The following is a 58,289-nucleotide window of genomic DNA, read 5'->3' as shown; positions in this document are numbered from 1 at the left end:
CCCCCCCCCCCCCCCCCCCCCCCCCCCCCCCCCCTTCCTCCCCCTCCTCCCCCCCTTTTTTCCCCCCCCCCCCCACTTAGGAAAGAAGGGCTGTGACAATGATGCTACAGGCAGAAATGTGAGAAAGAGCAGCTTCGAATCTTGAGAACCAATAGCAATATCCAGAGTCAGCCAGCAGTGGTCCTCATCTTCCAAGGTCCACTTCTTTGTTTCAATGACCAGGTGTCACCACCAGATATGACCGCAAGGGGGTGGCACTGCTGCAACCAAAGCCCTATTTGAGTTCCTGCACTAGAAGGGGATGGTTAAACTTGGTACATTGCTTATTTTTCTATGGAAAAGAGTGGCATGCTGCTGTGCAAAGCTGGACTTAAGCTTTACAGCAAACATACATGTGGGAGAACCTGTCCTCCTGGTTTCGCTGGCCAGGGTCCTGACCCCAGAGGAACCCTCTAGTATGTATCTTCCACCCCTGTTCCTACAACTCATGGGTACAGAATCAGAACTTCCGGAGGATGACTTCTTTTCATAGGTAGAGAATCACAGAATACTAGAAATAGAAGACACCTCAGAGATCATCCAGTATAATCCTATCATTTTGGGAAAAAATAGTTATATGGATGACTTGTGTTTTTTACACCACAGTCATTTTCCAGTACATCCCCCTACCTCTGCACTGAACCCTCTGTTGTGACAAAGAAAAAAAGTTAAGTAAAACTGAGTGATATTGGTGCATATGCAACCCTTTGTCCCTATAGACCCTCCACCTTTCTATTGAGAAGAGGGAAGTGTGTGTATTCTGTTTTCTAGGCCTAAGACTGGTTATTTCAATTAATTTGAGTTAAATTGCCTTTTAGTATTGTTTTTGATTACATTATTGTAGTCATTGTATCTCTTGTTCTCCTGGTTTTTCTTGCTTCCTTCTTTATCAGTTCTTATAATCTTTCCCATGTTTCTCTGAATTCTTCACATTTGTGGTTTCTTACAGCATAATAGAATTCCATTACATTCTCATGTCAAAGCTCATCCATTCCTCAACTAATGGGCATACACTTTGTTTCCAGTTTCTTTTTTCTACCTACAAGAAAAAAAATGTATTAATTGTTTGGTTTCTACCTTTCTTTTTGTGTCCAACCTCCTTGGGGTTCATGCTCAGTAGTGCCAACCCCTTCATTTTACAGATCAGGCAACTGAGGCCCAAAGAGTGGAAGTGATTTGTCCAAGGTCATAGAGTCCTTGGCAAGAACTTAACTCCAGGCTTTCTGACTCCAAGGCTAGTGCTCTTTCTGTTATACCACAGTACCTGTCTGGGTACCATGAATTTGTGCACATGCATGTCTTCATGAATGTTCTTATATAGCTGCCTGGGTGCATACCCCCATTTTGTCTTGACTGTGTGTGTAGCACTTTGAGCCCTTAACATGGCCCCGGAAGGCTACTTCCAGGTCCATGGTATTCATTACATAACCGTAGAGTTAAATTCACTGCACTAAACCCCATCTCCACCTACCAAAACCAAGTGAAACATGTTACATCATAGTAAAGCTTAGGATATTTAATTCAAACAGAATGTGAAGTAAATAACAAGAAATTAAATCAAGCAATAAGAAATCATGCAACCCATTTCCCAAACATCCAGGGATTAGAGGCTTTGAATCAACTCATCCCTTCTCCTTTTATTGCTACCCAGCAGAAGGCACTGAAATCTAGGGACCATTAGATGAATACTGAAACCTTGACACCTGAAAGGTACCTTGGCCGAGCCTATGAACAAGAAAGCCTTGCAGATGGCCTTCTATAGAGGGGAACGCTTCTGCCATTGTTTCTACCAAGAGCAGCCCCAGAGCCAGACTCGGCTCCCCATTTTCCTTCTGTTTTCTTTCTCTCTCTCTTTGGTGTTTTTCTCTCTCTACTCCAACTCAGGTTTGCTAGCCTCTTAAAGTTTGTACTGCCTTGCTACAATCCAGCCCGCATCTCCAATGAGCAACAGTACATGCACGTGCATACACACACACACACCCCTTAGGCCTCAGTATACACACACACACTTGTGTGCATATACACATATATACACATGCACACATGCACACATACGTGTGTACATATACATACACATATGTGTGTATATGTAGAGAAAGAGAATAGTCGGTTGTTTGTTGTCTTTCATTCTTGAAGAGGAACAAAATGACATCACTATGTTAGAGTCGAGTTACAGTGTGTCTGACTGTGGCTGATCAGACCAATACAAGCTTAGAATATTCTACCATAGGTGGGGCACAAATAGTCCATGTGAACATTTGGGGTGGATTCTCTAAATTTGTGCATCTCATGTTTCTTCTGAGCTACTTCAATTCTGCATTGTGCATAGAACACAGCACCTTCTCTGATCAGGGCATGCCATACTGGGTGGTCCTGTGCCAGTGTCTCCCATGTCACACAATTCCGAAGTTCTTAAGAGAAACCTTGAGAGTGTCCTTTTATCACTTTTTCTAACCACCGTGTGAGTGTTTGCCCCATGTGAGTTCTCTATAAAATAGTCTTTTTGGCAAACATATGTTTGGCATTTGAACAATGTGGCCAGCCCATCGTAGTTGTGCTCTCTGCAGTAGAGTTTGAATGCTTGGCAGTTTAGTTTGAGAAAAGACCTTAGTGTCTGGTATCTTATCCTGCCAGGTGATCTTCAGAATCTTTCTAAGATAATGCAAATGGAAGTCATTCAGTTTCCTGGCATGGCACTGGTAGACTGTCCAGGTTTCATAGGCATACAACAATGAAGTTGGTACAATGGCTCTGTAGACCTTCAGTTTGGTAGTCAGTCTAATACCTCTTCTCTCCCACGCTTTCTTTTGGAGTCTCCCAAACACTGAGCTAGCTCTGGCAATGTGTGTGTCAACCTCATTATCAAGGTGTACATCCCTGGAAAGTGTGCTGCTAAGGTAAGTGAATTTATCCACAGTACTCAAAACTTCTCCATTTGCTAGAACCGATGGTTCCACACATGGATGGTGTGGTGCTAGCTGATGGAGCACCTGTGTTTAGCACAAGCAGCAGAGAATTGATCCATACTTTGTTGCATCTCAGCTTCAGAGGCTGCATTGAGTGCACAATCATCTGCAAACAAAAATTCATGCACCAACACTCCCTCCGCTTTAGTCTTGGCTTGTAACCTTTTCAGGTCGAAGAATTTACCATCAGTGTGGTAGCTGACCTTGATGCCAAGGCATTTAACAACATGAGTTCAGTCATGTCTGACTTTTCATGACCCCATGGAATAGTATGGCCCATAGGTTTTTTGTTTTTTTTTTTTTTTAGACAAAGATACTGGAGTAGGTTGCCATTTCCTTCTCTAGTAGATTAAGGCAAATAGGGTTAAGTGACTTGCCCAGGGTCACACAGCTAGTATTTACTGTCTGAGGTCAGATTTAAGCTCAGATCTTCCTGATTCTAAGCCCAGTACTCTATTCACTGAGCCATCTAGCTGCCTCCTAGGCAAACAGAGGTTAATTGATTTGACCCAGTCACATGTGTTCGTTTATTTATTTATTTGTGCCTGCATATGCCAAGGCCATTTGTGTTGGTGACTGAGAGCACATATATTGGAGTGTTTTCTCTGAGTCCCCAGAGATTGAGGCTAGCACTGCAGTCTGATGACACATACACACAAATGCCCCATAGGTTGACTATAAAATAGATATACATTTGTTTCTTCTTTTGCATGATGCCAAACTATATCAAAGCCCTTCCTAAATCCTCTACTTTAGTGCTTTGAGGATTGAGACTGCTGAGGGTGGGGCAAGGTGATTTGGAGATTAATAAACACAACTTTGGTTTATGGGCTTAACAGACACGCCATGGACTAGACCTAGAGACTTGAATTCAAAGCCTGCCCCAGATACTTACTGATACCTGTGTGTCTGGGTTTTGGTTCCACTGCTACCAGAGTTTGGGTGAGGTTTTCAGGTCATCGTAGGGGCATGGAGGGAATGCTTAAGGGAATTTCCCTGCTATATCTTCTCTCTCTGCCAGGAAGGGCGTAAACTGGATCCCATAGTCCCGTGTGGAAGGGTACATAAAAGACATGGAATTTGGTTTGCTTTGTCTAAGGATCACACCTAATCAGAGAGTAAAAGTTCCAGAGAAAAAGGCAGGTGGGGGAGCCCCTGAGACAAATGATAGCTGAATAGAGAAAAAAGACAAGTAGATTCCCACAAAGGCACCACATACACCCAGATACCCACACCTATTAGTAGAGGAATGTCTGCTCAGGCTTTCAGCCCAGAAGGCTCACTTACCCTAACAATAAAGTGCTATAGAAATGTGAACAATTAAGAGTTACTGTGGCATAGAGTTTACTCAACTGAATACACGGTAGTTTCCTGCTTTGGTCTCTGGGCCCTCAGAAACCAGTAGCTCATACACACGTGCAGGTTCTCTTGTCTCTTGTTTTCAAGCATATTCAAGAAACATTTATTTAGTATCTGTTCAGAGTGCTGTGATAGACACTAGGAAAGAAACATAATATAAAGAAACATGGAACCTATAGTCCAGAAGGACAATTATGGATTGTCCACAAGTGAACATCTCACTTGAGCGTACATGAGCAATTCCAAACATATCCTTCTAAACTCTGTGGGGCTCCACTCCCCAACAAATTTTTACCTAAGCATGACTGCTAAAACCCAGATACATACATATATACAAAACCAGATATAAACCAGACTTTTCTCCCTCACCCCTAAGATGTCAGCCCTTATCTCTCATGCCCTCATCACCCATGTGTTTCTCAAGCAATGTGCATCATTGTTTGAGAACAGGTGAGGATATAGTGACTTTGTAGTATTCCTTTTAGGAGTGGCATAGTTTTCTCACGTTGATGATGGTCTGAGCATTATTGAAGTCAGACCACACCTTCCCCTTGGCCTTCAAGTTCATGGGTAGGAGCCAGGTCTCTGGTGAATGGAGAGGGACCCATTTTTTTCCAGAGCTCTGCTGCTTTCTCTATTTTTGGCAAGGTCAAGAGGTGACTACTGAGGGCTAGGAAAGAGCTGAGCACACTGTCCTCCAGTCAAGCAACTGGCATTTATGCTCAGTTTCTTCTTAATCCATTTTCTTTGATGCATAACATTAATCTTATGTATTGCCAGACTCTACCTCCCTTCTCACTCTTCTGGTCCTACCCTTAGGTGGCCATCGCCAATCATCTTGACCTATGTCTTACCACTGGACTTGGATGACTCTGAAGAGAGAGTGAGGCTGATGACTTTGCACAGCTCTGCTTCACTTAAATCCAATTCACTTGCAAGACAAGGCATGAGAGTGACCTCATGATGTCATTGATCCTCTTTGAGAACAAAGGATGAACAACAACAATCCCACCCTCAATTCAATCTTTAGTTATCTGGAATGGGACAAAAGTTAAAAGAGCTAGGAGAGATCGTTGATGTTATTCCACTGACTACCTACTATGTAATGGTTCAATTTCCCCAGCCCTAGTCATCAATCCACTCTGGACCCTTGGGAAAGAAAGTACTTATTTCATGGTATTTATCTTATTCAATTTTTATAAGGTAGAGTAGCCATAAAATTTACCTATTACTTATAGTTTTAAAGTCCCAGTCAGACCTTAGTTAAAAAAATCCCTCAAAAGAATTTGAAGACTTAGTTTACCAAAACTTCCCTCTTAAAGTCTGCTAGTAGGAGTCACTTTCTTCCTGGAGAGCACCAACAATGTTCTGCCCCTCAGCCAATCTTGAGGCTGTGAACTGGTTAAGTTCACAGCTGCAATAACTAGAAGGGAGATCAAAGGACTCTGGTCACAAACTGAGGGATCTCTATTATCCCAAGAAACATACTGTCTGGAGAAAAAGACTGCTGAGAACATATGGACCTCCAATCCCTATCTCTTAGGATCTAGCCTTGGTTGCCCAAGGTTTTCTCTGGGTATTTTCTATGGGAGAGAGTATATGGGAAAGTGTGGAACAGGTAGGTGCCTGGGGGAAAACTGAATGTCCCAAGCCTAGGTATGACCTTGAATCTGGCCATGACCTTGAATTTGCGATAAGAATACCCTTTGTTGCAGATTCAATCCAGTCCAATTGAACAAAAATTTATTATCTATGGATGTACAAGGCAAAATGTTGGCGATACAAAGAGAAACCTGAGAAGTATTACAGGAGGTGACACCTGAGTTAGACCTTCAAAGAACAAAGTAACTTCAATGGATGAAGACTAGGTAGGGTAAGAAGTCTGTTCCAGGTAAAGGAGATGTCATGAGCACAGAGAAGGGAAAGGATGGCACAGAAACAAAAGTGACTGTTGGCTGACATGTGGACTATAGCAAGGAGTGATAAAAACTGAGAGATAGTAGTTGAAGCTAGATTGTGGAAGACCTTGAATGTCAAGGTCAGGTGTAGTCAATGGGAATTCCCTGGAGATTTTATAGAGAAGAGGAGTGACCTGGTCAGATTAGGAAGATTAACTTGAGCTACAGCATAAAAGTTGTATTTGAAAGGAAGGGATTAATGGTAGCTGAGAAGATGAATTAGAAGACTATTAAAATAGTTCAGATAATGATTTAAGGTGATGGCAGTGGTTTAGAGTAGTGGTGTCAAACTCAAATAGAAAGGGCACTAAACCATACCTAGGGATCCCTGTGGGCTGCATAATTGACTTAGAAAACCACATATTAACGTCGTTGTTTTTAGTCATCAGACTCTACGTGACCCTCTGGATTTTGTGCATGTGGTTTTCTTGGCAAAGGTACTGGAGTGGTTTGCCATTTCCTTCTCCAGTGTGTCCCCATTTTCCAGATGAAGAACTGAGGCAAATAAGGGGTAAGTGACTTGTCCAGGTCACATGCCTGGTAGGTATCTGAGGCCTAATTTGAACTCAGACCTTTCTGATTCCAGACCCAGAGAAACTCCAGATCCATTGCATCACCTAGCTGCCACTATATATTGACATTATCTAGGTTCTATTCTAATTTTATTTATTTTGTAAAAATATTTCCCAATTACATCTGAATCTGTTGGGTCACACTCAGGAGTATTGCAGGTAGCAGTGTCACTGCTGGACTTGTGTTCAACACTTTTGGTTTAGAGGAAAAGATAATTGAGAAATATTGTAGAGATTGTAGAGAATCTACAGAATTCAAGTTTTGATCTCTCCCTTCTCTCCTCATATAGGAGAGAATTGATGCCATTTGCTACACTACTCCATCACCACATGATTTGGAAATGACTATTTGCTTCCTAAATATATTTATTTTAAAAACCTTTATGTGTTATGCTACAGAACTGCTGCTAGGTGGCACAGTAGATAGAGTACTGGGCCTGGAGACAGAAATACTTGAGTTAAAACATGCTAGCTGTGTGACTCTGGGCAAGTAATTTACCATCTGTTTGCCTCAGTTTCCTCAATTGTAAAATAGGGATGATAATATCACCTACTTCCTAAGGTTGTCTTAGGATTAAATAAGATAATAAATGTAAAGTGCTTTGCATAGTGCCTAGCACATAGTAGGTGCTAAATAAATGCTAGTTGTTATCATCATCATCATCATTACAATCTCTAAGTCTGCTAAATGTGATCTTTGCTAGTTGAAGTCCCTCTGGCAGCAGAGGGATAGGCAAGAGGACTTTCTATGAGCTCCTGGCCTTTTCTTGATACAGGTTGACCTAGTTGGCTAACATTTTACCCTGACTCTTTTCTCCGACCCCTGTTAAAGGCTTCCAACTAGGGTTGTGGAACTGTCCAAGGTGCTGTTAAAAATTTAATTCTTTGAAAAGATGGATTTCTTATCTCCATTAGCTTCCCACCTCTTCCAAATGCAATATCTGATCAGTGCTAGATTGGCTTGGTCAGAGATTCTGAGGTTGAACTGACCTTACTTTGAGGAACTATGTGATATAGATATGTAGCTTGGGTAGGAGGTAGGTTTTAACCTGCAAAGACTTTAGAGTAATGTTAACAGAATAAGACTGTGGACATTAGAAGTCAGAAAGATCATTTGGTATGCCTTCTTTGGAAAGTCAAATGCTCTATCAGTTTTCTGGGCAGGAGTAAGCTCACTTTGTAAGCTCAAACAAGGTAGTTTTCCTCTAGAAAAGAGATGTGAATGCTGCAGCATTGGGAACTCAGAACTACCAAATACTTAGAATTAAATACATATCCCATATGTAAGTTATCTTCTGAGTATTTCTCATTCCCTGATATTTTGGGATGAGGCTGTAGTGTTATTGTGGAGTTTGAGTTCAGTCCAGCCCGGGGATTTACTGGTATCTACTTACTCAAATGCCTAGTCCAAACAGCCCTTTGACTGTGCTCTTCTTGGAGCTTAGAGTAAAAAGCTATGAAAGCTGATGCCACTGTTTCCACACCATTATGGAACTCAGTCACCATGGGATCCTAGAGGGTGGGGCCAACAATTAGCTGGTTTTTCCCCATCCCACATCTGGTAAATTTTCACATCCTATTTCCTTAAGTCTTTGTGAATTAGCTTCTTGTTTCATTTTGAGTCCAAACTTACGATTTTATCAGCGTGAAGAACTCTGGGTGTGGAAGCTCCTTCCATCAAGGCAGAGCAGCAACTCCTTTGTAATTTGTAATTTCAGAAAGTTGTCTGGGGGCACTGAGTGGCTAAGTGATTTGTCTATGACCACATAGGCAGAATGTGACAGATGTGTTACTTAAACCCAGATCTTCCCAATTCCAAGACTAGCTCTTTATCCACTGTGTCACAGTGCCTCTCCCCACCCTTTTATCTCTGTCAAGCCCTCTTCTGTCCCTTCTCTGCCTTCTCTTCTACTCTGCCTTTGGGAATCATCTTAATGTTAAAAGACTCTGTTCCATCCCAGCTCTCTTCACCAAGGGAAGTGGTGTAGTTTAGTCAAAAGGGCACTACCTCTGGAGTCAGAGGACCTGGGTTCAAATTCTACCATTGACAATTACTTTGTTGTGTAACCTTGTACACAGATCATTTAATCTCACCAAGGTTCAGTTTCTTCATCTGTAAAATGAAGGGATTGAGCCACATGGTCTCTGGGGTCCTCTCAGTTCTAGCTCTATGATCCTATGATGTTGTACCCTTTTCATCTTCTAGGGCTCACAGAAATCTAGCTTTAAAGAAGACATCAAAAATAGTATATCCTTCCACTTTCTCCATTGTGGGTTGCTCCTTCTCTAATGTTCTCCTCCCCTAGGACAGGAGGAGAGACCAGTCTACGTTTTGCTCTCCACAGCCTCTTCCAGATCTTCCAGCTGCCAATATCGTTCCGTCTCCTTTGAGGTTCATACCATTTGTCTATATAACCTAGTAGACATCCTTCCTTGCTACAACTCTGGACCTCTAAGTCATTCTCCCTCCTTTCTCAAGGAATCCAATTACCTACTTCACAGCCTACTCCACTCTAAAGTCTGAAGTCCCCCTTAGATTTGGGGACTTCACTATTAATGTTTATTCGGATATCTTGGCCTTTTAGTTCACCAGCCTCTTCAACTCCCATGAACTATATTTTTACTTCATGTTAGCTACTCACAGAGATGGTAATTTTTTCACTATTACCTATAACTGTACCACTTCTATGATCTCTGTATTTTTAAATTCCTGTCACTGATAACTTGTCCTTTCATCTCTCTCTCTTCCTCAGTCTTCTTAAATTTATTCTTTTTTTTTTTAGGCAATTGGGGTTAAGTGACTTGCCTAAGGTCACACAGCTAATAAGTGTCAAGTATTTGGTCTGAGCCCAGACTTGAACTCAGGTCCTCCCGACTTCAGGGCCAGTGTTCTATCCACTGTGCCACCTAGCTGCCCCCAAATTTATTCTTTATACTTACTATGACCTTCAGTAACTCCATCCTTTCCTGCTCTTCTATTCTATTACCTTTACTCTGACATTATTTTCCTCCCTTGACCTTATTGTTGAGTGATTCAACTATGCACGGTCCTCTACATTTGAATCCCTCACCAAACTCACCTTGTCAAGTTCTATCCCTGCACAGCCCCCACCATCTGTTATCTCCACACTCTTACGTGATGAACTGAAAAAGTTACATAACCTTGGATGACTTGGGACACTACAAATTCGTGTTCTCTCTACTCAGCTGGCCTCAACTGTTGCAGGACAGTCATTTTATTCTTACTTGACTGAGCCCCAATCATGCTTCCCCAAAAAGATTATTTATTCCCTTGTCCTGTCACCTCTTCTTAAGTCCTTTATGCTACTACCATCCCCTTCTGCCCTGTCTCTCTCAGAAAAGAATTTCATTTCTATTTTATTGGGAAAATTAAGTTCATCTGTTGCAAACTCATTTCTCCTACTCCATGCCTCAAAACTCCTCTATATCTTCATCCTCCACTCCTTTCCTCTAGTCTTTGAGGAGGAGGTGTCTTTCTCAATGTCAAGGCCAACCTCTATTTCAGCCCTTTGTCCCATCCTCTCCCATCTCCTCTGGCAACTTGTCCTATTTTCATTCTCTCCTATTTAATCACTTTTCTACCTCTCCTTTTCAGCTGGCTTTGAAATATTCAGGTTTCTCCTATCAAAAAACCCCTCACTTGATCCTCTATCCTACTGTGCTATTTCTCTCCATCCTTTCACAACCAAATTCCTAGAAAAAGTCACTACACTCATGGCCTTTACTTCTTCACCACTTCTCAACTCCTTCCATTTGGGTGCTGATCTCACCACTTGAATGAATCTGCTTTCTCCAAGGTTACTAATAATTTCATATTACTACTGAACCTAATGGCATTTTCTAATTCCTCATGCTCCTTGATGTCTCTGCAGATTCTGGCTTTATTGGCCACTCCCTCCTCCTGAATACTCTCTCTTGCCTTAGTTTCTGTGATTCTGCTTTCTCCTGCTTTTCCTCCTGCTTCTGTGATCACTTGTTCTTAAGCTCCCATTCCCTAACAGCGACGGTCCCATTTATCCTGGGCCTTCTTCTCTTTCATCTTTATGCCCTCTCTCCCTTTGTGATCTCATCAGTTCCCATAGGCTTATTATCATCTCTCAGAAGATGATTCCCACAGCTATACTATAAAGCATAAATTCCCGAAGTGGGCAATACCACCCCCTGGGAGGACTCTGGAATGATCCAGGCCTGCAGGGGTGAGGAACTTGCAGCCTTGAGTTACAGAACAAATCCTTTCATTAAGGAGATTTGTTCTGTGAAGTTTGGATTCAGTCAAAGGGCCACACTTGAGGACCTAGAAGGCCGAATGTGGCCTTGAGGTCACAGGTACCCCACCCCTGATCCAGCAGGTTGGTAGTAGCCTCACGTGCAATTGGGAGGCATTGAATAAAAATAAGGGTGTGGTGGAAGCATAAGGAAAGAAGAGAAGAGAAGAAAACTTTGAAAAAAACTTTGTAAATGTTACAAAATGCAAGTTCTAACCAATCAGTGGTCAAGTCTGCCAACAGGTCTTAACAAGCAAGTGTTGGCAAGTAAGCATGTCGTATTGTCAGGAAGTCCAGCATGTATCTGGCAGGAATATGTGCATGTAATGACTTGTTTACAATACTATACTATATAGTTACATGACGCAATATTGCATCATCAAAATTTTAATGCAGGAAAAAACCACAAATTTACAATAAATTATTAAATTTAAGATGAGTTGGTTTTTAAAAAAAATTACATTTTTTGAAATGATGAAAAATTCAAAAAAAACCATTAAAGGGCTAAATAAAGTAGATTTCCAGGGGGAGGGCATTGAATAATTTTTTTAAAGGGGGTGGTAAGCCAAATAAGTTTGGGAACCTCGTTATAGACAGTCCTTATTTCCTTCCTGAGCTCTATTTTCAAACCACCAACTGCCTGCTGGAGATCTCAACCTGGGTATACCATAGATACCTTAAATTCAACATATACAAAAATGGACCTGATCATTTTCCTCCTGCCCTAACTTTCCTATTTTCTTCTCCAGACTTGTGTATTTTTTTTGAAGGCACTACTATCTTTCCAGTGACATGAATTTGTAATCTCAGTGTTATAATCTCCCTCCACTAACTCAATATCTAATTAGTTGCCAGGTTTTGTTGATTCTACTTCTATGTCAATCAAATCCATCCTATTATTTCTAAATACATGGCCTCCATTCTAGTTCAGGTCCCCATCACCTCTCTGTTGAATTATTGTAATAGTCTTGTAGTGTGTCTCCCTACTTCCAGTTCCTCCGATCTCTAATCAATCCAATCCACACAACTGCTAAAATAATCTCCCTAAGGCACAACTCAGATTATATCTACTCCCTGTTTAAAATTCTTCAGTGGCTTGCCAATGGTCCCCTAATTCAATAAAATACCAGCTCTTTAGCTTGCCATTTAAAGTCAAGTTAACTCCTCCCACCTTTCTGGACTTATTTCGTGTTCACTTGATACATCCCAGCCAAATTAACTTTCTAGCTATTTTGCAAACTTTGCATACCATTTCTCATCTCTGGGCATTTGTGCAAGCTGTTTCCCATGCCTAGAATGTATTCCTTCCTCATTTCTACCTCTCAAAATCGTTTTCTTCTTTCAAGGCTCAGCTCATGTACCACCTTTTGTTGAGAGCCTTTCCTGAAACCCTTAGCTGTTAATGCTTTCTCCCTCCTCAAATTATCTTGTATTTATTTATGTGTATTTATTGTATCTCCATCAGTCGAATTTGAAGTTTCTTGAGGGCATGGGTGGTTTTATTCTTGTCATTGTGATCCCTAGCACTGCACCTTTTCCATAGCAGATGTTTTTCAAATGGAGGTGAAGCCCAGGATTCCCTTCTTAGAGGAGGCCTCAGCAACTTAGCAGCGTACATCCATTTTCCCAAGAGTCTAACAGAGGTGGGGAACCTGCTGCCTTGAGGCCAAATGTGGGTGCAGCCTTTTGACTGAGTCCAAGTTTTATAGAACAAATCCTTTATTAAGGGAATTTGTTCTATGAAGTTTGGATTCAGTCAAAGGGCTGCACTTGAGGACCTAGAGGGCCACATGTGGCCTCAAAGCCGCAGGTTCCCCACCCCTCTCTAGTAGGAGAAATGATTCCAACCTTCTAGGAGCTCACAATCTAAAGAAAACTGGGCTTGGGATGGGGCATGAGGATAAGGATAAAGATAGGACAATCACACAAGAGAAGGACAGTGAGATTCAAGGTCCCAGATGTGGCCTTCTGTGCTGAAGGGCATGCTGAATAAAGGGGTTATCAAAGTGGCATTTTTCTGTGGTTGGATGCTACATAAATTTCACCGAATGGAGTATGCCAGGCTCCCAGACCTCATCTTAGAGGGTAGCTGATGATCAAATGAGCAGCCTCTGCTACCTGAGAATAATTTTGTGTATCTTCTGTGAAGAGCCTTGCAGGCAGATGCTGGCTGTGGTTTGGAAGACACATAGGGCAGTGGCCTTGTGGAAAGTTACAGGCCATGATTTATTCACCTCACACTTCATCCTGAATGGGGAAGAACTCATGTTGAAGAGGAAGTGGATGAGAAAGGAAATGTACTGTCTTCCCCCTCCTCCCCCTCCCCCTCTGCCTCTGCCTCCACTTCTTTGGGTCATACAGGCAGTTGCAGAAGCAGTGGGGTGTCATGGAAAGAACCAAGCACTTGAAATCAGGAAATTGGGCTTCAGGTCCTGATACCACCACTTACTAGTTTTGTGACTATGGGAAAATCTGTCTAAGCCTTTTTTTTCTTCATCTGTACCACTCTGGACTAACTCTGAGTGAAAATAATAATTCTAGTAATAAAAATGAGGATTTCTGTATGCAGTATTTTAGAGTTTACAAAATACTTACCTTTCCACTTGCCTTATCAGTTGGTCAAATATTATTATTCCCATTTTATAGAGGAGGAAACTGTGATCCATATTCACCCTGGCTGGTGAGGGATAGGATAGGAACTCCAAGTCTAATTATGTGGTTTTTAGTTCAGTGTGCTTCTCTGAAAGTTTGTCTGGAAGGCTGATGCTTTGTGGAAAACTCCAGTAACTAAGATTGGATCACCTCCCAATCCCTTGCCCAAAACAGCCAGACCACCACTCCTGGCCTGGGAGTCAGTGGGCAAGCTCTTGCTGCCTTCAGCAGAGAGGACTATGTAACACCCTGTCCACTTATCTCCATCCCTGGTCTTTTGGACTTGAAAGATTTGAGAGGAGAGGGGAGATGACTGGTGTTGGTAATGAGAGGATCTTGTCTGCTGGGCTCTTTAAAGGGAGTAGTTCAGTTCAGTTGAACCTTTAAGATTGTGTTCTTGGAGGGACTGGGAGGTTGGGGGTGGGGGGCGTCGGTTAGACCCTGGGGACTCGACTTCCTGGGGTTGGATGTTGTAATCATGTTCACAGACATTCGGCCAGTCCCTCCTTTTGCTTGTGGTGTTTCTGTCAGCCACCTCCCTCCTGATATAAGGGTGCCTGCAACACACACTCACACACATACACACACACACACAGAGCAGCTCTCTGTCTGGGAGTTCTGGGACAACTGATGGGATTCAGGAGGTGGGAGGGAAAGTAGGAGGAGTGAAGGTAGAGTGGTGTTTCCTTCCCAGGCCCTCTTTCTTTTGGCTTTCTTGCAAGCCAGCAGCTTCCTGAGTGCCTGTCCCAAGGACCCGATGGCCCAACGCTGAGCTGACCACAGGAACCTGGATTTGGACTGAGGTGAGATGGAGGGACTGTTGTCACAGGGTCTGAAAGCTGCCTTCAGAAATGATTCTTCTGAACTAGAGGAGATTTAGCTAAGCTTTAAGATCCTTGACTAGAAAGTAGTCATAGGATGGGGAGAGAGGGACAGAATAGGGGATCCTTTCTCCCTAATACACTGAGAGCAAAGGCAAGATTTAGTTCTAGGGGAAGCTTGACATGGAAATGTCATTCCCCCTCATTGATATCTCACCGCCTGGATTTCTAAAGACATAGATACGTTTGGATAGGAAAGACTGAGGGTAGGGAGATTGCCAAAGAAAGGAAGGGGCCATGCCCCAAGGGAAAGGGGGTCCAGAACAGAATGGGATGGACAACAAGGGAGAGATAAGGAGAAGAGAACATTAGGGAGAGGTGCCAGGTAGGGTAGAAGACTGGCTAGCAACCAGTTAACCGGTGTAGTGGGGGTATGGAAGCTGGGTACATGGTGGGTCAAGGACCTACCTGGGGGTGGGAAGGAAGGTGGACTGCAATAAAACCTGGTTATTGAGGTGGGATGTAGTGAGAGGTATCTCCCTCCATCCTGGGTTAGCCGAGACAGTAACATGCTTTTCCAAGAAAGAGAAAGCTAATTGGGATCTGAGATGACTCAGGAAGGGATGTACAAGAATGCATGTGTCACTTGGGGCAGGAAGAGGAGACTGGGACTAGCATGAAAGAAGGAGATAGTGAAGGAGGGGGGAAGGTAGCGAACGTACAAACTTGTCCACTGGGTGTGAAGGATGGACTAAGGCCCTCAGGCTTTGGTGCCGTGAACACAGGTATTTGTGTGCACGGGGATGTGACTAGGAACTGCAAGAGTGTGTGGTCTTGTGTGTGTGTGTGTGTGTGTGTGTGTGTGTGTGTGTGTGTGTGTAAACCAGCATTGGTATGTGGGTGTGGAGATTGGGCAGGGCCTCAGAGAACAGGGAACCTTCATCCTATCATCCCTGGAACCTTCAGTGAGTGGGCACTCAGAGAGTGGACATTGCCCAAATGCACGGAGAGGTGAGGAAGCCAGTGCTTTTCTCCTGTCCGGGGCAGGGTGCAGAGGGATATTTCATCCTTGGAACCAGGATCTGACTACTGTTCTTAGAAAGGCAGCTGGGAAACTGGACTTTGCTAGATCTCTTACAACTTTTGCAGAGTCCAGCGTGGGACTGAGCTCCTGTCTTCGTAGACAAACTGAGCAGGTTTCTCCCTCCCTCTCCTACGTTCCCCTTTTCCTCTCCTATCTTCCCCTTTTCCTCTCCCTCCCCCTATTCCAGACTCCATCCTCTAAAGTAGATGGGTGGATGGCTTGGAGAGGTGATGCCAGGAAGCCGAGAATGGAACACTGGATTACAGAGCATGGAGATATAATGTCCAATTTTTTGCCTATGGGAAATACGGATCCTAAACTATTCACAGAGAATGGGTAAACAGGTTCTCTTTCCTCCTTATAAATATAGTCTAAGAAAGAAGATTGATGATCTTCCTTTGGTGGTTTCTTCTCATATGTAAAATACTCTGTCTTTTTGGAAGATCTTACTTGAATTTAACCTAAACCAATTTTTATATTTTAAGTTACTTTTCCCACTGGCATTGTGCAAAAATGGTTCTAAGCTAGCCTCTTTCTCCTACCTGTCCTTGTCGCTTCCCACTTAGATCTGTGTTGGTGTATCTCTGCTTTTTCTGGGCCTCTTTGCTTCCTCAGGTCAGGGCCCACATTACTTTCTATCTTGTCTTGAGACCCCGGTCCCTTTTTCCCCATTCCCCTCACCCCAAACCCCTATTCCAGAGGTTCTTAACCTGGGATCTCTGAACTTAAAAAAAATTTTTTTAATTAGGGTACTTCAATCTAATTGGTTTCCCTTGTAATCATATTTTCTTTTTATGTATTTAAAAATATTATTCTGAAAAGGGGTCCATAGGCTTTACCAAGACTGCCAAAGTGGTCCATGACCCCAGAAGTCTGGATTCTCCAATTTTGGAGAACAGAAGAGCTTAGGAATAGTGAGGCTTTCATCTAGGATACTCTTCTTGGAGACTGGTGGGATTTGGGATTTCCAGTGGCTGCCCCAACCTGAGGCTTAGCAAAAACAAAGATTCTCCTAATAGCCTCTTGTATTTATATACTACTTTAATTTTATCTTCACAACATTCATTGGGGGTGGGGATGCCGTGGGACTTATTCTCCCATTTCATACACAGGAAAATAGAGGCCCAAATAGGTGATTCAGCAGCAACACTATTCATTTGTTAAGCACTAACTGTGGTCGGGCACTACTCTAAGTACTGGGGATACAAAGATAAAAAATAAAAGTCACTTCTTTCATGGAGATTGCCTTCTAATGGGGGAAATGACATATATACACAAATTGAATATAAAATATATACAAATAGATACAACATACCTAAGCTAACAGAATGAGTTTAAACTCAGGTTTCTTGACTCAGCCTAGGACACTTTCCACTAAGGCAATGGTTTTATGTTCACTTGAAAAACTTTTTTAAAAAGACTTAAAAATGTCTGATGGAGGCAGTGTAGTACACTGGCCCTGGAGTCAGAGAATGTAAGTTCAAATCTCACCTCTGAAAATCTCTGTGTGGCCTTGGGTAAGTCAATTAATCTCTCTGGGTCTCAGTTTACTCACCAGTAAAAAGATGGAGTTGGAGTAGATGGCATCTAAGGAACCTTCTAGCTTTCTTCTATGGTTCTATAACCAATACACCCCCCCTCCCTGGCAATCTCAGGGTCAAAGGTGAGGGCATATTTAGAGGATCTGTTGAAGGCTGAGTGACTGTGGTAATGTTAATAATTACCTTTCATCTAATGCTTTAAAGTTTACAAAGTAGTTTTCTCAAGACAACAGAAGATGGGTAGAGCAAGTATGATTATCCTCATTTTACAGATTAGGAAATTGTGTCTCGGAGAGGTTAAGTGACTTCTGAATCACATTGCTACAGGTGAGCCTGTTTGATCCAAGATTCCGATGACTCTGTGAGAGTGAGTCCTCAAGACCTCAAGCATCTCAAGCTTCCTCATCTTTCAGCAAATCCTCCTTTCCCTTTCTTCCCCTTCATCCCCTAGTCCAGGAAGTCCCATTCCTTCTTTGTTCCTGCCACCACGTCCTTGCCCTATGTGCTGAGTGTACTGAGCCTGACTTATTACTATAATTTCACACCTGGCATGCTTTATCATTCCTGTTATGACCTGCACCCTCCAAGTCACCTTCAAAATTTTCCACAACCTCAGGTGGCCCCAGTCCACACCCTTCCAACTGACTTAAACTTGGGCTATTGCCTGGGCTAAAGAGACAAACAAACAAGCAGAATCTTCCCTAATAAAAAGAATCCCTTGTATTTCCTAGTCTAGAGCCTCGGAGAAGCACAGACCATTTTATAGACACGCTCTCTTTGATTTTTCTACCACCCCCAGCTGGCTGTGGTGGGGAGGGTGCAACAAAAAAGCAAAGGTGGGAATTGTTCTCCCTTTTCTGCAGTTGGGAGGAAGATAGCAGGAATGACTGAAGCATGGAAAGGTAAAAAAAAACAAAAAACCCAAAAAACAAAAAAACAAAAAACACACACATGCATACACACATATGGCCTCATTTCTTTTGCTTTGACCTTAGAGGCACAGAATTATGACGCAGATGATTTTCTATTTAATAGCCTCCCACTCTCAAGTGTTCCATAATCTGATGGAGCAATGTCCATGATAACAATGACAACTTCACCTTTCTTTGATGTTTTTGAATTTATGAAATGTTTTCCTTGCAATAACCCTGTTAAACTATAGGCAAGTATCATTGTTCCCATTTTATAGATGAAAAAACTAAGTCTTAGATAGGTTTAGTCCAGGGGTGGGGAGCCTTCGCCTCGAGGTCACATGTGGCCCTCTAGGTCCTAAAGTGCAGCCCTTTGACTGAATCCAAAGGATTCAGACTAAACTCCTTGGTTTAGTCATTTGCTCAAATCACTCCTAAGGCCAGGTAGGTGGTCCTGCCCTGCAGGCCAGTTAGCATCATAGTGGGATGCCCTTCTGGGTGAAGACTTCTGCTCTATCCCCAACCTTTCCTGCTCTTCTCCAGCATAGTGGGGGCACCAGGGGAAGGCACAGGGATGGGTGAAACAGAACCAGACATTTCTTTGAAAGTCATCTTTTTCTCTCCTGAGATTTATCAGGACAAAACAAGTCTAATTCCTCTTCCACAAGACAGTGGAATTCTTCAAGTGGAGATTGGATGACCATTTCTCTGGCATGCTGTAGAGGGGATTCCCACTCAGGTAGGGTTGGACAGGAGGACCCCTCAGATCCCTTTCAACCTCTATATCTCCTGACTCTTTGATGTCTCTGTCCTAACTCTTCACCTCTCCCCCTCCCCCAACCTCCTCTTCTGGCTTTGTCTATGGGCTCCACCTTCTGTTCCCTTCCCAATCAGATGCCCAGACTGAGATGGCTCCCCTGTTTACCCTGTGGAAATCATTAACCTTAGCCTGAGAATGAGCACAAAGTTGGTGGGGGTGAAGGGGTGCAGTCACCTCTGCCTTGCCTAATCTTTGACTTCTCGTCACCCACAGAATCATTTGATCCTCTCCCTTGGTTGAGTCATTAGCTCAAATCACTCCTAAGGCCAGGACCTGAATTCAGGTATCCTAATTGTAGAACCAGTGCCTCTTGTATCATCTGGTGCAGCAGGATGAGACGATCCTAGAGGCTTATGGGCCATTTTTCTCAAGGCTCAGGGAGATAACAAGCTTGCTCTAAGAGGAAGGGGAGAGGGAGCAGCGATGACCCCAAAGGCCCCCTGGAAACACTGCTTGGTATTGGGTGATTTGTTCTTTCTGCAGTGGGTAGGTGGTCCTGCCCTGAAGGCAGCTAGGCAAGGGCCGCTGACTCAGGCAGCTGAGACCCAGGTCTTCAAGGGAAGGCTAGTGCTGGTGAAAGGTGTTGGCAGAAATCAGAATTCCTGGTCGGGAATTAAGAGCCCTGCTTCCTAATCCTCACTCTGTCCTTGAAACTCTATGTGATTGTGAGCAAGCTGCATTCTGGACCTCAGCTTGTCCTCCTGAGAAGTGGGGACAATGCTGGCCCCTTATTGCTCTCCCCCAGTAGTGAGGGTCAATTGTGATAATCATTGCTAGATGCATTGGGGACTTGAGGGTAAAAGCACTGTAGAACCTTCTGAGATAGGAATAGAGCAAATGCTGCTGGCGGGGAGGGGTGGAGCTAGTACAGAACGGTTCACTTAAATTCCACAGATATTTATTATAGAATCACAGAACACTTATTTGGAAAGGACCTTGGAGATGACCTAATCTAACCCCCTCATCTTATAGATGAGGAAATTGAGGCCCCAGAGAAAAGAAATGACTTACTCAAGGTCACACAGTGAGTTGTAAGCAACTTTTATATGGAAATCCCAATCCTAGGTGCTGGGGATACCAGTGAAATGACATAGATTCCATCCTCAAGGAGCTTTAAAACTTGTCTCTTCTTTCTCCTCTCAGGCTTTGTTGCTTCTTCCTTTCTCCTGTTTCCTCAGCACTTTCCTAGTGCAATGGATGGGAAAGTGGTGATCCAGGAGGATGGTCCCCCAGTGGTTTCCTGGGGCCCTGAAGGAGAGGAGGTGGAGGAGGAGGAGATCAGGACATCAGATCGTGGCCAATGGGCTAACAAGATGGAGTTCGTGCTATCAGTGGCTGGAGAGATCATTGGTCTAGGCAATGTTTGGAGGTTCCCATACCTCTGCTATAAGAACGGAGGTGGTGAGTTCACTTTGAGGTAGGCCAGGTGAGGGTGGGAAGTACATGAAAAACATTGCTTTGAAAACCTGATGTTAGTTCCCCGATGTCTTCCCCTCGCAGCTAAGTGACCCTTTGCACCTACCTCACTCTTTCCATACCTCTAGAAAAGTAAAAATGGAGATACAGAGTAGGGTCAAAGAATTACAGTGCATGGGATGATGGGGAGGAAGAGGGAGAGGAGGTAAAATGGCCCTAGGCCAGGCTCAGCACCCCCACCTCATCTAGGTGTTGCTCTTTTCCTCTGTACATGGCTGCCTATACAAAACCCTCTCCCCACTGGAGGTGACTCTCAACTTATGTTCCATAGCCTGTCAGAGGTTAGTTGGACAGTTAGAGCTGCTTCACCAACCTCTAAATATCTGTGTAGGCAAACCTCTACAATTCAAACCCCACTCTAAATGCCCACCTGCAGGGGCTCAGATCCTCGCTGTTTCTTTACTTTCTTTAAAAGTATAAAACTTACAGGTTACCTTTCAGGGAAAGACACAACTGGCTAATTGCCTTGGGTTGGAGGAAGGGCGGGAGAGGAAACAGAGACTGTCTTCTACCCTCCTGGGCCTTGCAAACCATTTCACCTCAAACTATTTAAATTTCCTTAATCTGGTGGTTTTATTAACATTACACTGACTAAAGAATAATTCACCTTGTCTATGGGAAACAAAAGCAGTGGTCTAAGGGGAGTTAAAGCCTTGTATAGACCAATTCTGGCGCTCAGAATGCTCAGAAATATCATCTCTTAACAGATGTGGGTCTTATTCACTCACTTTCAGCTCTTAAGGTCGTTCTAAAACACACCTATACAACTTGGCAGTAGGTAGGTGCCAAAATTAAAATAGGCTAAAATTCTTCGAGCCCCAGATAGGTTAGACTAGAGACGGACTGATGATGGTTGGTTACTGTGGGTCACATGACTAGTAAGAGATTGCACAGTGGCAACCCTACATTTTTTGCTGGCCGCCAGAAATCCTTTGGCAGGCTGTGTGTTGTGTGGGCTTGTTCTAAAATCACATTGCCTTGCACATAGGAAATGATTAATAAATCCTCGTTAATAGATTGATTAATACTTGCCTGCTGTTTCTTCGGCCTAGCCTTATGTCAATTGAACGATAGCTTGGGTCTATAGGCCTGTACCAAATTTCATACCTGTTTGCAGTCCGTGGTACTCCAGGATTATTTTCTAAGAACAGAAAATCCTCTCCAAGAGGACCTCTGTCCAGATGATCAATACAGGAGAGGACTAGGGGTATATGTGTATGGGGGAGGGCAGAGGGGCAAGGGAATAGAGTGGGATGGTGGGAGGGTGTTGGTATGCAAGAGAAGAGATGGGGAAGGAGAAAGGGTGAGAAAGAAAGCTATAGAGGGCAGTGTTGCCTGAGCTCTTGGTTCTTCTCTTCTTTCACAGGTGCCTTCTTTATCCCTTACTCCATCTTCTTCTTTATCTGTGGCATCCCAGTTTTCTTCCTGGAGACAGCACTGGGTCAGTATACCAGTCAGGGCAGCATAACAGCCTGGAAAAAGATCTGTCCCCTTTTTGCGGGTGAGTACCATCCTTTTTCTCGTCTCTTCTTTGGGCTATCTTATGTCCTCTCTTTTTAGAGGTTCCCCCACTCTCTTTCACCCTTTCCTCCTGCTCACTGCCTCTATACAGGAAGGGATGGATTTACTGAATATCCAATATGCACTTAGGTGCAGTCCCTGCTCCCCCTCTTCTCACACTTAGCCTAAAAGTCTCTCTAGGGCCATGATGGGTCAGTGGAAGGAGTTTGCAAGAAATCTGGCCATATTCCCTTCCTTAAATTGTCTGCCTGAAAGGTGGGTGGGCTTTTATTTTAAAAAATTATTGATATAATTTGTTTTAACATCAACCACAATTCCAAATATATATCTCTTCTTTCTTGTAACAAAGAATAAAAAGAAAGTAGGAGAAAAAATAATTCAGCAAAACAAACCAATGCATCCAAGACGTCTGATAATATATATACATATATACGTACACAATACATACATATACATATATTGCATATACGTATGTGTGTGTACATATATCTATAGTCCCCCACCTCTGAAAAGAAAGGAGAGAGATGCATATGTACACACATACATATATACATACATACATATATGTATATACACATATATACACACACCCATAGTCCCTCACCTCTGAAAAGAAAGGAGAGAGATGCATGGTTTCCTTTCTTCTTTGGGCCTTTTTTCTTTCAGAGTGGAGAGGGGCTTTCTCCAGGTGGCAGTTCTTGGGATCTGTTGCCACATTGTCTTGTGGGACATTCCAATCCTGTTCTCCTAGCCTTCGTGTGCCCACCATAGAGACAATGAGAGGTTGGGTTAAGGGTATGTAAGACAGATGTCCAGGGTGCAATATAAGTCCCAATAGTATTTAGAGTTAGAAAGTAACCCTAGATTATTTTTCAAGTAAGCCAATTAGGGCTAGAGAAGTTTAGTGACTTGCTTGGGTCAACTAGGTATTAAGCTGCAAAACCAGACTTGGAACCCAAATCTTCTTTCTATTATAGCATGCTGCCTCCATAACATACAAAATGGAACAAAGGGGCATTTTTAATGACTTTTCATAAATGCAAACATTATTTGTGCCAGAAAATTATACTCTCTATTGAATGAATAAATAAGCATTTATTAAGTGCCCACTGTGTGCCAAACACTATGCTAAGCATTGGAGATAGGGATAGAAAAGTAAGACAGTCTGCTTTCAAGGAGCTCACATTCTAATGGGGAAGAAGAACACACATATTAGGTGTCCCAAAAGTCTTAGTTTAGTTTTTAAATGACAGGTCTTCTTGAATGTCAACAACCCTTAGGAGGTAGGTACTATTGTTAGCCCCAATTAACAGAAATTGAGGCAGACAATTTTTTTTTAAGTTTTTAGGCAATTGGGGTTAAGTGACTTGCCCAGGGTCACACAGCTAGTAAGTGTCAAGTGTTTGGTCTGAGGCCAGATTTGAACTCAGGTCCTCCTGACTTCAGGGCCAGTGCTCTATCCACTGCACCACCTAGCTGCCCTGAGGCAGACAAATGTTAAGGGGCTTGCCCAAGATCGTACAGCTAGGTTAGATTTGAACTCAGATCTTCTTGACTCCAGATCCAACACCCCTAGCTGCCTTTAAAATTTCTACAATGTTGTAGAAAATATAGAAGAGAGCGAGAGGAGAAGAGTAGCCATCTAATATAGAAGGCTTTTTTTTCCTTCAAGAAGTGCAGCTGAGAAAAAGAACAGATAAAGGACAAAAACTAGCAGGGATGGTAGGATCAAATAAAGGCTTAAATAAGGAGGAAGAACAGGTAGGTGGTGCAGTGGATAGAATGCCAGCCCTGGAGTCAGGAGGACCTGAGTTCAAATCTGGCCTTAGACATTTATTAGCTGCGTGACCCTGGGCAAGTCCCTTAACCTTGTTTCCTTCAGTTTCCTCATATGCAAAATGAACTGGAGAAGGAAATGGCAAACCTTTGCCAAGAAAACCCCAAATTGGTTCACAGAGTTGACTGAAATGACTCAATGACAAAAATTAAGGTGGAGACCTGGGCATGTTTGTAAGCAACCACAAAGGAAGGAACTAGTAGATAGGGAGAGATTGAAGGTTGAGAGACAGGGAGAAAGGATGATATACTTTTGCTTCTCAAAGATACACCTCCTATCCTCATACCTCCACACATACATCTTCAGTATCCCTTGAAATACTCAGTCTGGCCCTTTCCTCCCTCCCTGCTGAGGCAGGCAGGAAAAACCCAGGTGAAGCCTTCCCTCTCATGCACTGTTTACACGGTTGATATTCTGCCAACAGGCACCAATGTCCATAGTGAGAGTGCAGAGGTACACACCCATGCACGAATACACACAGAAGCTCATTGCTTTGCTCACACCCACTTCCCTCCTCCACCCCCTTTTGCCCTGTCCACATCTTTTTGTTTGATCGGACTCTAAATGCCTTAGGACAGGATGTTTCTAATGGCGAGCATGTGTCTTCAAGAATGAAAAGATGTTTGTCTATATGTGCACGTGTATGCACATGTACTGAAAATCTTTTTTAGCCTGAACCCATGGACCCACCCTGCCTTCAGTGTCCCACCTCCTCTTTTCCCATGCTTCCAATTTTCCTCCCTTCTCTCTTCTTCCGCCTCACTTGAGAAACATTTTGGCTCAAAGCTCACTTGGACTTTCTTCATGTAAATGGTACTTCCATCTTGTTTTCAGCAATAGGCCCCAGGTTCACCAGAGGACCAGAGGTCCGGTTCAAAGCAAAATTCAAGAAAAGCCTTTCTTCTTGAAGTGGGGGAATCTAGGTGAATTGGAAAAGGTAGAGAGTTGAAAATGGGATGACCTTTTTTTTTTTTTTTAAACTCTTGCTTTTGTGGAACATTGAACATTAAACAATCCCTTGGAGTTAACATTCACTTCCGATACCATAATTAAAGTTTCCATTGCATATGCAGAGAGTTCTGGAAGGATGTGGATTTTCCAGATGAGTTACAGTCAGGAGAGATGTCTGAGAAAGCTGATTACAGTCTCACCTACAAACTGGGTCTCACTCAAGTCTTCTTCACCTTCCTCTCCGGGAGCAGTGTTCTTTGTTTTACGCTTTGATGCTACAGTAGAACCAAGGAAGCACTCTATATCCTAAAATTAAACATTGGTTGAAACAAATATAATGCTAATACTTATATGGTCTACTTGCATATTTGTTAATCTCGTTCAGAGATTGCCAGCATGTAATAGTGGATAGAATGTTAGACTTGGACTCAGGAAGACCTGATTTTGAATTCTGTCTCCAACTCTTACTATCTCTCTTAACCTTAATTTTCTCATCTGTAAAATGGGTGTAGTTATATCAGTTATATCTACTTTCATGGAATTATGAGACTCAAGGAGTTAATTTGGCAAAGCACTTTGTGAGGAATTAATATATGCAAAATTCAATATATGTATCAATTATTATTGCTTTTTTTTGTTTAATCCTCCCTATGGTCATCTGCTGTCATATTGTTTAATTGGGACTAAGTTCTTAACTGATTTGAGGGCAGGGGCCATGGCAATCCATGTGGTGTAATGGAAGGAACATTGATTTTAGATTCAAGAGACCTGGGTTTGACCTATGGCCTCCTCTCCCTAAGTTAACCCCAATTTTGAGGCTCAGTTTCCTCTTCTTTTTTAAATACAGGTAATTTTTTTTTCTATAAAGTACTGGGTAAAACTGTTATATAGAAATGTGAGTTGCTAATATTGCATTTATCTGGTTTTCCTTTGATTACCACCAACATCCTGCTATACATAGATAGGAGATTGTGTCTATGTACTTTCTGCCAATAATGGAGATCTCTCTATGTTGTTTACTCTTTCACCCCAACCCCCTGATTCCGGTAGGCATTGGAATTGCTTCTGTGGTCATTGAGGCCTATCTAAATGTTTACTACATTATTATTCTTGCCTGGGCCCTCTTCTACCTGTTCAGCTCCTTCACCTCACAGCTGCCCTGGACAACTTGTACCAATTTCTGGAACACAGGTATGCCTTAGTAAGCCATGTTGGAGAAAACTGTCTCGTTTGGGACTGGGCCTCTGGATCTCAAATATAGGACTGTCTTGGGGAATCTAGGGTACATGAATTGGGTACCTTTGAGACGCTAGGTGAATGACAATAGCGTGGTAGAAAGGATATTAAACCTGGAACCAGAAGAACTGTGTTCTGGTCCTGGTTCTACCAACGGACTCACTATTATTTGGTGTTTCTGAGCCTCAGTCCTATCATCTGTAAAATGGGACTAGTGACCTTTACCTTCCTCATCCAGGATCAAGTCTGCTGAGGTTTAGAAGCTGAGAGTGGGGAGACCGCATTTTAGAAGACCAGACTAGAATTATGAATTATATCAAGGGGTTGGAGAAGTAAGTGGTCACAGAATAACAGCGTTGGAAGGGAGAGCGCAAAGGTCGTTCAGTCCAAATTCTAACCGAACAGGAATCCCCTATCTAACATCCCCAACAAGGGGTCATCCCCGCCTCTGCCTGTAGATCTTTGCCTCCTAAAGCAGCCCATTCCATTTTTTGAACAATTAATTAAATTGTTTTAAAATTTAATTTAAAATTCATTTAATTTTAATTAATGAAGAAGTTTGTTTATTCCCTCTCCTTCTCCCCATCCCCACCCCAACGAAGCCGAAATCGCCCTTTCTCACCCCGTACCTATTGTTTCCAGCACCGCCTTCTGGAGTCAGGCAGAACAAGTATAAACCCTCTTCCACATGCAAGACCTTCAAATACTTAATGACAATGAAGAATTAAGAGCTTCACCAAGAACAGGCCTGGGGCAGGTCACAGGAGAGGGAGAACAGACTCCACAGACGTAATCTAGGGAGCCAATGACTAGATGCTTTAAGAAACAGTGTGTGTGCTTGGAGGTTGCTGCTGGGCTGATTTCTATTGGGGAACATGTGACTGGGGGCTCCAACGAGCTAGAGCAGTAAAGAAAGGCAGGCGGAAATGTTTGCCACATCTCATCCGTAGCTAGTAGACCTCTGACAAAGATCATTTCCTCTCTCTGGGACTCAGTTTTCTCTTCTATAAAATGGGGTTGGACTAGTTAATCTCCAAGATCTTTTCCAGGTTTGACTTTATAATTACATGATTATATCATTTATAATTTTTGTCTTTTGCAGAATACTGTGTGGATTTTCTGAATTGTTCAGGCTCAGGTAGCCCGGTGGCATCTAACAATAGCACCTCACCAGTCATCGAGTTCTGGGAGTAGGTAGCTGGGCCCTTCTCTCCACGGGTCAGGCAAAGGAGTCCAGATGTGTGAGGCCTGGGAGGTGGAAGAAGGGGAAGGGGGACAAGTTCAAAAGTTCTTGTGCCTTCCTGACACGTTTACACCTCTTCTGCCCCATGTACATTCACACAATACCCACTTCCTCCATCCCAGACCGCACAGGCAGGATGGTATAATCAGAAGTACCAGACAAGAATTTAGCAGACCTGTGTCTCTGATAGGGACTCACTGTGTTACTTTGGGTGGATCACTCACTGGGCTTTGTCGTTCTCATCCACCAGATGAGGCGGCTGGATTGGAGGATCGATTAGATCCCTTAATGCCCAGAATGACTGTGGGAGGTTGGGAGGACGCCAGAGCTGTGGGGTCTGCCATAAAAATCAGAGGTCAGGGAGACAATGTCACTTTTACATTTCTCATCTTTTTCTCATGGCTTTTAGGAGGAGGGTCCTGGGCATCACAATGGGCATCCATGATATAGGAGCCCTGCGCTGGGAGCTGGCCCTGTGTCTCCTGCTTGCCTGGATTGTGTGCTATTTCTGCATCTGGAAGGGAATCAAGACTACAGGAAAGGTAAGAAACCCAGGTCTCGACTCCTTCCTCCCTGCCACTGTTCACTCCCTCTTCTCATGTCAGCAGGACATTAAAAAAAGGCTCCCTTGGGAACTCTAAAAGGCAAAGAAGAGGGTAGATGCCCACAGAAAATGAGGTCATTCTCAGAGGCTTTTTTAGTTTAAACTAAACAAGGCACAGGATGAAGAAATAGCACCACAATTCCTTTGTGAGGACTTAATATATGCAAAATGCAAATATACATATGCATATATATACATATACATATACATATATACATATATACATATACATATACATACACATACATACATACATACATACATACACACACACATATATATATATATATATATACACAAATGACAACAAGAAACTAAAACTTTCCACAAGCATCCTCCCCAGCATAAGACAAAGAGTTGAGGGAGCTGCTTTAGGTCCTGGGTCTCCTTAGTCCCATGGATAGAGAACTGGGCTGAGAATTAGGAAGTCCTGAGCTCAAATCCAGCCTCAGACACTTTACTATGTGACCTAGGGCAAGTCAATTAACCTATTTAACTCAGTTTCTTCAACCGTAAAATGGAGCTAATAACAGGACCTACCTCTGGGTGTTGTTGTGAGGATCCAATGAAGTGGGAAAAAAATAGCTGCATGCCTGCCCCCACCCCCCAAGCCCTTCTGTGTTTCCAAAACTCTGAGTCAGGGGCAGGATGCACCCATGTGGGTAAAGCCTTAGAGTGACAGACCACTAGACAGCTTCCAGAGGTTCAGGTCACCAGTGCTGCCTCGCTGCCAGCCCTGGAAAAGTACAGAAAGTGAAACTTCCCTCACAGCTCACTGGGCAAATGCCTGATCTGTGTCTGGGAAAGTCCCAGCCTAATGGGGGGGGGGCATCCTGGGAACAGTTGAGCTAGAAAGAGGACCAATACTGGAGTTTTAAAAGCACACAGAGAAGAGTTTGGTGATGGAGATTCCCTCTACCTCCCAACTGCCAGAACCTTGCCTTGGCAGCTGTGATCCATAGAATGGGATTCACTGAAATGGGTGAGAGATGTGGAAAATCCCATTTCCTCAGTGCTGTCCAGATGCCTTTGAGATCTTTCAGAATGGGCTTCACTTGCAAAGGATGGGTGGGACATAGATCTGTCTGGAGATAAGAATAGTAGGAGAGTCATAATGTTTCTGTGGCGGTAGAGCACTGGAATTAAGTTGTCAGAAGATCTAGGTTCAAATTCTGGGCTGGCTGCTTGGGGTTATGTGAGCCTGGACAGCTTTGCAACAGTCAGGGCCTCAGGTTCGTGGACCTTAGAGAAAGTCTAGCCCAGGAGCTCTTAACATTTTTTTTCTTTTTGGTGAGGCAATAAGGGTTAAATGACTTGCCCAGGGTCACACAGCTAGTAAGTGTCTGAGACTGGATTTGAACTCATCTTCCTGACTCCAGGAAGGACATTCTATCCATTGCACCACCTAGCTGCCCATAAACTCCACTGGTCTAGCATAAAACTCATCCATACCTCTTCATCCTCTGTGATCTTTGCCTATGTTCTCCCATAAAACCACACAGAGTATCTATCCAGAGTGATAGAGGCCTTCATAAAAAAACAAAAAAGGAGCAGCTAGGTGATGCAGTGGATAAAGCACTGGCCCTAGGTTCAGGAGGATCTGAGTTCAAATCTGGCCTCAGACACATGACACTCACTAGCTGTGTGATCCTGGGCAAGTCACTTAACCCCATTGCCTAGCCAAAAAAAAAAGCAAAAACAAAAAACGTATCATGAGTACCAGTAAAAGAATCATCTATCCATCTGTTTTTTTGTTTTTTGTTTTTTGCTAGGCAATGGGGTTAAGTGACTTGCCCAAGGTCACACAGCCAGTGAGTGTCAAGTGTCTGAGGCTGGATTTTGAACTCAGTCCTCCTGACTCCAGGGCTGCACCACCTAGCTGTCCCTATCTGTCCATCTGTTGCCGCTTACTCTTGCTAAGTGGCCAACCCAATGACTTTTCCAGTCATTCACTTCCCTTTCTAGCTCCTCTAGAATTGAAATGTGCTAAAACCTATTTATGTCCATGATGTATTTGGGTAACCCACAAGTCTGATTCTTTTTTTTTTTTTTTGTGAGGCAATTAGGGTTAAGTGACTTGCCCAGAGTCACACAGCTAGTAAGTGTTATGTGTCTGAGGCCAGATCTGAACTCAGGTCCTCCTGACTCCAAGGCTGGTGCTCTATCCACTGCGCCACCTAGCTGCCCCCACAAATCTGATTCTTCAGACTGTGGTATTGCAAGATCTCTCCAAGATTATGGAGAAAGTATTTACACTAAATAATATTGCAAAAAATAAAATTCATTTTAATGGACGGGAAATAATGAGTTACTGAGGTGGAAATCATATCAGCTATCTGGGCATTGTCAGGTCATCAATTAAGAAAACATGGTTTATTAGAAAGAGCTTTGGCTTTAGAGTCATTGGACCTGAGTTCAAATCTTGTCTCTGATATTATTACCAATAATAGCTAGCATTTATATAGCACCTACTATGTGGCAGGCATTGTGCTAAGCATTTTACTGATATTATCTCATTCGATTCTCATAACAACCCTATGAGATAGGTGCCGTTGTTATCCTCATTTAGAGCTGAAGAAACTGAGGCAAACAAGTTAATTGACTCACCCAAGGTCACACAACCAGTAAGTGCCTGAGACTGGATTTGAGCTCCAGACTTCCTTACTCTAAACCCAGTGCTTCTATCCACTGTGCCTCCTAGCTGTGGGACCTTGGGCAAGTCACTTAACCCTGTTTGCCTCAGTTTCCTCATCTGTAAAATGAGGGGGTTGAACTAAATGGCATCTAAGGTTCCTTCCGGTTTTGTGTTGCTGACTCTATAATTATATTAAACATAAATGAATGTGTAAAAATCAGCATGAAATTAAGATAAAGGATAATGATGAGAAAATGAGTACAACTCCAGATGTTCCAGCCTGACCTATTCAAAGAAGCCATCGATGCCAAAAGTGCAAAATGAAAAAGTAGAAATATATTGACCTTGATTATCACCATTTCCAGCAAAAGATTGATCAGGATAAAGCAATCACTATAACAAGGAGACAGAGTCTGGAAACTTGATGTTCCCCACCCCCCCACTCCACCCCAAGCAAAGGAAACAATGGTAACCAAACCCAACATCAACTTAGAATACAAATTCATTTGTAAAGACCTACAGAGGATGATAGTGGAAGATTACAAGCATGATTGCCTTGTAAAATATTAAAAAGCACCAGGGGTGAAATGAGCTCATGGAAGCCTTGACATGAGACCTAAAAAAACCACATCCTTCTAAGAGCGTTCACAGATGAAGCTGGCAGGAGGTCAACAAACAGACAGAAGATAGACCAGATTTGTCCATGTTTCTGTCATGATCTATTTTAAGCACTCACAGGACTGTAACTAGTAATTTTGGTACCCAGGCCAAACTTCACAAAATTCTCTTCTCCCGTACAATATACCTTTAAGAAGATAAATTTATCATTTATATATTTTTAATATTCATTTAAAAATCTTTTGAGTTCTGAAGAAATATGCCTTCAAATTCACTTTTTCAAGGCAAATTCAGTTGTAACTAGAAAGGCCCTGGGATACTGTGAGGCCATTGCTAGGGAAGCTTCTGCCAGGGTTAGGGAGGTAGGACCAGGGTGGTGCTAAAATTAAATTGCAGGATGAGGGGAGAGGGAAGAGATCCACGGGGCAGGTTCTCATTTTGCTGAATTTTTGCTCAATTTGCTGAATTATTCTTGTTAAGTAGGTGCTAAGCTTCATTGTTTCTATGCTGCTGAAGAAGTAGAATTGTCATCAGTGCCCAATTCTCTAAATGGGACAAAGCCCCAGTAGCCCTAACTTAGCAATCATGGACCGTCAATGATTTGGATACTGTAGTTATGGTATACAGTAATAACAACTCACACTTCTATAGCATTCTATGTTTTGCAAAGGATATAACCTGTTGTGAGATAGTGCCAGTATTATTTCTTCTAATTTACAGGTGCAGAAAATGAGGCTCAGTGAGAAGTCATATTCCTAAGGTCACACCACTAAGTGATAGAGCTAAAACTTAAAACCAGGTCTCCTGAATCCAAGTCCAGTGTTCTTTCCAGCACTTTAGGCAAGGGTGTGCTTGCTTAATGTTTAACAACTGGCTATCCAGAGGGGAAAAGTGTACATGATACACTTTTAAGTTTAATTTACATTAATGTTTTCTCTAAGACTTTCTTAAATCTAGACAATCAGCAAAATGATAAATCAAGGCCTAATTTGTAGTGTTTACTAATTTCTCCCCCCAATATATTTTTATTTATTTCATTAAATATGTCTCAACTACATGTAAATAATTTTTTAAACATTCTTTTAAAAAAATTTTGAGTTCCAAATTCTCTTCCTCTCTCCCTGCTTAAGAATGAAAGTAATTTGATATAGGTTATGCATGTGCAGTTATGCAAAACATATTTCCACATTAGCCATGTTGCAAAAGAAAACACAAAAACACCAGGAAAAATAAAGGTAAAAAAAGTATGCTTCAATCTGCATTGAGACTCTGTCAGTTCTTTTTCTGGAGGTGGATAGCATTTTTCATCATGAGTCCTTTGGAATTGTCTTGGATGTTTGTATTGATCACGATAGCCAAGTCATTCACAGTTGATCAGCATACAATATTGCTGTTACGATGTATAATGTTCTTCTGATTCTACTCACTTCAATTTGTATCAGTTCATTCGTAAAGCACAATAATATTTCATCACAATCATATATCACAACTTGTTCAGCCATTCCCCAATTAATGGGCATCCCCTTGATTTCTAATTCTTTGCCACCGCACACAAAAAAAATTGCTGTAAGTATTTTTGTGTTTGCAAATTTCTGAGGTGGAAATACTCAAAATGAAAATTTAATAACCAACTCTCTTGAGCTGGTTTGAGCTGACTTCAGCACACTTCAGACTTTCCGTGAACAAACAAAATGGCCTCAGAAAAGACACTACCATCTTTAGAATTCTGTGAACCTGCAACCCAGATCAAGGAATGATCGTTTCCTCCTTCCTCTCCAGGTGGTTTATTTCACAGCCATATTCCCCTATCTGATGCTGATAATCTTGCTGATTCGAGGGGTTACCCTTCCCGGGGCCTATGAAGGGATCGTGTATTACCTGAAACCAGACTTGCATCGCCTCAAGGACCCCCAGGTAGGTATCATGCTGAGCATAACTTTCCTAGGATCCTTCACTATATCTTTCATTTGCCTCAGAGCTTGGGGTAGAAATTCTAACATTTTCTATAATCTTAATTAGTCTAAGCTGCTGGGACATTTCGATGACCAGGAGAGTGAGAAGCATCAACCAAAGTAGAGCTGGAAATTACAATACGAGGAATTTAGGCTTGAAATTACAATAGGAGAAATTTGGGCAACACTAATGGAAAGAAGCGACGACATAAAGGAGACATGATCGTTGCCTTCATGTATTTGAAGGGTGGTCACACACTGGAAGAGGGAATCAGAATTATTCTGCTTGATCCCAAAAGGCAGAACTAAAAATGATGAAAGGGAGATATAGGGGAACAGGTTTCAGTGTAACTAAAGAAAAACTTCCTAACAAATGAACAGTGTTTTAAAACAAAAAGGGCTGCCCTAAGAGTTAGTGAGTTATCCATCACGGAGGCGATGAGGTGGCATGGTGCATTGAGTGCTGGGCCAGAAGTAAAGAAGACCCAAGTTCAAATCCATCCTCAGACACCGTATGATCCTGGGCAAGTCATTTTGTCTCTGTTTACCTCAGTTTCTTCAGTTATAAAATGGAGATAATAGCAGCACCTACCTTGTAGGGTTGTTGTGAGGATTAAATGAGATTAATATTTGTAAAGAGTCAGCACAATGCCTAGAATGTAGTAGGTGCTTTGTGAATGCTTGTTGCTTTCCTCTTCCCCCCTTCCCCCTTCCCCATATCTTTGGACCTTCAAACAGTAGTTATATCCCAGCTCTGGGTAGGAAGTGGACTAGATGGTCTGTGAAGCCCCTTTCAATACTAAGATTCTATGATTCTACATTTCTGTGGATTGCTAGAATGAGGCCATTGCATCTCCTTCTCTGCAGACCTTTAAGAGAAAAATCAGAGGGTGGACCTTTCCTTGTTTGCACTGTCTTATCCTGAGAGCCCTGATATTCTAGGGAATGGCTGAAATGACCTCAGAAGAGCCTACCTAGCCCCATGCTTCATCACAATCATATACCACAACTTGTTCAACCATTCCCCAGTTGATGGGCATCCCCTTGATTTCTAATTCTTTGCCACCACAAAAAATTGCTATAAGTATTCTTGTGTTAGCCAATTTCTGAGGTGCAAATACTCATGATGAAAATTGGCTTGATGGCTTTACCTCAGTGAGCCATTGCGTTAAAGCAATGACTGCTCCTTAACCAGTCAATCAGGATTTATAGGTAAATCTCAAAGCATTACCTGGTATTATCTCCAAGCTGATTGCTGCAGACATGCCTTCCTCTCCACCACAATCTGCTTTCTGTAGTAAGCAGAGTTAGGATTCACAAAGTGGGGAAGGGAAGGATGCACATTCTGCATGGTAGCCCCTCCTCTGCTTCGAGGTTCAGTGATTCCTTCTCTTGCCTCAAGGACTTGAAATCTCAGAGCCTTGGAGAGAGCATTTGGTATATTAAAGATAAACACATGGATTCTCAGTTAAGTAAAATTGCCCATCTTTCAGCAAGTTAGTGACAAAATCAGGATTTGAACCGACATCGTCAGACTAGAAGTCTGGTGTTCTTTCTACTACACCATGCACTTCCATCTACCTTCCTTCCCCATCCCTTCCTTCCTTCCACCTCACTCTTCTAGAGGTCTCAAAACTTCAAGAAAGGAAAAACCTCCTCACCAAAAAAAACCAGGGATACCAACACTAAAGGAACATCTGAGTTAATAGGTTGTGAGGTGGGTGGGGATGTCCTCACCATCCATCTTTCTATCTTAGCTATATATGCTGTGGAATGGGCCTGTTTTTGTTTGGTTTAAACCACAAAACCCAGGGTTATTTGGCCAAGAGAGTAAAAATGATTGCCTCTATTTAGAGGCTCGTCTATAATTCTATTTCAGTCTGGGGACTGCTAAACATGTACAACCTTGATGGAGGATGAAAAGAAATGCCCATTAAAACTGGCATCTGTTTGAGTATAATAAGAACCACTCTGTTCATCTTGGTCTGGATAACTAGTTTCAGTTTCATTATTGATAGAGTGTGCATGTGTCTATTTAGATAGTATATTTAAGATGGCTTCATCTCTAAAGGAATTTTGATTTGAGAGGCAGTGGTGTAATGGAAAGAACACTGAATTTGGAGTCAGAAGACATGAATTTGGGTCTGGTCTCTGTTTTTACTGCTTGTGTGACCTCAGGCAAATCATTTCTCCTTTGTAAAAGAAAAGCCTATCTTTCTAGGATGATTACACATATACTGTGCAGTTATACTCTAACCAAATTGACTTCCCTGTTGTTTTCTGTCCAAGACAGTCCATCTCCCACCTTTGTACAGGCTGACCTGCATACCTGGAATGCTCTCTCTATTTCCATCTCTTGAAATCTCTAGCTCCTTTCTAGGTTCACCTCAAGCATCACGAACTTCAAGAAGTCTTATTCTCCTAGTTGTTAATGCTCCTCCCTATGACTATGTATTTAATATACATATATATATATATACACATATATATGTACTTATATATATATATGCGTGTGTGTGTGTGAACATGTACATGTGTGAACATATTGTATTCCTTAGTAGAACGTAAGTTTCTTGAGGACAGTCACTATCTCATTTTTGAATTTGTATACCCAATATACATACAATAATGCTTAATAAATGCTTGTTGATTGATTGATTGAAGAAGTTAGACTAAATGATCCCTAAGATCCCTCTGAGCTTTAAATAGTATGATTTTGTGATTCTTCAGATGTGCCAGGCACAGGGAAAGAGGGGTGTCAAGTGTTGTCGACATTGGGCAGAATTGGCATCCAGCAGACTCAAAAAGCAGCCAGGGAGAGGTCCTAGCAGTAGCAACTATCCTGGCTACTCCTGAAAAAAACATTTTGCCAGTCATAGCATGCAAGTCATAGCTTGCTAACCTCTGTCCTAAGAAGTCATGGTCTCCCTCATTTTAAGTTCAGGGAGAGGAAAACTGCTCCAAAGATCATCTAGCATCTCAACAATTGAGCTGTGACTGGAAACCAGAATCCTGATGCCTAATCATTGTCATCTTTGGTCCTTCCCCTCAATGTAGCTCTGGGCTCTTACCTCTTTCCCAACTGACCACATGCTTCTTGGATTGATTGCAGGTGTGGATGGATGCAGGCACTCAGATCTTCTTCTCCTTTGCCATCTGTCAGGGTTGCCTCACAGCCTTGGGGAGCTACAACAAATACAACAACAACTGTTACAAGTAGGAACCTGTTTACCCTTCAGCCTTCTTAGCTGGTCCTCAAAGTTCTGGGATCCTAAGATTAAACAAGAGGAAAGTGACTTGAGCTGAAGTAGATGGTATTTTAGGTTAGAAGCAAGAAATAGTTGATTATGTGGACTCCCTTATTCAGTTGAAGGAGTGAAAAAGGAGGGAATGTCTATTCCTCTGTGGGGGAGAGGAGGAGAGAAGATTTTCAGCCAAAAGTTTCACTTAGAGACTTTTATGTCTAAGATGGGTTCCAAGAATTGGCTTCTGCATTCCATGCCAGTTTATAAAACCAAGGACATGGTAATAACTTTTTGCCATCTCTAGTGAAGTATGAGTGACACATAGTATTTAGGTTTCCAGTGGTAGGGAGGTCAAAGTCAGCTTGACTAAGACTTTTTGCTGTTTCTTGCTCAAGCAGGAACTTGTCTCAACCTCACCTTACTAGGATTTCACTTCTGTTCTCAGCTCTCAGGGATTAGTAGAGGCTGGAGGTTTTTGAGATGATCTCTTAAGGTCCCATTCTGCCAATGGAATCTATGACTCGAAGAGCCCATCTCATCAACAAATCATCTACCCAAGTAAAAGACGGAAGAGGCATGGATAGACAGTAGTTCACATGAAAGAAAAAATCTTAGGGTTTTGGTGGATCATAGGTTCAAGAAGAATCAACAATGTGACTTAGCAGACAGAAAGCCAATGAGATTTTAGACTGCATTAAGACAGGTATGGTGAATGAATTGGAAGTTCCTCTTTAATCTGTCTTGGTTGGATCATATCTGTAGTATTGTGTTCTATTTTGAATGTCACATTTTAGAAAGGACATTGGCATTGTGGGTCCCAAGGAGAATAACCAGTATAGCGAATGGACTCTAGATCATGCCGTGTATATAACTTGGAATGTTTAGCCTGGAGAAAAATTAGGAGGGACATGATAGAGCAGACATGAGAGGTATCATGATGTAATGGAAAGAATATTGGAGTCAGGAGAGACTGACTCCTATCTCCCCATCTCTATTTCTTTTTTCCTCTGCCTTTCCTCTCTTCTTTTCTCCCTTTCTATTTTTCTTCCCTTCCCCTCTGTCTCTCCTTATTTCTCTCTTCCTCTACTCTGTCTCATTTTTGTGGTCTTCTCTTCCCAGGGACTGTATTGCCCTCTGCTTTCTGAATAGTGCCACCAGCTTTGTGGCTGGCTTTGTTGTCTTCTCCATCTTGGGCTTCATGGCTCAGGAGCAGGGAGTGCCCATTTCTGAGGTGGCAGAATCAGGTATGTGTTGCCATGTTTCAGGACACCATATTATAAGGAGGGGGGTGAATGAGAATATGGACCCTAGATCATCTCCCCTGACCACTTACCCAGAGCCCCAGGCATGGCAAAAGCAGCAGAGGGAGCTCCTACAGTCCATATCTTGCTTGTGAGGGACTTGGGCCATGAACTTGTGCTGATGAGCTAATTCCTCATCTCTTGGTTCTGTCCCAGCCTCCAGTCATGCTGTAGGCTCCTTCACAGTTGGAGAAAGGGATCTCTGGGTGGAGGGTGAAAGTGAGAATCTCCTTACGCCTGCTCACTGAATGGTGTGGGATGTTTCACAGGTCCTGGCCTGGCCTTCATTGCATTCCCTAAGGCAGTAACCATGATGCCTTTATCTCAGCTCTGGTCCTGCCTCTTCTTCATTATGCTGATATTCTTGGGACTGGATAGCCAGGTAAGAGTGTCAGAGATACACACCTACTTCTCCCTCCCCCTACTTCTCAGCTTCTTCCTTTTACAGATGTAATGTGACAAACTCCCGCCATCTTGGACCTTCACCCCTTGTTGTGGTGCCTGCTTCCTCAACTGCTCTACTTGCTAGGCCTTGCCATTTAGATGGCTTTTGGAACTGGAAGGATCTTTTTTTAAAAAAAAATTTTATTAATTTATTTTGATTTATCAACAATCACTTCCATATGCTTTTGAGTTTAAAATTTTTCTCCCCCTTCCTCCCCACCACCCTCCCCAAGATGGCACACAATCTAATATAGGCTATACATATACATTCCTATTAAACATATTTAAACATAAGCATATTAAACATTAGTGATGTTGTAAGAATTAGAACCAATAGACGGAACCACCAGAAAAAGGAAACAAAACTCAACAGAAGAGAAAAAAAATAGCAAATAGTATGTTTCAATCGGCATTCAAATTCTATAGTTCTTTCTTTGTATGTGGATAGCATTTTCCATCACGAGGGCTTTGGAGATGTCTTAGATCCTTGCATTGCTGGGAAGGGTTAAGTTTATCAATTTTAGTCATCACACAGCATGGCTGTTATTGGGTACAACGTTCTCCTGGTTCTGTTCACTTCACTCAGCATCAGCCCATTTAAGTCTTTCCAGGTTTTTCTGAAGTCAACCCGTTCATCATTTTTTGTAGCACAATAGTATTCCATTACATTCATGTACCACAACTTGTTCAGCTATTCCCCAATTGATGGGCATCCTCTCAATTTCCAATTCTTCGCCACCACAAAAAGAGCTGCTATGAATATTTTTGTACATGTGGGCCCTTCCCATTTGCATGATTTCTTTAGGATATAGCCCTAGAAGTGCTATTTCTGGGTCAAAGGCTATGCCCATTTTTATAGCCCTTTGGGCATAGTCTGGAAGGATCTTAAAAGCCAATGAGTCCAACTTTTTCATTTTGCAACTTAAGTCCAAGAGAAGTGAAGTGAAGAGATTTAAATTCACACAAATAATAGTTAGAACCAAGATTCAAGCCTAGGTCCTCTGACTCCAAATCTAGGGTTCTTTCCCACATATATGTGTGTGATTATCTTTCTGTCTCCTGGTCTCTTGGCATCAGATATGACTGCTGAATGAACTCTCTCTAGATCGGTATTAAGCCTAGTTCCCCTCCCCCTCTAGGCAAGTAGTGTACTTTCCTCCTGAGCCACTTTTGATACCTGTTTCTCTTCAAGGACTCTCCCATCCCGCCCCCTTAACTTGGATTTGGCAAAAGTAGTATTGGCTTAAGGAAAGAAGACAGCAAGGAAGGGGAAGTAGCTGTTGAGGTGTGTACTTTTCTGTATTTCTGTAAACCGTGTAACCCAGGAAGAAGGTACCACCTTCCACCAAAGGACCCCAAACTCTGTCTGACCTCTAAAGGATAAGAATCAGGCTTTTCTCATGCCCACACCCTCTGAGCCACAGGGAAAATTTCTTAAAGCTTATCTAGGGATTACTAAAAAGGATAATCAGGATCCCTTATAGAAAGATAATCAATGCACAAGGTAAATAGGACTGCTGTTTATTTCTTTTGCCACAAAAGAAATGCTTGAAACCCAAAAGGCTCATGATAAAAACTTAAAACATAATACAATAACTCATCATTCTTATAATACTTCCCTGGGAGGTAAATACTTAAAATGTTAGAAACATGGAGAGCTTTGTGGGACTATTGACAGGCATTTCACCTTCATCTCAGCTCTATACTGTCCTAGAAGTTCGTTCAAGGTTCATCTTCTGGCAAGCCAGGGAATAGTTTGGGCTCATCCTCTTGGTAGTGGTCATCTCCTCCGCTGAGAAGTTGTTTCAGTGGTTAACTCCTGCTGGACAATCAGTACCTGAACACTTTTTGAACCCAGCAGATTGCTGCTAAGGCAAGAAATAACCTTCTCAATATCACCAGTTGATCATGTTTGCTCAGGGAAAGAAACACAGACCAGAAGAGGCAGCCAGGGACTTGAGGTTCAGTCTCAAGCTTATCTAGGCCAGCGCATGCTCTCACTGCCATATGTGAGTCACCACTATCCCTTCCAGGCGTCAAGGGGAGAAATATCCCCTAACCCTCCAACCTTAATGGAAGTCTGAGGTGAATGAAGCTCAAAGAGACCCTCTCATGCTTGACAGACAGGAAGAAAGAGAGGATAGTAGGAATTGCTTCTCCATAAATTCTCCTGAATGAGCAGCTCTTCTTGCTTAGTGGCCAATCATTTTTGATGTAAACCATCAATGACATCTTGCTGCTACCATGGGAACCAGGGGACCAATGAGGTGACTGTTTCATCATCACACATGCAAATCTTTCAGCACTGAGCTTGAGCACAGATCTGTCTGGAAGTGGCCTGGGATTCAACAGATCAGAGGAGCTCCCAATTACTCCCATTGTATCACTCTACCACTGCCCCCAGTTCTTGCCTAGCCTGGCCTGTATATCTCCTATTTCTTCTTTCATTCCTTTCTTCCTTTTTCCTTCCTTCTTTTCTTCCTTCCTTCTTTCCTTCTTTCTTCCTTTATTCCTTCCTTCTTTCCTTCCTTCCTTCTTTCCTTCCTTTCTTCCTTCTTTCCTTCTTCCTCTCCTCCTTCCTTCCTTCTTCCTTCCTTCCTTCCTTCTTTCTTTCTTTCTTTCTTTCTTTCTTTCTTTCTTTCTTTCTTTCTTTCTTTCTTTCTTTCTTTCTTTCTTTCTTTCTTTCTTTCTTTCTTTTTTTCTATCAGGGACTTGAAATTAGGTTTTTCAAAAGGGCTTCACATACGATAAAGGGAAAGAAGGAAAATGAAACAAAAAGAAATTTCAAGTTACAGAGCATAGCGATCATATCTTAAAATGCTCCGAATCTAATTAAACAGGTTGTCACAAACTTCCTTGTGGGCTCTCTAGCCCAGGCTCATTTCTGACTGGCTCTCAAGATGCTCTTCTCTTCCAACCACTTCCCATTTTCTTCTTGTCCTCTCTCTCCCTCCTGTCCACTTTCTGGACCAGTGCTTCCAGCCGTCTGAGTAGCCACTTTGGAATGGTTCCACCTGCAGTAAGGCACAATCCTCCCCATCCAGGCTTAAATTGGCATAGACCCAAAAATCTGCAGTTGTGCTTACTTCCATATTTTAGGGATTTGTGATTTAATTTTATGCACATGTGCCTTCCCCTCTCCAGACGTTGGTAGCAAGCTACTTACATCTCAGCAGATAGGTTCATGTTTTACTGTGACCAAAAAAACAAACAATAAAAAACCCAACAAAACACACACAGGCAAAGCTTCTGGTGATGAGCCTTTCTGACCTGAGCCAGTTTGGCCCTGAGATGAGAGATGCTGTCATACCTGAAGCCTTTCCAACTTGCGAGAACCTGCCGGCATGGCCTCTTTGGGTGCAGAGCCTTTGAAAGCTCAGGGTCCTCTCCATGTCATGATGAGACCACAGAAGAAGATGTTAGTCTCATCTGCATGCTTTTCTCCCCAATGATACTTGAACGGCCACTTTCTCATAATTTGTTTTACCCCTGAACCCCCTCTTCTTGGCTGCTCAGCACCTCCCCATTTTGCCCCCATTTCCTCCCATGTCTCAGGATGCATGTGTCAGAGAAAAAGAGGAAACAGCACGGGGAGAAGGACAGGGGAAAGAGGGGGAATAGCCTGCTCTCACCTTTCCCTCTCCCCTCCCAACCTCCTCCCCATCCCCCACCCACAGTTTGTTTGTGTGGAGTGCCTGGTGACGGCCTCTGTGGACATGTTCCCCAGGCAGCTACGGAAGTCAGGAAGGCGAGAACTCCTCATCCTCTTTATTGCTGTCACGTGCTACTTGATTGGACTGCTTCTTGTCACTGAGGTAAGAGGGGCAGGCGTGTTATACCCCAAGCTGCCAAAGGGCACTAATGGAGCCTCTCTCTGTCCATTTGTAGCCTTGCCATGATACCGATGGAGTGGGATCCTTTACAGTAGCACCTTTTGTCCATGGATTAACTCAGCCCAATGGCAGGGCCTGGAAGGGGAGCAAGGGTGGATCCCCAGGGGCTCACCCCAACTTGGTTTGAAGAAGAACCTCACAAGAGCCAGGCAGGCCGTCTCCTGCCCCAAAGTTGCCTAGATATTCTCAGTTCTTAAAGACTCACTTTCCTATGAGTGACCCCTGGTGGGTTTACTCATCCCAGGCCCCAGACATTCTCCCCCTAACAAGAGCTCAGCTTTGCTATTTCTTCCACAGGGTGGGATGTACATATTCCAGTTGTTTGATTATTATGCCTCTAGTGGCATGTGCCTACTCTTCCTTTCATTTTTCGAGGTGATCTGCATTAGCTGGGTGTACGGTAAGCATGGGGGATGGAGGGAGGGGAAAGAAGATGGGGCAGGGCAGGGGTGTGAGATGAGGAATGTTTGAGGCCCAGACTGGAACAGGACCTTGACAGATCAGAATCCAGCCCCTCTGGTCCCAAGGATTACCATCTAACAATTAGTAGCTGTTATGATGATGTTCCTCTCACATTTCAAAAGCTTCACGATTTCACTGATGTTGGTACCCCCTCTACTAAAACAGCTCTCCTTGGTAGAAAGTCTTCATGAGCTTCTATGGGGAGAAAAGAAAGGCACCATCTGGTGGTTTACCCTTTGTTGATGGGCCTTTTTTAGTCTAGCCAGGCTGGTCCTTGAATGCCTGGTATGCGTCCCTTGCTGGGTCTATGCCACCCTTGGGAGAACCCGCCAGATATTTCATTCTGCCAGCACATCCTTTGAGAACCCAAAGTCACAGTGAAGCTTGAAAGTTGGATAGTTCTGAAGCGTTGAGATACCACTGCTCTCTTCTACCCAAAGATAGTGCTAAAGTCATTATCTACTTTACCAATAGAGTTGGAAAGAACTTTGGAGATTATCTTATCCAACCTCTCCCAGTGCAGGACTATCCCTTACAACAGCGGTGTCAAACTCAAATAGAAATAGGGGGAGGGGGACCATGCAATAAAGTACAATAGGATCCCTGTAGGTAGCATATTGACTTACCGATCACATTATCTATGTTTGTAGATCCTGTGCTAGAACATTCTGTCTCTCTTATTTTAGTTTCATGTATTTCTCAGTTTCTTATTAAATTTGATTATTTTCTTAAAAAGGAAGACTAATTAGATGTTTGATAAGAATAAAGGAAAAAGAATTTCACTGTATGAAATTGTCTCTATGTGATTTTGATTAAGTATACATGAAGTTTGGGGTGGGCAGTTAGGTGGCAAAGTGGATAGAGTGCCAGACCTGGAGTCAGAAACACCTCACCTTCCTGAGTTCAAATCTGGCTTCAGACACTTACTTAGCTGTGTGATCCTAGGCAAGTCACTTAACCCTTTTTGCCTCAGTTTCTCATCTGTAAAATGAGCTGGAGAAGAAAATGGCGAACCACTCCAGTATCTTTGCCAAGAAAAGCCCAAATTAGGTCATGAAGAGTTGGATACAACTAAAAAAATGACTCAGCAACAAGGTTTGGTTGCCAAGAACTTTAACTAAGGAAACTGAATTAATGTTATACAGTAGTACCTAGGAATGGGGGAAAGAACTTAGTATGTGTCTAGGTATTCAATCTTAATAACTCAAAATTTTTGTAGCACTTTAAAAAAATGCTTATTTCCTTCCCCTTCCTATTGAAATGTAAGCTGAATGTGGGCAAGCCCTACTGCTTTTGTCTTTGCATCTCTAGCAGAGTACCTGACACATATTAGTAACTTAGTAAATTCTCAATTTATTAATTGATATAGATGGAATGACTGAAACTGTTAGAATATTTTGTGATGAAATTAATCAGTTCAAATGTGAAAATTCACTGACTAAGTTTAGTTGGCTGTATTGACACTTATATTATATTTTAATAAAAATAAATAATAAAATAAAAATTAGCTTTCTCTAAATTTCTAGTGCATGGCAGAATATACCCAGGTTTCCTCTACCTCCCTACTATGATTTTCAAGACTGAAGGATCACTTTCTTGGAAATTGCTCATTTTTTCCCCTTCAGCTTTCAATTATATATAGTGATATAAGCACAGAATAGCAGTTTCATTGTTACATATACCCCCTTTTGAACCTAACCCTTCAGAGACTATTATAAAGTATATGGAGTTGTGTATATGGAAGCATATAAATAATATATATTAAATACAGAGTATTGGTACTTTAGTTTTTTCCTTTTGTAAGCTATAGATTTATGATATTGTCTAAAGTAGTCTAATTAGACCATAAACTGAAATACTATGTTTTAATTGCTTATTTTTCAAATAGCCTTAAGGCACTTTAAATTCTTATTTTATTGCTGATGTTCAGCAAAGGATATTTTTAAAAAAATTTAATTCAAAGCTTACTTTGAATTCATTTTAATCTTCTCTGAGCTACATTTATCTTATTTTTTCTTCACATGAGAGCTTCTTGAGGACCATCACAGGTAGAGTAAATACTGTGACTAAAAGAAATTCCATATTGTCTGATGTTAAAAAATAGAAAATGTTTATTATGCTATACCACCAACCCCTATAACATACCTACTTTTGTTTGTCTTGTATAGCAGGACAAAATAAAATGTGGTTAACATGAAACATATGTTTATTATTTTGTTAAATGTTCCCCAATTACATTTTGATCTGGTTCAAGCCAGTTCGATCACATTCTCATGCCCATTTGACACCTTTGCCCTACACTGTTCCTGAGAAGTCATAAAGCCTCCCTTAAAGCCTCTCCTTAGACATATCTGTGAGAACTCATGGTGTCTAGGCAGATAGTGTATCACATTATTGATATCCCTGATCATTAGTGATACTGACAGCAGCTGACATTTCTTTAGCATGTTAAAAGTCTGCAAAACTCCTTATATGAGCTATTTCATTTATGTCTAATGACAACCTGGTTAGGTAATTATTATCCTCATTTTACAGATGAAGAAACTAAGATTCAGAGTGGTTAACTTGCTCAGGGTCATATAGTTCCCAATGCTTAGCAGAGTGCCTGGAATATAGTAAGCATTTTTAAAAATGCTTGTTAAATTGAATTGAGACATGAGATTTGAACTGGCGTCTTCTTAACTCCAATCTAGTACTCTCTGTTATGTTCTAATTTTTTATTGAACCTATACTTGACTCTCACACCATTATAATGACCTAAGATAAGATTCAACTAGCAATACAAGAATCCCGAGAACAACTTCCAAATGCTTTAAAAACAACTAGCATCTTGTTTTTTAGAACCAACCCCATAAGGTTAGACAAGCAAGCAACCTGCCATTGTCATATGTGATAACTGACAGGACACAGTAGTCGCTTGACTTGCCACTACTTGAAAGTAGAGCTTAGAATAGACTTCCCATTTTTTTGATTTTCAATCTATGACAAACCTGGAGCTCTCTAAAAATAATAGTGGTATTTTTATAGGGTTTTAAAGTTTGCAAAGCAGTTTTTAAATATGCATTGTATCTCTTTGACCCTCACCATTTTGCAGATGAGGAAGTCAAGACTATAGGAGGTTAAAGGACTTTCCCATGGTTTCATAGATAGTATCAGAGGTAAAATTTGAACTCACATCTTTCCTGACTGGAGATCTTTATACTATCCTGATTCACTCTCACTTTGATAGACTTCCATAACCTGCCCATCTCTTTGTTTCTCAATGATAATTTTGAAAAAGACTCTCTTCTTTCTCCTGTTCCTGTCTCCCATCTCCAAATGGGAGGAATACTAAATCACCATTGCAGTTCCTTTCTAGCATATGGTAACATCATTCTCTCATTCCCATTCTCTCTCTGCTACCTCTATTTCCCTTGTTCCAGGAGCCAACCGTTTCTATGATAATATTGAAGACATGATTGGCTACCGGCCGTGGCCACTGGTGAAGATCTGCTGGCTCTTCCTAACTCCTGGACTTTGCTTGGTATGTTATACTCCAATTCAGCTACTTTTCTCCCAAACTAGAACTCTTAGGGAAGTAAGGAAAAGGAAATCTAAGTCATTTGTTTCATTTTCTTTGTCTAGTACGTATATTTGGTTTTGTCTTTATATTGCTTGTATCAGCATAGTGCTGTGTATATGGTAGGCACTTAATTCATGTTTTTTAATTTAATTCATGGTTCTCTTCAGTAGTTGTTCCAATAACCTGGTATATCTTCTCAGTATCTCTTCTTAGAAATATTCTGGCCCAATCTTATCACCTTACTATCATCTGTCTACTCATTGAAATAGCTAATTGTGTATATTTCTCATTTTCTTTGTTTAAATGCCTCTATCTTCACCTCTGCTCCAATCTTTCCCCATGAGATCTACAGTGATCCAGAATGAATTGGGTTTAAGGCACTTAATAGTTATTTTTTGGGCCCACCTGGCTCAGGGTGAACGTAAATAGTAACTGTTTCTCTTCAGCCAGCAACACCGAGGGTCTTCCCCTCCCAGTTTGATTTTTTTTTATTATTAAAGGGGCCATCCCTTGACTCACTTCTTAAAGAGGCCTATTCATGGAATGGATCTTGCCTCACTCAAAATAAAAACCTGAAAAGATCTCAGCTTAAAAAGGGCCAAGGTCTCACACTGCATCCTGGGCCATCTCCTGACCAAGATCTGGCCGTTGGACAGAGATGGCTCTGGAGGAGAAAGTAAGGCTGGTGACTTTGCACAGCCTTCCCTCACTCAAATCAGTCAATTGCAAGTCATGTCATCATCTCCCTGATGTCATGGTCCTCTTCGAGAATGAAAGACAAATCGCACACAACAATATCTTTCCCTATCACTCTCGAGGTCCTTTTCTGCCTTCTTTCTTTGTGTTCTTTGTGGAAGGGAAAACTTAGTACTCTGTGTTTCTTGACTTCAAATCTGTCAGAGACTCTCTCTCTCTCCATACATATACATATATACACACACATATACACATACACACTTACCCACAACATATTACATATAATATTAACATGTGTATATTTCAATGACAGATTCATTAATACATACACGTGATATATGTAAATACTACCAGCACATATTAGCATAAGTAACATATGTAAACATTATATATATTCATTAACTTTACTGCTTAGAGAGAGTGTTCATTGATAGTTTCCCTTGTTTATTGAAACTCTTCCTGTCCAGGTAAAGTCTTCATATGGGGTTAAGTGACTTGCCCAGGGTCACACAGCTAGTAAGTGTAAAATGTCTGAGACCAGATTTGAACTCAGGTCCTCCTGACTTCAGGACTGGTGTGACACTTAGCTGGCCCCAAAATCAATATTTTAGAAATAAGCCTATGACAGAAAGTTCAGTTTAGAGCTTTTGATTCATCAAGCAGAACAATAGCCAGGTTGGAAAATCCATCCTTGGAGATGATCTCTTTCTGGAAAACCAAGGTCTTGCTTAAAGAATAACTAAAATCAAAGACACGTCCTTTGGTTAATAAAAAGAACATTCCCTCTATCTTATCTTAGTTTTGTGTATTTTCCAGTTTCTTCCTAAACTTGATTTTTTTTAAAAGGAAGACTAATTAAATATTTGATCAGAATGGAGGAAAAAGAATTTCAGTGTGTGGAATTGTCTCCATGGGATTTAGAATTAAGTATACATAAGGTTTGGGGATCAAGGACTTTAACTAAGGACATATAAAGTAATATTCTACAAATGATATTTAGGCGTGGGGTAGGAGAAGGCCTTAGTTTGCTTCTATATATTCAATATTAATAACTCACATTTTTATAGCACTTTAAGATTTGTAAAGCAAAGTCCTCACAAAAACCTTGTAAAAGATAGATTATACAGATATATTCCCTATATTTTAGATACAGAAAATGAGTTTCAGAGAGATAGTGACTTGCCAAGGTCCACATAACTAGTAAGTATTGGAGCTGATATATTCCTGACTCCTAGTATAGCATTCTTTCCACACTACATCCCACCATTTCCCCCTCTCTCATATGTCCCCCATTCCCTATTTTCTGTCATTGATGTAAATAAAGGACTTTCTGAGTCTCTTACCCTGCTCTCCAACCCCTATGCCCCCCTCCAAAGTAGATTTATTCCTTCCAATTCCTGTGGGACTTGCCATCTGTTTACAGTTATGTCCAGAAGAGCTCTTCATCTGGGTCACCTTTGGGGTGGAAACATTAACATCCTTGATGCTAGAATATGACTAGGTGCATACCTGCTTAGAAGAAGCAGGATAGACTAAATGACTTCATTAAATAGTGTTTAAAGATTCAACAATTCTGAATTTATTTAATTTTTACATTTTGAAGAGAATTCCAGGCTCATTCCCACCCTCAGGCTCTATTCCTTGTATTTTAATCTTTGCCATATCTTGGTGGCACAGAAAATTAGAGGATGGGCAGGGGTGGGCCTGAGAATAACCAAGAACCTCCCAAGATTTATCAAAATGGATGGCAAATACTCACCTTTAGCAATTCATGTGGGCAAAAATGGTATTACCAGAAGGAACTAAAATGTATTGCCACTGATTATAAAGTCTTGAGCAAGAAACTGAAGACCATAGGGGCACAGATTGTGTTTTCTTCACTGTTGCCCATTGAAGCCAAGGAATGCAGAAAGAAAGAAAAATTAACTTGGGAGGTGAACAGCTGACCAAGAACATGGGTATCTGAGAATACAACTTGGATTCCTGGATCCTAGTTTACAAGGTTGACAGATTCCTGGACAAAGATGGAGTATGCCTAACACAGGTTATTGAGAATGTATTTGCCAGATGTCTTGCAAATCTAATCAAAAGGGCTTTAACCAAAAAAGGTTGGGAAAATGAGAAGACTGCTTATGTAAATCCCTAAAGTTAGATATTAGAGAGAGTAGGTACAAACAAAAAATAATAGTAGTCGAGATAACCAGAAATTCACAGTGGATAAAAAATCAAGAAAGGAACCAATAGTACAACCCTATATTCTCAATATCTATACACGAATGCCCCATTTTAGGCAACAAGCAAGAACAACTAGACTTCCTAATATGAGGTGACAAATTTGACCTCATAGGTATCACCTCATCCTTAGTGGGGTGAAGCTCATGACTGGTCTTTGGCTTTTGATAGGTATGCCTTATACAAAATGACTATGATAAGTTAAAAGATGGGAAAGGGGTATAGAAGGGGGTAGCTTTGTACAGAAGATTGAAGAAATGTCAGGTAAAATAATGAATATGAGTGTGGCGTGGTCTAATTATTTCAGTAAAGCTAAAACTGAGAACGACTTGAGGGGAAAGGACAACAAGCATGTTAGCCTACGTGGAATCAGGGGCAAGGACCAAAGACAGGTTAGGACCTTTTCTGGAGATGAATGGGACAATGATAACTGATAACTAAGAAAAAGCAGAACTGCTCAATTCTTGCTTTGTTTTGTTTTCTTTGCAAAGGAGAATGACCTTTGCATGGGAAATAACAGATCAAAATAACTAACGGGAAAATGACACTCAAGATAAGTAAGGAGATAGTAAGAGAGCACTTAGTAGCCCCTGACGAATTCAAGTCACCTAGACCAAATGAACTACATGCCCAGGTCCTGAAAGAACTGACAGATGTTATTGCTCAGCTTCTATTACTGATATTTGAAAGATCATGGAAAACAGAAGACGGATAGCATGATTGGAAATGGGTAAATGTCCTGGTTTTGAAAGAAAGAAAAATGGAAGGAAGGAAGACAGAAAGAAAAAAGAAAGAAAGAAAGAAAAAAGAAAGAAAGAAAGAAAGAAAGAAAGAAAGAAAGAAAGAAGGAAAGAAAGAAAGGGAGGGAAGGAGGGAGGGAGGGAGGGGAACAGAATCCATAAATTATAGGCTATTGAGCTTGATTTTGGTTCCTGGAAAAGCTCTACAAAGGATTATTGGTTGGCCAACAGCTAGAAAAGGAAGTGATGATTACAAAGAACTAGTATGTCTTCATCATGGTCATACCAGACTGACTTATTTCCCTTTTTGACAGAATTGCTAAACTAGCAGATGAAGGAATACTGTGGATATAATTTACCTATAATTTAAATTTTTTTATTATACAATAATACAATGATAGACAAGAAAAGAGAGAATGAAAGAAAAAGAGAGAATGTTTCCAACTATAAACCAAAAGAAGATATGTGAAACCATCTTGTTTTAAATATATATGTACATATATGTATATTTGTTATATATACATTATATTTGTATGCATATATGTGTGTGTATATATATGTATATATGTGTGTGTATATATATATGTATATGTGTGTGTGCATATATATATATATATATATATTATATATATATTTCAGTGTGTTACTTTGAAAGTTGTCCTGCTTGTCTGTGTTTCCCTCTGGACTTCCTTTTGGGATTTTTTGTGCATTTTTAAAAATGCTTTGATTTCTTTCTTTTTTTGGTAACATTTTTTCTAGTTTTCTTCTCTCACCCAAATCTCCTCACTAAGCAAAGAAATAAGACACAATCCTTGTAACCAATAAGCATAGTAAAGCAAAACAAATTCACACATTTCCATGCCCCCATATATATGTCTCATTCTGCACCTTAAGTCCATTACTCTTCTATTAGGAGGGAGGTAGTGTGCTTCATGATTGGTCCTCTGGAGTTGTGGTTGATCATTTTAGCAAAACTTTTTCTAAAGTATCTCATACTATTCTTGTGGAGAAAATGGAGAGGTGTAGATTAGAAGATAATACAACCAGATGGATTAAGGACTGGTTGGATGGGTAGTAGCTGTTAAAATCAAAGTAGTTATTAATGGTTCAATGTTAACATGGCAGGAGGTGTCTTGGAGTACCCCAGGGATTTGTGCTACTAAAAAAAATCCAGTGTAATCTTGGGCTGCATGAATAGGGGTATAATTTTCAGTGACAATCCAATGTTAGTCTGTCTTCATCAGACCACATCTGGGCATTATGCCTCCAGAAGGACATTGATAAACTAGAGAATACCCAGATGAGGGTAACCAAGGCTACAAATGGCTTGTCCATGACATGAAGATTGGTTGCAAGAAATGAGCATGTTTGACCTGGAGAAGAGAAAACTCAGGAGAGACATCATAGCTGACTTCAAGTGTTTGAGGAGCTAGCCTGTGAAAAGAGGCATGTTATAGTGAGGAATCTTTTTGTGTATGGGTTGGTCTAGGTGGCCACTAAAGTCCAACTCTCAAATGAACATGAATGGTTTATAATAAGCCATCCTCCTACCATCACTATCCCTTCTTCTTTTACCCAGGCCACATTTCTGTTCTCCCTGATCAAGTACACACCCCTCAAATATAATAATATCTATGTGTACCCACCCTGGGGATACTCAATTGGCTGGATGCTGGCACTCTCTTCCATGATCTGTGTCCCACTCTTCTTCATTATAGCCTTCCTGAAGACCCAAGGCTCTTTCAAGAAGGTAAGAGGATAGGAGAAGGAGGTGGGAGATGGGAAAGGTGATAGAAAAGGATTGCAGTGAGGCCTTTTATAGGGAACAAAATCTAGGACTTGAGAGTTCACATGGAGGTCATGCTAAAAGGATTGATTACCTGGGATGCTTTCATATTGTATAATTAAGAGGCACCCTCTGGCATTTTCCATCTTATGAGTGGGGTTCTATTAGAATGCATTTCATAAATAGGGAAGAGAGTCCCATTGAGGAACTGGGTTGTGAATGTTTTTGTGGACCTGTGGGCAAACGTATAAAAGAGCCCCCTTGGAATGCACCGTATGGTAAGGGTGAAGAAATTTCTCATTGGAATGTAAGTAATGTGAATGAATGAGGTGCCAGGTCATTTCCACTTAGCTCATGTTCAAATATCAGGAATGGACTGATTTCCTCTGATCTAGCAAGTTGTAGGAAGGCAAAGGAGGTTCACTGATCCATTGACTTTTACACCAGACTGGTTGATTTTAAGAATGGTCCTCTCTCTACCCTCCTCCATCTTGTCTGTTCTCTCCGCAGCGCTTTCGACAACTTATCTCCCCAGCTTTGGATCTGCCTCAGCCCAAGAAGTGTTCTGATGGTGTTCATAGCTTGGGTTATTCACCTTCTCCAGCTAAAGAGGGACTGATGACCTTGGAGAAGGAAACTTACCTGTAGACCATGGTGGGAGCCTGGAGAGAGTATTAAGCCAGAAACTTGAAATGAGACTGTCCACTCCCCTCTTATCAGCATTCCCTTTTTCATCCCCTTGTCGAATTCTTCCAAGCAAAAAATGGGAATGCAACTGGCTTCCCTTGTAACAAGGGTCTAAATTCCTATCCTATCCTGAGGTGGTGCAGTTATATTCCTAACTGGTACATACCATGTTACGAAGGGATGTCTTGTTGGAACACACTGTCTTGTGAGGGAAAAGGAGTCATTTTGCAATTAGTATGTTGTGAAAATTAGAGGTAGGTCAGAGAGAGGGTTATTTGATTGGATTATATTACACTATGAGGGACCTTTCAATGGCCATACCCCATGCAGCATGATTTGTGTGTGTAGGGAGGGGATCCTTGTTGGAACACATCTCTGATGAGAAGATTGTAAATGGATCACACCATGCGGTAAGGGAATTTCAGGTGAAAAATACCACCAACTGATTTGGGGGTCCACTTGACACATGCAATCATGGGAATAGCATTAGAAAATGTGTCCATTGTGTTTCAGTGCTTCCATTAAAATTGACTAATAGACAATCATGTCTTCAACATTGTTCTAGAAACAGTCTTCCCTTGGAACAGGGGAAATAGGAAGGGGAGAAAGAGGACAGAAAAAGGCTTAATGGAAACTCTTACCCCCAGGTAAAGGGAATTAACCAAAAGGAAAGTTTTTGCCATGCTACTATTGACTCCCAGGTCTGGATCTCCAGAAGGAATGATTCCTCATTTGTGATCCCAGAGTTCCATGTTCTCGTTCCATCAAAAACAGCAGCACCAGGAAGTGGGATAGAGGGAGTACTTCCATAGAAGAAGCTGGACACACAGTTTTCCTTCTGCCCCAGTCCTCCTTAGTTTCTCTTTCTTTACCCCCTGACCTGGAATCATACAAATTATTTTATTTTTGAGGAAAGTTTAAAACAGGACATAGAAATAAATTTGTCAAGTTCTTGGAGCCAGCTGGGGAGGGTGTGAGAGACATTCTCCTTAACTTCTTGACAGCTTCTTGTTGCTAGAGAGAGAAAGTAGCCAAAAGGCAGGGAACTTACCAAAGTGTGCTCTGATACCTAATCCAGCACTTCTCTTTAATATCAGGCAGATGTTGGTCACATAGTTGTGACCTGACTAGGCAGCTTTTGCTTAGGAGGGGTCAAGGTATGTTATATCCTTTAAGATCAGACCAACCTCAGTGAACCCCTGGAAACTGGGATCAAGGGGCTAGGATTCCTGTTTTCTTATATTCAATCTTTGACTCCCTTTGGATGGTTTAGGACCTTAGTTCCCACTCTCCATTACTCTTTTTAAACTTGTTAGTGGTAGAGAAGGGAAATCTGTGTATCTGCTCATGGCCAGACCTTTGGCAGAATGGTTTGGGAGATTCTTTGGGGAAGAGGAAGGCCATCAGAGCACAGAAAGCGCCTCAACCAGCAAGCGTTAGTTCTACTTCCAAAGTGGACAGACATGGCAGGGAGCCAAGAGAAATGCCAGCTTAGAGTTACAAGTTCATTTGTAAACCATAGAGAGGTGGTTTCCGTCATGTCTCAAGTTGTAGTTCTTTTAAAAAGGTCAGACCCTGACACACTCAGTCATGTGACTAGGGAAAACTCATTAGGGACTTTTTCTTCCAGTAAAAGGAATGTGGCCATTGCTTGGAGCCTAACAGACAAAAGGAAAACTGACAAAAACAACAAAAGAAAATTCTGTGCTTTAGGCTCCAAGCTCATAAAATATGTTGTAGACTTTGTCTGTATTTTAGCCTCCATTTCTGCTCATCAATACTCTCTCTAAAGTCTCTGCCAGACTTAGGCAGGACTTTGAAAGTCCTCCCTGCTTAATGTCAGATTGCTAAATTGCAACTATCCAGTGCCATCTTAAAGGATGCCCTTTCAACAAATTGCCAAGATTTCTCTGGGTCTGAACTGCCTCTCCCTCCCAGTTTTTTTGTTTTTTGTTTTTTCAAATCCAAGATTCTTTGATCTCCCATCCAAATGAATGTGAGGGAAAAAAACAAAGAATAAAATCCCTGTAAAAGGCAATTATGTAATGCAGTGGATAGAATGCTGAGTCAGGAAGACTCATCTACCTCAGTTCAAATCTGACCTCAGACACTTACTAGCTGTGTGACCCTGGACAAGTCACTTAACTTTGTTTGCCTCCATTTCCTTATCTGTAAAATGAGCTGGAGAAGGAAATGGCAAATCACTCCACTATCTTTGCCAAGAAAACCCCAAATGGGGTCACGAAGAATCGGACAGGACTAGAAAAAAGATTGAATAGCAAAAAATTCTTAGGTAGAGCTGCTTCAGGCTTTGTCTGCCACCGTTTTTTTTTTCACAATCTTGTCTTTGTTATGTATAAATATCTAGCCTCGAAACATTGCAGACTTTGAGTCCCACCCTATACTTTCCTTCCAGTAAAGATTTTGCAGTCCCAGCATATCACAGGCAATACTCCAAGATATTTGTGAACATATAACACAGTGTACCAAGTTTAGCCTATCTATCACAGAATTTATAGAAACCATTGCATCACAGTTTTCATAATTACTGTAGTTACTCTTGTTAGCCTGGCTACCAAATCCGACACAGTTTTGTTACCACTAGCCATAATACAATGTACATGAAGGAACCTAATACATGACTTCACAGTAGAATTATATGCAGAATTATATAATATATAATTATATATTATAAAATAATTCTGTTACCCGTAATCATATCATATGTAATGTTGCATATGTAAAATAAAATTATGTCTTATGAAATATATGACACAGAGCACATATAACAGTTGTATACTGTGACCAAATATATACAGGAACATGGCATATGTGCATATATACAAGCTCACAGACTGAAATTTGGGAGTGTTCTTAGAAGCCATCTACTCTAACCCCTTCATTTTACAGATGAGGAAACAAGGCTAGAGGGAAGTTACCCAAGGTCACTACTTACAGGTGGCCAGGTCACTACTTACAGGTAGTAAGTAGCAGAGTGAGGATTTGAACTTAAGTTCTTCAACTACAAAGCTTAGACTCTTTCCACTGTACCATATAATACATATCAAAGAAACATACAGCAAGAGCATAAACATAGCATTGTATAATTGCATATATCAAGTAGATAGCCATGAAGCACAATATAACATTAACATACTGCATAGTAAAAACACATTACATACTACACAGAACAAAATATGTTGCAATTACATGGAAATCATTTGTCATAAGCCCTCCAGGAAAATGCTTTGTTTTGTCATGAATAAACATCCAAGAGACAAAGTTCTGGGCATTAAAAATCAATTTATTAATTAGGCCAGCCAATAGTCAATAAATGGATGGTCAGTGATCTCTTCAGTCATCAAAGACAAAATCTCTGTGTTTCCCTTCTGACAAGTGAACGGAAACCCTGATTGGTGGATATTGAAAGAGGGCTAAGAGCTGGATGAGGGGGAAGGGGGAGGGGCGGTTAGCTGAGGAGTAGCTCATGAAATTCAGCAGCCTCTAGCCATCCGGCCTAGGAGAACCACTCTATTCTGGCTTAGTTTCTCCTTCCTGAGCCAGATTGCCCCAAACTCTAAAGAAAGGAACAAGGTAACTTTAGCAGCTCTTGGTAGTGCTGACCAGCTCAGTCTAGTTTCTGTTCACAGGACAAATAGAAAGGCCCAGTCTTTCCCCTGGAAGAGGCAGGAACATGACATTCCTCAGCTAGAAGATGGCCTTTTGACAGAGAAAGGAATATTACAAGTTAACACTAAAAATCAAATGATTTTGTTGTTGAGTCGTTTCAGTTGTCCCCGACTTTGTGGCTCCATTTTGGGTTTTCTTGGCAAAGATACTGGAGTGGTTTGCCATTTCCTTTTCCAATTCATTTTACAGATGAGGAAATCGAGGCAAACAGGTTTAAATGACTTACCTAGGGCCACGAAGCTAGTTAAGTGTCTGAAGCCAAATTTGAACTCATGAAGATTAGTCTTCCTGATTCCAAGCCCAGTGCTTTATCTAACTGTACCATCTAGCTGCCCAGTAAAATGACACAGCATGAAAATTAATTTTCCTCAGTTTGGCTACATAAGTATTTTTCCTGAAGCATCATAATTAAGTTTGATAACTGTTCTAAAAGCCAGTATAAGGAAGAGAATCAAAAGAACTCTGTCACCACTGGGGCTAACTTCCTTCCTTGTTTGTTCTCTATAACTTAACACCACTGCCCTGGGTGTGCATCCCACCGAAATGGGAGGGCAGGATTTTCTTATCCCTATCAATGTTCCTCCACTTGCTCCTTCCTTGGCAGCTCTCAGAGGCCCTCCTCACCATCCTCACAATTGCAGGATTACACAGCAGGGTTAGCAAAGGGATATTTTTGATCACACACAAAAGAATCAGAACTCAGAGGAAAATGTTAGAGACATGCAGAAACCATTAGTACCTTTCCGTTTCCCTTTCTACTATAAGACACTTCTGCTAACTTTCTAAGAATCAAGTGAGGATTGATTGGTCTGATTCTGCCAGCTAGTCAATTCATCAGCAGGCACAAGTTGTGACTGGTTAGCTCAGTGGAGTGGATTCAGCCCCACTGGGGAGTGAGAATTGAGGGCAGTATTCCATGGCCAGTTAATTTTGAAGAGAGAAACAGAAGATCGAATTTCATGAAGGGGGAGAAAAATAAAATTGGGAGCAGAGCTTGATTAAGTATATAAAATGACCCTGAAAAATTAACCCTATGGAACTGTTTTTCCTCCTTTAAAAATTCTAATCTCTTTATTTCAAATTCTAATTTGAATCCTCTTATTTTAAAATCTAATGTTAGCACCAGTGAAAAGCTTCATTGTTTGAGATTTTTAAAATTTCACTTGGTTGTCAGCTTTTTCTCAAATTTCTTTTCTTTGCTTTTCTATTTGGTTTTATTTAGTTCACAATGGATGTGTGTGTGTGTGTGTGTTATGAATTTGAGTTTTCTTTGAAACTTTGTGAGTCCTTCTTAATCAAGATTTAATTATATCTCCATTGCTGAGAAAGTTTCCGTGAAGATGCTATTGAGAACCAGGTTACATAGGAGGTCATTCTGAGAAGCTGTGTGGCTCATTGGAAAGAGCACTGAATTTAGGAGAGCTGTATTTCAGTCCCTGCTCTGCAACGTAGGATTCATAGGGGGTAGAGCTGGAATGGAGCTCAGAAGCCATCTACTCTAACCTCCTCATTTTACAGATGAAGAAACTGAAGCCTCAGGGGATCTGTGAGTAAATGACCACACTTAACTTTCTGAGTCTCATTTGCTCCCTCATCTATAAAATGAAGGGTTTGGGTGAGGTAATCTCTAAAGTCTCAGCCAACTCTAAGACCTATGATTTCTAAGACTCCTTCTGGTTCTCTGACAGTCTGTGGATCTATATGACTTTGAAGGGGCAAGAGAGATTACAAGGGGGTAATAGACCCAGGCTCTGGTGGGAGTGAGACAAATTAATGAATGAATTCAACCTATAAATATGTTGAGCAACTGTAGAAGGCACTGACCAGAGTTGGTCACGTTTAGGGAGAAGGTAGAACAGGTAAGGGCAGCTAGGTGATGCAGTGGATTGGAATCAGGAAAACTCAACTTCATGAATTCAAATCCAACCTCAGACACTTAACTAGCTGTGTGACCCTGAGCAAGTCAGTAAGCCCTGTTCGCCTCAGTTCCTCATCTGTAAAATGTGCTAGAGAAGAAAATGGCAATCCATTCTAGTATCTTTGCCAAGAGAACCTCAAAATAGGGTCATGAAGAGTCCGATACAAATGAAATGACTGTACAACAGAACATAGTAGCCCATGAAGAAGGCTTTGAGGTGATGCTTGGCATCTTTGCCCCAAAATATCTCCCCACTAGCCTGCCACACTAACTGAAGTTCTCCTACTGGAGATTCATTCCTTGTAGTTTTTTTCAAACATTAGGAATTCTCCTAATAAAAATCCTATTATCCTTGGAGAAAGAATTCCTTTGCCCAGGTAGCGCTTTGTGATAAAAGATAGGTAGGCTCAGAGGAAGTCAGAAAAGCTCCATATGAAGCCCTGATTGGCTACTTAATCTCTGTGTGACTTTGGGTAAGAACCTTCATTTCCGAAGGCCACAATTTCATTATCTCTAAAATAAAGGGGTTGGATGACCTGACCTGTAAGGTC

The 58,289-nt window shown here is 41.6% G+C and overlaps 1 protein-coding gene and 1 long non-coding RNA gene across 2 annotated transcripts; one reads left to right on the top strand and one right to left on the bottom strand.

Annotated features, from left to right (window-relative positions):
- Positions 1-18,817: 18,817 nt before the first annotated feature.
- Positions 18,818-52,672, top strand: SLC6A12 (solute carrier family 6 member 12). Its single transcript, XM_027857349.1, has 15 exons — positions 18,818-18,928; positions 20,153-20,410; positions 21,852-21,986; positions 25,845-25,985; positions 27,133-27,220; positions 27,683-27,815; positions 32,910-33,044; positions 36,195-36,298; positions 37,447-37,571; positions 37,898-38,010; positions 41,750-41,887; positions 42,263-42,365; positions 45,850-45,950; positions 51,237-51,407; positions 51,954-52,672. The coding sequence occupies exons 1-15, from the start codon at positions 18,886-18,888 to the stop codon at positions 52,089-52,091; spliced, it is 1,926 nt and encodes a 641-aa protein (XP_027713150.1). The 5' UTR covers positions 18,818-18,885; the 3' UTR covers positions 52,092-52,672.
- On the bottom strand, positions 21,826-27,073 carry LOC114039556. The gene is made up of 5 exons (XR_003568685.1): positions 26,660-27,073; positions 24,995-25,100; positions 24,553-24,762; positions 22,611-22,758; positions 21,826-21,910 (listed from the first exon to the last, which is right to left on the bottom strand). It is a non-coding gene; the product is annotated as an uncharacterized LOC114039556 (long non-coding RNA).
- Positions 52,673-58,289: the final 5,617 nt, after the last annotated feature.

The sequence above is a fragment of the Vombatus ursinus genome, unplaced genomic scaffold (genome assembly GCF_900497805.2).
Source record: "Vombatus ursinus unplaced genomic scaffold, bare-nosed wombat genome assembly UNPS02012082.1, whole genome shotgun sequence".
Lineage (NCBI taxonomy): Eukaryota > Metazoa > Chordata > Mammalia > Diprotodontia > Vombatidae > Vombatus > Vombatus ursinus.
This window is presented reverse-complemented; position numbering and strand designations above follow the sequence as displayed.

Bases quoted from the DNA above. Each gene is read 5' to 3' on its own strand.
- SLC6A12 (XM_027857349.1), top strand. From the start codon at position 18,886: ATGACCATTTCTCTGGCATGCTGTAGAGGGGATTCCCACTCAG. The intron at 18,929-20,152 runs GTAGGGTTGGAC...TTCTCCTCTCAG, and splicing joins TAGAGGGGATTCCCACTCAG to GCTTTGTTGCTTCTTCCTTT. The intron at 42,366-45,849 runs GTAAGCATGGGG...CCCTTGTTCCAG, and splicing joins CTGCATTAGCTGGGTGTACG to GAGCCAACCGTTTCTATGAT.